Consider the following 72,089-nt stretch of genomic DNA (forward strand, 5'->3'; position numbering starts at 1 on the left):
TCTGATTTCCATATAATCAACAACTACACCTTTGTCCCCAGACAAAACTATTTATATAGTTAAAAATATCATCATAATCAAATTCTATCATTACTGTTTACAGTATTAATGTAACTATGTTTCTACCTTTACTTTTTAATTTATAGTTGTACTGAGATCTGAAAACAACTCACTTTTACATGTATTCCACTTACCTTATTTAATCATGATATCATTTCACAATTACGACCTTTGAAATAACTTCTGGGTTTCTTTCTTATGTTTCATGATAATTTTCTTTTTAAAAGAATGATATTTACTTGAATATTTCAGGAAACTTTTTCAAAGAGAATTCGTGAAATTATTTTCCATTATAACACATTTTTTTAACAATTTAGCCTTAATTCAAATACACTATTATTATTTCATAGTATTTGTAAAGGATAATTTTTTTCTATTCTAATAAATATTCAATAAGTTCACAACCCAGATAGAATTTCATGGAAAAGGAAAAAAATATCCCAGGGAAATATTTTCCTCCGGTTAAAAAATAACAACAACTACTGTTACATTTTTACTCCAGATCAATTTTACCCGGATATAATTTTGCTTTACACTTATGGTGGGCCTTTAAATTCTAATGGGAGTTTTGACACTTTTGGACTCCCTGCATCACATTTTCATAAGTCTTAGGAAATTTATTTGCTGCAACTCCCTTTTGCTGTAATGAAAAAGATAGATATACTAGGCCTACTTACTGCGATGAGATAATTAACATCTATATTTATGTTTCGGAAATAAAGTTTATCACAAGGTTTATGTATATTCTGATTGGCACCAAATGCACACCTTTAGTAGTGAACTTGTTCTTGTATTGTTGTGAATCACAGTGTTGGCAAAACCTTTTAAGAGCCCAGGTGGTCGTGTGGTCTAGCGGGACGGCTGCAGTGCAGGCGATTTGGTGTCACGATATCACAGTAGCATGGGTTCGAATCCCGGCGAGGGAAGAACCAAAAATTTGCGAAAGCAAATTTACAGATCTAACATTGTTGGGTTGATGTTTAGACGAGTTGTATATACATTATGTACACAGCCATGTATCACCATCATTGATGGCGATCCGATGGATACATCTGTTGTAGGGTTGTCACTGACTCAGACGTACTTATAAATATAATTATTTTCTGTGACTGTATCTTACATTCATTTGTAGGATCCTTTACTATAGATAATTTAGCTGATTTGTAACAATAACATCTTCATGCCTTATATATCATGTACTGTAGTATGCCGCTAGATTAAAACTGACGTGGAAAGGTAACACACGGCCAGCGAAAGCTCTTTCTTTGACAGCCCAGGTGGTCGTGTGGTCTAGCGGGACGGCTGCAGTGCAGGCGATTTGGTGTCACGATATCACAGTAGCATGGGTTCGAATCCTGGCGAGGGAAGAACCTAAAATTTGCGAAAGCAAATTTACAGATCTAACATTGTTGGGTTGATGTTTAGACGAGTTGTATATATATTATGTACACAGCCATCTATCACCATCATTGATGGCGATCCGATGGATACATCTGTTGTAGGGTTGTCACTGACTCAGACGTACTTATAAATATAATTATTTTCTGTGACTGTATCTTACATTCATTTGTAGGATCCTTTACTATAGATAATTTAGCTGATCTGTAACAATAACATCTTCATGCCTTATATATCATGTACTGCAGTACGCCGCTAGATTAAAACTGACGTGGAAAGGTAACACACGGCCAGCGAAAGCTCTTTCTTTGACAGCCCAGGTGGTCGTGTGGTCTAGCGGGACGGCTGCAGTGCAGGCGATTTGGTGTCACGATATCACAGTAGCATGGGTTCGAATCCCGGCGAGGGAAGAACCAAAAATTTGCGAAAGCAAATTTACAGATCTAACATCGTTGGGTTGATGTTTAGACGAGTTGTATATATATATATATATATATATATATAGTGTCTAAAAATAGCAACAATCAACATTCAATCTATCTAGGTGTGGATCAGTTTGTAAATAAACTGATGCAGTTACTAAATTAAATTATATAAGTGTCTAAGAATGTATTACTAACTTTAACACACTAATGAGTGTTATAAAATTAGTTGTTATATTTTATATATTATTCACGCAATATTTCGCTAAACAAATTAGCTTCATCGGGCGTGTGCATCTATCTAGGCGAAATCGGATGCATGACAAAAAAATATCTTTGTAGCTTGACGTTTTTGTGTAAAAGTTTAAAATATTGATTGATGGGGTATATACAAGATAGTTTTGCCGTTTATTGTACATAACAATTTTTAAATCTAAACAAATAGTTGTTTTAGTTAAATAGAATGAAATTCATGATTTATTCCTTTGGTTTTGGGTAGAACTGTTTTTCATCCCTCTCATTAAGTCCATCAGGTTCAAGAGTACGTAGCTGGTGCATCCAGAACCTTTCTCTCTGTTTTCTCCTTTCGGAGTCCCAATTTTGATTTACCTCAATTATTTGAAAGGTAATATTATCAAAAGTATGTCCTGTTCTTAAGAGGTGTCTCGTAATTGGACAGTTTCTATATATATATATAAATAAATATATATACGTACGTCTGAGTCAGTGACAACTCTACAAAGGATGTATCCATCGGATTGCCATCAATGACGGTGATACATGGCTGTGTACATAATGTATATACAAATCGTCTAAACATCAACCCAACAATGTTAGATCTGTAAATTTGCTTTCGCAAATTATTTATATATATATATATAAACGAATCTAAATTGAAAACTACGTTCAAACCTATGATTGCGTTGGATGTGAATGTAAAACAAATTTCGTTGTAGAAGGGTCTAAATACAGCACAAACAACATTTTCCAAAAGACCAAAAAAGTGAAAAGGTATATTTAAACAAAACGCATTCGACTAACAGGTCGAACGACTGATGTTCTTAAACCCTGCTGACTGCCATTGGCGATTGCCAAATAAAATTGATCACGAGATGTAACAACATGGATCTTAATATAATTTTAATACTAAACAGAAAACGATAAACTTGTGTCCAAGATGTTATGCCACAAACACAAGGTGTCAATATTTTTTTTGTACACCAGATCTAGATTTCGACAATATGTGTCTCTTCAGTGATGTTAGGGATCTAAACGGTATTTGAAGGGCCATATAATTTACCCTCAATGTCAGATAGGCTCTTGAATTCAAAGAGTCAACATAGGATGAACGGATCATATAAACCGGAGGGAAAATATGATACAAGCCCAAACGAAAAAATACAAACGAGTCTAAATTGAAAACTACGTTCCAACCTATGATTGCGTTGGATAAAAACCGCAATTTTTATACGTGTGCATGTAAAGCAATTTTCGTTGTAGAATGGTTTAAATACAGCACAAACAACATTTTCCAAAAGACCAAAAAAGTGAAAACGTATATTTAAACAAAACGCATTTGACTAACAGGCCGAACGACTGATGTTCTTAAACCCTGCTGACTACCATTGCCGATTGCCAAATAAAATTGATCACGACATGTAACAAAATGGATCTTAATATAAATTTAATACTAAACAGAAAACGATATACTTGTGTCCAAGATGTTATGCCACAAACACAAGGTGTCAATATTTTTTTTGTACACCAGATTTAGATTTCGACAATATGTGTCTCTTCAGTGATGTTGGGGATCTAAACGGCATTTGGAAGGCCATATAAATTACCCTCAATTTCAGATATACTCTTGAATTTAAAGAGTCAATATAGGATGAACGGATCATATAAACCGGAGGGAAAATATAATACAAGCCCAAACGAAAAAATATAAACGAGTCTAAATTGAAAACTACGTTCAAACCTATGATTGCGTTGGATAAAAAAAACGCAATTGTTATACGTGTGCATGTAAAACAAATTTCGTTGTAGAAGGGTCTAAATACAGCACAAACAACATTTTCCATAAGACCAAAAAAGTGAAAAAGTATATTTAAACAAAACGCATTTGACCAACAGGTTGAACGACTGATGTTCTTAAACCCTGCTGACTGCCATTGGCGATTGCCAAATAAAATTGATCACGAGATGTAACAAAATGGATCTTAATATAAATGTAATACTAAACAGGAAACGATAATATATATATGTATATATATATATATATATATAACTCGTCTAAACATCAACCCAACAATGTTAGATCTGTAAATTTGCTTTCGCAAATTTTTTGTTCTTCCCTCGCCGGGATTCGAACCCATGCTACTGAGACATCGTGACACCAAATCGCCTGCACTTTAGTCGTTTCGCTAGATCACACGATCACCTGGGCTTTATAAAAATGAAGTTTTCGGTGGCCGGGTGTTACCTTTCCACGTCAGTTTTAATCTAGCGTCGTACTACAGTACATGATATATATGGCATGAAGATTTTATTCTTACAGATCAGCTACATTATCTATAGTAAAGGATTCTACAAATTAATGTAATTAAGAAACAGTCACAGAAAATAATTATATTTATAAGTACATCTGAGTCAAGCCCAGGTGGTAGTGATGTCTAGCGATTTGGTGTCATGATATCTAAGTAGCATGGGTTCGAATCCCGGCGAGGGAAGAACAAAAAATTTGCGAAAGCAAATTTACAGATCTAACATTGTTGGATTGGTGTTTAGACGAGTTGTATACACATTACGTACACAGCCATGTATCAGCATCACTGCTGGTGATCCGATGGATAAATCTGTTGTAGAGTTGACACTGACTCAGACGTGACTCATATATATATACTAGTCACCAAAAGAAACGGTACAAGGCAATGTGTTTTCCATTCATAATGAAATGTACCGAGGTATTAATTTTTGAGTTTTAATTTTCTCATCAAAACAAATGATTTAAGTCAAAAACGCGAAATTTTTTTTCAGAATTTTTTTTTATTTCACAATTCGTGCTTTTTTAACAAAAAATCGATTCTTAAAACTTAAAGATGGTATGCTTTGAATTTTAAAATGCCTTTGCAGATGTTTAAATACTTCATTCTCTTCTTCGGATTCAAATGCCGACCTTTGTCATTTTCCGCAAAATAAAGTTGACCCCTGTGTTCAATAACTCGGTATGTTCTTATTTTCCAATTTGGTCAGATTCGTTTAAACATATGCATTTGCTTTATAAATGCATGTTTGTCTTTGGTTAATTTAACAGTTTTTCCTATTTATTATATTTTATTATAAATTGAGTTTAAACTTGTGTATCGTTTCTTTTGTTGACTTTTATTTTTTGTACATAAATAAGGCCTTTAGTTTTCTCGTTTGAATTGTTTTACATTGTCATTTCGTGGCCGTTTATAGCTGACTAAGCGGTATGGGTTTTGCTCATTGTTGAAGGCCGTACGGTGAACTAAAGTTCTGAATTTCTGTGTCATTTTGGTCTCTTTTGGAGTGTTGTCTCATTGGCTATCGTACCACATCTTCTTTTTTTATATTATAGTATTTTTGGGCTAGTTTTTGGCTACTAAGTATAGTAAAAATTAATATCACTGTTAAAAAATAATACTCCAAACATACTCCAACTTCTTAGTTTTATATTATTAAACATAAAGCTCTTATGCATTATATTCCAAAGTAAAGCATTTATATGTAATATGTCATTTGTATACGTTGATGGTAGATGTCGTTTACAAACTACCTTTAAATCAAACAAAGATACATATTTGGTCAATGTCATGTAAAGAATTAGTTTAGGAAAGCCTAGTTCTTAATTTGTTTTTTAAAGTTATGAGCAACAGTATGAGTTCTATATGTAAACATGTTAATCCTTTCGGAGTACTCAAGATCCCCCTTGGTTTTTTTTTCAAGTTGGTAGTGTTCGTGTTTGCTCAGTTCTTTAGTTTTATATGTTGCATTTTGTGTATGAATGTTTTATTAGGTCGTTTTTGTTTTACTTTTGGCTATGACGTTTGTTTTTTACTTATAATTTTTATTATTCCTTTGGTATTCTCGCCTCTAAATAAGAACGTACTAAAAAATCATGTCAAATTCAAGGGTAAAATGAACATATTCTCCGAGTCAATGTATTATTTCAAATCTTTTAGATTTTAAACTGAGACAAGTAGTAGAACGTCTCCGGTCGCGTGTGTTTTTTGCGGTGCTTTGTAGACCCATTGACTCCTTAACTATTTTCTGCTGTTTGGTAGGACTGTTGTCTCTTTGGTGCATTCCCTGTTTCTATTCTCTGTTATATACATATGCATTTATGCATTTATGCATATGTTCATGGAAAACTTAATATGAGTAATACAATTGATGTCTACAGAAGACAATGATCTAGTATTAATATTCCCTGTTTTATGACCTCTTCAGTTTACATAACAAATGTAATAGTGGTTTTATTATAAATGGTGTATTAAGTATTCTTAGAAGTGGATAAAGTCTTCCTTATAAGGATATAGAAAAATCAAAGAAAAATGTGCTGTTGTTATTACATAGATGGGGATTTCACGATTAACCATGCCATCAGGTGCTTAGAAACAAAGGGTCACTATGACAGATCAGTGCACTTTGGAATTAAATTGAGACACTAAAACTAAAATTCCTTCTAAACACACACACAAGCAAAATGATGGGTCAATTACTCACACACAAACAAATCCCCCAAAAAACAACTTATTGTATAGATATTTTGTAAGGATTATGAAAGCAGACGGAGTTTTTAATTGCTATTTATTCAGTTTTCACAAATAACTGCTACAAATATTTCTTTATTTAAGTTATAATTTTCAGCTTACTTATTTTCCTGGTATTATCTTTCATAAGTGCCTTCCATTGCAAAATTTGAGATTTATTTTTTTTCTCAAATATATGTATTTGAAAATAAAACTGTGTCTTTTGCAATCATTTCAAGCCCTACAAAATGACTTTTTTTATGTGAATTTTCCTTAACATCTTTTTGCTATAAAACTTATAAGACAAGCATCTTTCTCAACTTATCAAATTTGTTAAATCAGAGATGCTCCACATTACAATGTATTAAAATCTTCCTTAAAAATAATGTTGTATTATATGCGTTTATGTAACTATTGATAAAATAAAGTCAAATGCACAAGTAAAGTAGATATAATTTCCTACTGAAGCTATTTTTTTTATATTATATACATATACAAGGCACTAAAATTTCCCCGTTCCGTGAGGAAATCATTTAAGAGACATATATATGGAAATCTTTCCGTATTTTAGCACTTTCTATCATCCATGTCCATAGTAGTAGAATCTAATCAGTGCTGATTAATACTTTTATTTGGATACTATGTGCTCTATCATTACCAAAAACTTGTAAATACCTGAATTTTACTAGGGAGTACCTGCAATAAGATTCACATTTGTAGCATATTACTGCAGATGGTTTGCAGGTTTGTTCCTTTTGTTTTTGAAATTGCTAGAAGCTTGCTCTTTTTTTTACTGGGGAAAATGTTTTTGCATGCACTCATTTTAAATGATCAAAGATGTACAAATTATTATGATAATTTACATGTACTTGTATATGATAAAGATGATAATCAGATAAAACTGAATTCTTTATAGAGACAGACTTTTATACTTATGTTAATAGATAAGTGGTAAAATAAATGAAACAATGCCAGATGTTCCAATCTTTATAATTATAGTGCTATTATAAAAATGTTTCAGAAATATCAAGTTAGTCTAGTGTACATCTCATTAGTCAAGGTTTAAAACAAGCATAGCAACGCTTGTTCTACCACATGCTTTCAAAGGGTCGAGAGTATCTCTTATTATGCATGCATTATAGCATGCTGTTTTGTGTGGTGCAATGCTCTATGTTGAAGACCATACTTAGATGTATAATGGTATTGTGACTAGGATGGAGAGTTGCCTCATTGGTACTCATACTACATCTTCTTGTATCTAATCATACGTCATGAACAATTCTAAATTCATATCAAAAGTAAAGGTCTAAGCTAGGGAATGACTCAACTGATAATAGTGACACCAGTGATTTGAGGAGCTCAGACCTTCTAATTTAAGACCCCGACCATAGAACTGCGAAGTTATGTAAAGTGATAATTACAGTCTTTCGTAATAAATGAAAATAGTAAATAAGTCTATAATACTTCTATTATAAGACCAATAACCGAAGTAATCTAATACATCATAAGGTTTCAAGGTTTCGTTAGTACAAAGTAGATGGATGAGTTCATAAAACTTAAGTTCTACTTTTTGGGGCAAGGATAAATTTATGGTTTTTATTTTTTTCCAATTTTTCTCTGTGTCAATTTTGATCTTTTGGCTCTCTATATTTTTACAGTTTGCCTCTGACCATTCTTGCATAATCGACGGTAGAGACAAAATCATTCGATTATTAAAATCTAGGAAAAAATGCTTTTAAAGATTTCATTGCCTATTTTACATGTTTCCTAAATATATCTTTTTGTTTATTTGCCTTGGATTTGGTTCTGGGTTTCAGAAGGATTCTGTGTCTTATTTGAGGTTTTCTCATTGGGTGTATGGCATTCTACTTATTTCATCTTTTGGCAGGAGTGTTTTTTCAAAATAAATCGTAACAAAACAAATTTTAGGGGGGGGGAGGGGTAAAATCACAAGTTAATGCAGGATATTTAATACTATTACCAAAAAGACTATAAACAAAAAGTACAACAACAGTCTAAAATACATTCAACAAAAAGTCTTAAGATTGAAGAACACAAACCAAACAAACCACAATTATGCAAACAAATTTGAGAAAGTGCATATTCAAGGTTATAAATTATATGTCATTACAACCTTTTTTTTATTTATTCAGCAGAAATACATTATATCATTGTCAATATGCAGACTAGTAAACAATTTTTTATATGGTGTATTGCAATTCTAAAATTCTGCCGCAAATCGAAATTTCTAATTTCTCCGTAATTGTTCCTGGCACCAGTCCAAACTACCTTATATGGGCATCTAAAAATCTGCTGAACTAGATCATGAACACAAGGTCGAAAAGTGAACTTTGAACAGTACAAGGAAGAAATTGACAGAATTTCTGATTTTTGAAGCATTTCCTTGGCAGATATGGTCTTATAAATAAATGATAACCTGACATTAATAACAATAGGTATCACATGTTCTTCCTAGAGAACAAACAATTTTTCATTATTAAAAATGTATTGTTAAAATATAAACTGATCCCATTATAAAAAAAATAAGTAAGTAACGTGCAGAGTATAAAAACGTCAATGGAAGAAGCCAAATTTCGAAATTGCGTTGCAGAACACAAAAAAAACCTAACAATACTTGCTGGTTTCATTCATTTGTCCTTAATTTGTTTTCTTTGGGCTCTGATGGTATATAAGTATTAGTATACAATTTCATTTATGACATGAAGTCTGAATGGACACTTTGAAAAGTCACAAAAAGAAAACAATAGAAGAGATAATGCCTAAAATTACAAATGGGGTCAAAATATTGCTTTTGTTTGGAAACTGAACTTTTTTTCCTACTGTGTTCACCTACACAATTTTGCTTCAAATTTTAATTCTCCCACACGTATTACTGCTATCTGATGCACTTATGATATACATAATAATAATAAGAACAATGTACAACAAACAAAAACCCTGCGTGCTAGATATAAATGTATGGGGCGAATTGAAAAAACTAAAATAAGACAGATTAATAAAATGAGTACAGTAAGCGCATTCATAAAAATGATATAACATACGTAAAAATTAAATTAATAAGACAAAAATAATTATAAAATTGACGAATATAAAATCAAACATGGATTGGTTTGTAAAAAATACAGTCTATAATAATAGCCTCAAACAGATATACTTTATGTGGACTAGCTTTAAGTATTCTTCTAATTAATATGTATATTTGTATATGAATAACTAGATGTACATAATCATCCAAGATTATTACAAAGCTGTGAAACCGGATGAAGAAAAAATTCAATAAATATAATATAAGTTCATCTTTCCGTCAGATCAACCAAAATGAATAGAAATTGATAAATTTTAGATCTGTTTATTATTTATTTTTAAAATTGAAGACTATTGTACCAGGCAAGAGGAGGTAACAAGGATCCGGAAATTTGTCTCTTTTATCTTGTTTATACATCATCCGCAGACTCAAGGGGCTACACTTCAGTTAACCACAACATGGTTATCTCCATCAATCTTAGGAAAGTCATTTTAAAATGTTAATTCTATAAGCTTAAAGTCAATAATTTTATTAAAAACTGTAAGATAAAATAATATGAAAACAATGTTGTATTAGCATTTGTATACATGTTATAAGATCTTTTGATTTGGCCATTCGATCAGGGACTTTCTGTTATGGATTTTCCTCGGAGTTCAGTATTTTTGTGATTTTACCTTTTACCTGACTACACATACATGACAGATTTGCAGTGTCTATGTCAATGAACAATCACACGTGTATGTCCAGCAAGCACCTACACGTACATTACCTTATTCGTTGAAATATTACAAGTTTATAAGTTAGAGTAGGTTTAGAGCAAGACATATTGTATATACTCTTGTTCAGATACATGCCTTGTGTCGAGCTCAATTGTGTTGTTATTTGTGTTTCGTTGGGGTCTGTCTCATTTACTAATACCGATCCTGTTTTATCTGAGAGTTCTAGGTTGGTCACCAGAACAATTGTAATATTTTATTATTGTAATAATTTTTAATACACCATTATCGAAAACAATAACTTTTAACCCTTTTTTATTCGGCAGTAACCGTACATTAAGTCGAAGGATTATTAGTTCCACTCTGGATTCCATTTTGAGTTAACCACACCATCTTAAATCTTCTTGTGATTAAGTTCTTCAGCTTTGAATTTCGGATTTCCAAATATATATGTCGATTAGTAAATACCTTTTGTCCCATTAAGAATCTAGTTCATCAGAAATGATAACTTATATTTACGTAGTTGTAAACAATTTTACAGTTAAGCTTTATATAGCATACATTGTTAATATATTACAAAAGACGAAACGATAATCAATATTGTATATAAGGAAGACGAATGTTCGGTTTTCACTGCTTTCACAATGTTGTTATTCTATTTTCTAATTATTTTAATCAGGTGTCATAAATATGCGTATGACGTCTTTTCGGTTTCATTTACACCAAATTATTGCCATATTGTCAAAATTGGAGTTTTACAACTTAAACATATAAAACATTTTCTTCTAAAAAAAATTTAATTTAATATATTCAAATATATACTACAAATGAAAAATACATGACATTGAAAGTAAATAAATGAAAATTCATTTAAAAAAACATAAATATTGTCCTGGCCAATTGTTTTAGATTGGGCACAACTTGTTTTAGAACTATTTGGTTTAAATACTGTTAAATATGATAAGTGATATAGTACCTCATTTGTTTTGAGTATGTTGTCACAGATAAATCCTATGGAAACAGGTCTGCTCCTGTCGTAATAATTCCTACAAGTCTGGTTTCTTTGGTGACCCATTTTCTCCCTAAACTTAACATAATTTGCTGCTTTAATTTCTGTAAAATAGATAGCATTTTCATCTTTTTTTGTGTGTAACGGTAGATGCTGTTATTTAAAAGAAAATAATGCTGATAACAAAGAAGGAAAGGACAATGTTCCATTATTTTAATTTACTAACAGGGTCATTTTTCAAACATTTTTTTAAAATGTTTAGACAGCAGAAACATATAAAACATTTTCTTTTACATAAAATTAGTTTTCGCATATATACTTTAAATTACAAAATACAAGTCTATTGCATGTATAGATTAGAGAATCAAAAGGACTAACTGTTATCTTGGCTGACATGTATGAAATGGTTTTAGGATTGAACGGTATACTACTGTTGCCTTTATCTAAAACTATTCTGATTGATATTTTAAAAAACAAATTATATACAACAATACAAAAAGGTTGCCCTCCAACACCTCATAGTATTGAAAGTATACCGTTTTTTTTCTTCAAAAGACTTGACTCACGAAAAGTAAATGTAAACTAAATAAGAATAAAGGCTAAGACAAAGTGATCTGAATGATGTTTAATATAACTTAAAGTTTTGAGGAAGCTTTCCGTAAACTGATTTGTTATAGATATATTTTGTACATGTCCTTAAAATAGTATATCCTCAATTATATCTGATCTTTTTTATCTAATTTGAAAACGTCCTTCAAATTGTATATCTTCAATTATTACACTTCATATTTAGAAAAAGGTATAGTCGGTTTGACAAACGTTGAAATATGAACCTTATTTGAAATTATAAACGAATAAAAAGAATAAAAAGTCATTGAAACCCAGTTCATAAATATTGAAAGTTAATTGATTAAATCATGGTATGATTGTTATTTATCTACCCCCCCCCCTTTTCTCTTATTCTGCACGAAAACATTTATCGTAATTATTAATGCGCTTATTATGTTCCGTGTTTTGACATATACAATAATGGTTTTTTGGTGAGATTCGCTTGGGTTTAATTGGCAAATCTATTTTTTTTTTCTATATTCAGTTTTGTACACTATTGCTTGTTTTTTTGGTAGTTTTTTGTTTTTCTTAGGGCGCTGTCAGTTTGTCCTCGTCTTACGAGTTTGATTTTCCCTTTTGTGCATGCATCTCTCGTCTTATTTTTTATATAGTGATCTTAAATTTACAGAAAATTAAAAGAAATTGCTATTAAAATTACTTCCAGAGAGTTTTCCCTAAAACAAAACTGTGTCATGATGAACACGCCATAAAATATTATCATGACAACATGGCTGCTTACGGACCTATATCCTTTTATCATATATAAATCATCATACTTGACAATAATGAATAGAAACATAAATAAACATCAGTAAAGTAACAAAATACTAGTCTTTCAGTATCATTTTCATTTTCAGCACTAATTACAAACAGGGTAATTGCTAATGATACGAAGAGTCTGGTTAAGTCCAAATATAGTCAGAAATTATGTCAACCTTTGATTGTCTTTTAATTCTTTTCTTGTTATTCAAAATAGGCCAGGGTTTGTTTTTCAGATATACAAGTAAGAATATGTGTATATGATTGCAAATGTTTTCATTTGTTTTATAAAAACCTCTGTCCTGTTCAAAAATTATACTGTCCATTATTAAAGACCGAATACGACTTGCAGATATATTTTGATATTCAATTTTATATAAATTGCTAATTATGTAATTTTTTCCTATCCTGATAAGTATTTACTGGTACTTTATATCATGTCTTTTAAATATATGTTAGTTTTTGTAATTTTTAAATATTTTGGCCTAGAGCATCACTAAAGGGACTTCAATTGTTTGAATGCATTGTGTGCAATAAAATTGGTACCATTGGTGTCATGTAGATGCCAGTCAGTTCTGAATCTTATAATACGGAAAATACTGATTGTATGTGTTGGTAATATTTAACAATACTGTTCAGCTGTTCAAAGGAATTTGTACTCTTAATTTGAAATGCATTTTTCAATTATATTTACAGTACAGTGTGCAAAGTTTCTCATCAAAACTTTTTTATGCAATTGCTCTTTTTTGGAATACATGTTGGGTAGAATTATATATACCTTATGTCTTGTTCAATTTTTATATTTTCTCGCATCAACCTGATTTTGAAATTGCTTTGACTTTGAAATTTGTTAATAGTCATAATACCAAAAACAATAAAATTATCGTTTCGTCATCTACCTCTATGAGCCATACCTCTGCTTTATGTTTACAAACATAAAAAGATTGGAAATATAAGATTTGGACCAGCACCAAAATACAACTAGCATCCTGCTTCATTTTAGAGTATCGGTAATTTTAATGGTTGATAGTAAATGTTCATAAAAAAAAAATAAGTAAAATTGTCTAGTTTATTCAGAGGTAATATTTGAATTTTGCTATATATTTTATTTACTGGAATTTCCACTGGACGTGCATTAGCATATCACGTGATTATCAAATTCAATTTGCATATCATGTGACTATCTTATTTACTTCCTGGGTTAATACTAACATTGTATATACAAACACCTGCCCGCAATTGTATTTTATCTTTAGGAAAAAAAACTTAAGAGAGATATATTTTGGGAAACCCTAAATATAATGTTTCGAAGTGGCTAATCTCAAATCATATGCTACATTACGTTTTTACATCTTAAGATGTTTAAGGAAGTATTGGGTTATAAACAAATAATGCCAAAATCTGTTCATATTTTGAAAAAGTAGTAAAATGATCACGTATGTGAATCTTCACAAAATGTTTGCGTCGGCATATGCTTGTAAAAAACCTGAAACATCACATATTTGTCAGACAAGAACATCAAAACCCTTAGCGTAAAAATTCATGGAACACATACTTTGAAGATTGTTTGTTCCAATAAAAAAGTAAAAAAATTGTTTTAACATTACAAACATCCTAGCATATAATAATTCTGGAATTTGAATTAAAAAAATACTTGAGAAGATCAAATATGTTTCTTTGTCCTTAGTTTCTGTTGTTTAAACTATTTCTATAAAGATACTGTTATATACATAGGATGCTATCATTAGTTTTAAAGATAATTCAGGGCGAGTATGTTTGTATTGATATCTACTGTTGCAATAAGTCTGATAGGTCAGTTATACTATATCTATACAAATAGATTAGACTGTCGGTTTTTCTGTTTGAAGGGTTTTACACTAGTCAATTTTAAGACCCTTTACAGCTTGCTGTTCGTTGTGAGCCAAGGCTCCGTGATGAAGACCGTACTTTGACCTATAATTGTTAGATTACCTTAGCAGTATTTGGCAAAACTTTTTGGAATTTATGGTCCTCGATGCTCTTTAACCTTGTACTTTATTTGGCCTTTTAAACAATTTTTGATTCGAGCGTCAGCGGTGAGTCTTTTGTAGACGAAACGCCCGTCTGGCGTAAATATAAAATATCAATCTTGGTATCCATGATGAGTTTTTTGACATGTATGGAGAATTGTCTCAATGACACTCATACCATCTCTTCTTATATCTATTCAACGACAAAATACCTTGTTTTATTTGTAGTAGCTGATATGTATTACATTTGTATGTGCGGTTTTCAAAGTCTTGCGCATTACATTAGTTCTACACAACTCCATTTTTGTGACAAAATGATGACATTATACAACTTACCTCAGTATCAAACATCAATATATAAAGCCTAAAGTAACAGCTACAAATACCTTACAAACAATACCAAAATAGAAAAAATAATAAAGGAACAGTGAATGAACCAAGGACATTGATGTATATACAGCAGGACTACCGCATACATTTTGATAATGAACAAAGCACATACCGTTTAGTAACCCTAAAAATGTATCGGCGAAACAAAATGGAAATCTATTCGAAAAAGAAAAACCAAACAGACTGATGAATCTACGCAAAATACAATAAAAAAATATCGTGTGGTTTTTCTATGTTGTGATGTTATGCTATTGTTTCAGAAAAAGGGAGAAGATTTGGTACCATTAAAACGTTTAATCCCGCTGCAAATGTTTGCATCTGTCCTAAGTCAGGAATCTGATATACAGTAGTTGTCGGGGCCCTTTATAGCTTTTTGTTCGGTGTGAGCCAAGGCTCCGTGTTGAAGGCCGCACATTTACCTATAATGGTTTACTTGTATACGTTGTTTTTGGATGGAGAGTTGTCACATTGGCACTCATACATTTTGTACCACATCTTCCTATATCTAATAACAGATAGCAAACGACGACCTAAATGATGCCGACCGTAGTTAACATATGTCTACATTTAATAAATTGATTTAAAAGATACTTATCGAAATTAACAATAGAAGATAATGGAATTTGCATGAATTCCAAAAAGAAACCAACTGACAGATGACTTGGTTCTAAAGAGTTATGTGTATTGGAATCAAAAAAGTAAAAAGGGCCAAACTAATTATTTTGTTTTTCCTTATTTGAATTAAGGAATATATAGGATTGCATGTCATGTGTTGTTTATCGTGTAATTTTGTATGTTCCTATATGCCATACACTATTGTGTAAAGTTTGAAATTCATTCAACAGTATTGATAAAATAATTTGAGCTTTGTGGCCGCTTGAAAAGAATTAATCGTTAATTATAAACATCAACATAATTTTCTGTACTATTTGTTTTTTATCCCACCACGTTTCGTTCAACCTTCGTATGTAACGCTGTAATGTTTCATAAAATAAAATTAAGTAAACATGATTTTTTTTACATGGCATCGTAAATTATGATAAACAAGACATAGGGGAATGTCATTGAAATGTAAACATAGTTTAGACATCTCCAAGTTTTATTTCTTATAATTATGACGTTTCTATAAACTCACCAATAATGTCTTTACCACTTATTTAACACAGAGTCAACTAATAAGGGCAAAAGTAGTTCACCGCTGTTTAAACTAATGTGACGAATTGGGAAAGCCGTTGCCTACTTATTTACATTTTTAGACATTAAAACGATTCAAAACGGAGCAGTTTCAAATATGACATGTACCTTTACGCAGTAACTAGGTCAAAGTGACACTACCTGATTTATGCATTTTTCGACTATTTCCTTCGTTTTATTTTTACTATGATTTGTATCGTTTGATGGGTTTATTCGACATTGGTAAAATATTATCTGTAATACTTAAAGAATCTTTTTTTATAAATTTGAAGCTCCAATATTTGTCTATAAACTCATCATAGATACACGGATTGAAATTTTATATTGCACCAAACGTGCGTTTTGTCTGCAAAAGACTTTGCAATGACGCTCGAATAAAAAAAGTTAAAAAGGCCAAATAAAGTAAGAAGTTGAAGAGCATTGAGGACCACAAATTCCTAAAAAGGTTTGCCAAATACAGCTAAGGTAATATATTCCTGAGGTAGAACAGTCTTAGTGTTTCACAATTCAAAGTTTTGTAAATAGTTAATTTACAATTATGATCATATCAATGATAATTCATGTCAACACAGACGTGCTGACTACGGGGCTGGTAATACTCTCAAGGAATAAATAATCCACTAGCAGTGGCATCAACCCAGTGGTTGTAAATAAACTCATCATTAAAACTCCTTGATTTAGCATTACTATTTTATACGTGTATTTATCAACAATTAAAATATGTATGCTTTTGTCAAATTAAGGCTTTCATATTTTGGTCCAAATGTTAAGTACTATTTATACCCTACCCTTTTCATATGTAAGATATCAAACAAACAATTGTCAGTTTGATTGAAATTGAAAAAGAAAAATATGGTCACAGTCAATAGACGTTCATAAATATAACGAATTGAAATATCATATAATTTAAAAATTATAGTAAAAATATATGTTAAACTTCTGGATTTGATTTGAGATATGTAAAGTTAAAACTGATTAACAATTATAAACTAATTTTGATTAAAACATAGATATATAGTGTTTAGGTGTAATACCACCAAATCATGGTACGTCACATCCGGTTGCATACGAAAGTAGGTCTAAAAAAATATTCCCTTGAATTTGACCGTTGTAGGTAATTAATCCTACATTTTATTGCAGTAAAACTATTTCTGAGTCATAAACATATGTCTTGGGTATTTCAAAACACCATTATTTTTTATTTATGATTTCTATAGAAAATTTTGTAATCTTGAGGTTACATGGTTACTAAACCTTGTACACAGATAGAATAAGGGGAGAAATTTGATTGGTTATCTTCCAATGATGGTTATTTTCTTATATGCAATGAAATGTTATGTGAAACTTTTTCTATAGAACTGGACAGGATAAAACTTTACTCATGCCAAGTATTTCTTTATTTGAAACAAAGATAAATTCTGCACAATTTTTTGAAAAGAGCAAATTTAACAAAGACTAATAGGGGAAAATCAATGGTGGTATTACACCTAATATGGGAAGCTGTACATGCACCTATGGCCTTGTGAGTAATCTCATGTGTTAAAATTTCTTGCTTTTTAAGTGAAATAATACAAAAAATGAAATATTCTGAGTGGATTGAGTCTCCAAAACACATTTAATGAGAAAATTGTCTTGAAAAAGGACTGTCACATGAATATTGAGTTGACAGAACAAGCTTTACTAAGTGCATATATATATTTTTTTGGAGGGGGTGTGTGCTTTTTCTCCTTATTTCTTATATTTTGCTATGATATAACATTTTCATAGGTAATACTTAAAAAGATATATAGTTATAAATAGATGAAATTATTTTAAATGTTGTAACGACAAGTTATATTCACTAAAAGAGAAGCCTTTTATGTCCCTCTTAGGAACGCGGCGTAAATTTAATTTTTACGTAAGGACTAATTGAAACCTCCATGCAGACAGTAAACTTTTATATCAATTGTTCATTCTGCTAAAATGCTTCAATTACTCATTTCTTATAACATTTCTACCATAAATGAGTGAAATTTACCCCAATATTTTTATTTATTGGCCTGAAAAGTTGAAATTGTGAGGAAATGAGAGGTATAAATTTACCCAAAGAGACCTTATAAAGAGGACAAAGAGGTTTATTAGTGGTATTTTATCTTCCTAAAATCATCTTGTGTATCATTTTCAACTCTTTGTAGGCAGATAAGATAGATATTTGATCATTTATTGGTCCACACTCTATTCTATCTTGATGCGGCTTGGTTTGGATTTGTCGAAGAAATTTTGCTCGAATCGCTGTAGATGTCGTCTTTCAATATACTAGATTTTTCTCAAACTATTGAACTGATTATGACAAAACTTGACAGAAATGCTTGAAATAACCAGTATTACAAAGGGAAAAAGTCACATTCAGTTTATTGAACTAAAAGGTCTTCTTTAGGTGTAATACCACCATATCATGGTACGTCACATCCGGTTGCATACGAAAGTAGGTCTAAAAAAATATTCCCTTGAATTTGACCGTTGTAGGTAATTAATCCTACATTTTATTGCAGTAAAACTATTTCTGAGTCATAAACATATGTCTTGGGTATTTCAAAACACCATTATTTTTTATTTATGATTTCTATAGAAAATTTTGTAATCTTGAGGTTACATGGTTACTAAACCTTGTACACAGATAGAATAAGGGGAGAAATTTGATTGGTTATCTTCCAATGATGGTTATTTTCTTATATGCAATGAAATGTTATGTGAAACTTTTTCTATAGAACTGGACAGGATAAAACTTTACTCATGCCAAGTATTTCTTTATTTGAAACAAAGATAAATTCTGCACAATTTTTTGAAAAGTGCAAATTTAACAAAGACTAATAGGGGAAAATCAATGGTGGTATTACACCTAATAACTCCCTCACCTGACTCATTGATTCCATGAATGTTCATACATTTGGTTCGTCCGAAGTGAGACAGAATGCATTTGCAGAATAGTCTGCTGCTATATAAGCACCTGTCATATTGTTTCTCGGAGACAACTGTTTTTCATGTACATTTTTGATAACTCAATATATTGATAACCATGTATATCTCTATATCTAGCTGCCGACTTACTGGTAAAAGCTACAAAAACCTGAAAACTGTTGCATGAAACCCCTTATTCATGTAAAAGAAAGACGACAATGCACAGTAGATAATTACAAACCTTTAGATTTGTTAATTCGTTATCAATATAATAGAATTTCATGCGGTTTTCATATAATTGAGAGATTTAACTAGCTAACAACCAGGTTTTATCTACCATTTTCTATACATGGAAAATCGCTTTACTAAGTAAGGAGGATGCCAGTTGATATCCACGCGTTTGATATGTTTGAGCTTTTGATTTTGTCATTTAATAAGGGATTCCCGTAGTGAATTTTCCTCGGAGTTCAGTATTTTTGTGATTTTACTTTTTAGACGAATAAATATACATATATGTGTGTGTAGTTTCAGTATTTGGTACTATGATCTATTGAAGCTTAGCTTACATTTCTGTTAGGTAGTGGTCATTGGAATGATTATTTACTGCACGCAAAGATAATTATTAAATCATTCTTAACGTTACTGAAAGGTCAAAATATGTATGTTGCTAATGAATAGTGTATTTAAAGTTAATAATGGTATCCTGAAGATTTGGCCATATTGATAAAATTTGTTCCATTAGATTATTTGAAGTTTGGAATATGAAATTTTTAAATGTATGCATTTCTCTGCAATTGTACATTCAGCATTCTTTTTGTTCAAATATGTAATTTTCTATTCTTAAGATAACACACTAACATAATTAAAATATCAGCACACATGGGCATGCATCTCGTTGTCAAGTTATATTTGCGGGAACAAAATTGCTGTTCTGCATTCATATATGATCATTCACACAACGTTGCGCATAGTTTATCACTAGACACAGGTCATCATTTTGTTGCGATTGTTCTTTGTCAGTTGTATACAATTTCCTCATTTTGTGTCTGTTTCCTTAGTTTGTATCGTTTTCTCGATTTGTGATATGTGTAAACTATTCTGACCTAGATCTGAGATTGAAGGTGTTATACCAATGAAGAAAAACATGGTTTTGTTTAAGCACACGCATCAATTTAGCAATCCCAACTATTCATGTGTGTGCAAATACAAACTAATTGAAATTGAGATATCAGAGTTATCATTTATTCCTTTCATATCTATTGTATTATAGTAAATAAATTAGATATAATATGGTTTGAGAGAGGGGCAAAAGATAACAGAGGGACATTCAAACGCATAGATCGAAAATAAACTTCCAACGCCATAGCCAAAAAAGAAAAAAGAACAACAGACAAAAAATAGTACACACGACACAACATAGAAAACTAAAGAATAAGTTAAAACGTCGATCTAAATTACATTAAAGAATACAATTTTGATAATTATTATGGTATGTGTGTGTGTGTATGTGTGTGTGTCCTCGAAACGTGAGATAAGATTTCATAAAAAAAACAATTTTGTTATAAATCCAAAACTTTAGAATTGTACAATAAAACGTTATACAACAATCTTCGTTCCGGGATTTCCACTGGACATTTATATGTTTCTTAAACTTAAATTTGTCATTTACATAGTTTAGGGATAGTTAACTCTAATAATAATCATAAAACTACCGATATTTTTTACAATTTTTTTTTTAAAAGAACTAAACAAAGGTATTTATCATGATTATGGTAACTTTTTATAAAAGACTTTATACATTTCGTGACATTTAAACGTGAATAGTTATTAAACTTTGCCGATCCTGCTTTCTATATCCAGCATTATGATTAAACAAATAAAAGATTTAATTTGTTAAACATATAATTTACAATATTTCTATAATTTTAAAATTGTTTTTTTATTTATATTACCAATTGAAGTTTCTTTGATGGACACTGGTATAACTTCACCTTACAATCGACTACAACTTCACATTTAGTTTTGTTTAATCGCAAAGTGACCATGCACTCATACTGGGGAGCTAGACAACTACATCAAAATTAGAAAATTAGTAAAATATTCGGTTGTCATCATACAATCTCGAAACGGATTGAGATCGGGTGCGTTTTGTACTACAGACAAAGAGAGGCGTCTGTCCTATAATATAAAAAGTTATTTTAATCTAATATTTGAAGTCCATAAAGATCACAGTCCAGGTCTTTTATATAACATGCGATCTTCGTTTTGTAATTAAACATGGTCTGAAGAAATTTAAGAATGAATAAAGATTAGTCCATTTATGAACTAAAGGGTGTGTTGCGTTATGCACTTTTAATTTTATATATAAAGATATCACATATGTACTTGATGTATTGTGGCTGTGTAATAACTTGTATAAATGATTATATTAAACAATTATTAATTAGATCTGACGTGAATGAAATTACAGAAAAAACTACTTAAATATCAAGCTACCACAATTGCAAATCCCAGTGGACTTTCCAAGAATATTTTGAACTCGTATTATAAAAAAACCGTTACCATCGATACTGTAATTTGTGGGAAAATGAAGTCACAAACTATTTCCTCGGGTTATTTAGTACGCGTACTTTAGTGGAATTAGTTAATTTACTGTTTATATTCCGATTAAGTCTTTAAATATTGTGAAAAGGCAATAAATAATAATAATGATAATAATAATAATAATAATAATAATAATAATAATAATAATAATAATAATAATTATTAATAATAATAATAATAATAATAATAATAATAATAATAATAATAATAATAATAATAATAATAATAATAATAATAATAATAATAATAATAATAATAATAATAATAATAATAATAATAATAATAATAATAATAATAATAATAAGAAGAAGAATAAAAATAATAATAATAATAATAATAATAATAATAATGATTTGAATTCATGAATAATTTATCTAAACAATGATTAAAATTCAACCAAATTGCTTACCCACACTGGTATTCGTTTTTGACCTTCATAGAGTACATATTAAAAAAACCAAAGAAATTCTAGACAGTTACACGTTAAAATCAGGTTAAATGCACATAAGGTCCAATAGAATTGGAACCGTTAATGCTAATGATGTATTCCCAGAAGATAGTTGGTCTGCACAACTTTTGATTCTTAAATGAACATCATGATCTTAATTTTTTTTACATAATGATGTTGCTTCTTAGCAAGAGTGAATGTCACTTTATGCAGATTTTATCATTGCGAAATCGGTAGTATTCTCAATTCCAAACTAAGAGACAATTCAAAAGAATTTGTGCTTTGTTAAATGAAAAAAGTATGATCAATATTATATCTTAGGGAGAACAACATCGAATTTTGTCAAAGCAACATTTTCTGTAACTCACATTATTAATGCGATTGATTACTTGATTAAACACTAATTTCAACGTTTTTTTTTATGGTGTTTTATGGCGTTTTTTCTTTAAACAATCGCATTCGAATGAGAAACAACTGTGCTCCTCATTTTGCTCACTTTTTCTATTAATCAATACGGATGACTTCATGCCAGAAAAAGAATAAAAAGAATCTTGTCTTATCCTTTAAATTTACGTTCCGCTGTATTTCCTTCCACTTACTTATTAATGTTGAACGCATCTATCCCATCGAACTTCAAATAAGGATACAACAAATACAATTAATGTAAAAATAAGAATATCTGTTTTATTTTTGGTCTAACATCTAGAAATTGACAATGACTTTCAGTTGAGAAAAAGTTACGACTAAGAAGATGGTTTCAGCTTCCTAATTGATTTCTTTCTGTGTCTATTGACTGCCTTCTAACGCTTTCGAAAATATATGTCAATGTCCGATGGAAAGTATCGTTTCAAACGAATTTCATTTCATTACGTTGTTTTCCATTGTTACTTTCCATGATATTTACTTTTCGTTCAATAAATCAGGCCGTTGACTTTTTTCGTTCAAATTTGTCGGAGCGTTTCATAGTTAAGTAGACAGAATTCGTCTAGTCCTTGCTGAGGGACGTACGATGACCTTTAATTTCCTAAATCCATGTAATAAGGACCTTGATGTATTGTTATCGCAAATATACCACTTCTCCTTATATTTTGAAGGTCAAAATCAGATTTAACAAACCCTAGGAAATAGCATCAAATTAAACCGGAGCGAAAAAGATCAACTTAGTTACCATCTCTGGCTATGCATGTATCATACGCCGTACATTCACAACTTAGTTAAATGAAACAACATTGATTATGACATAATCTGCACAACATTCCTGGTATTTATAAATTTAAGACCGTGAAAAATATATCTCATGAGTTCTGACACAGATAGATCGGCAATGTTGACCCGTATAAAAGCATGGTGTTTATTCAGTAGTTCATCGTCTTTACCATGCTGGTATGAATTTTTATCAGGGGAACTTACCCATGTTCATAAGTCTGTTTAATTTGAAAATGCAAATATATAACGAACTAATTTCGAGACTGCTGATGAACCAGATGTATATCATTCATGTGCATTGGGGAAATCAATTTTGTATTTATAAGGAATGGTGATTTGAAATGCCCTGTGTACATGAATATGAAAGAACATACGAACAGTTTTGTGATTTTAATTTAAATGTCTTGTTCCAACGAGTAAATGATCCACATCATTTCCGCAATTGAAGATAGCAGCAGTGGTACGACATAAGTGTTACATTACAAAAATTAGTAAATTTGATAGAAAAAGCAAAATTTCCTAAAGCAGCAGCGATACTAGGAAAATTTATCTGTCAAAAACATACATTGACATAGTACATGAAAATATTTTAGGGAAAACCAAAAAAAAAAAAAAAAATCCCAACATAGCACACAATCAGCGTAAAAGATGAATCGTATCAGCAGTAGACATCATTTAACAATAAATTAACACATCTCTTGCTAAAGACACGTGTAAACATTTTATTTCCTGGATTGATATATGGGTGGTTTGTCAAATCGAATTGGTCATATTTCATAAAATAAAGAGACCTAGTTTAGGAAATTTAGATTGAGTGTATCGTATTACTCTAACCTTATTTTAATAAGAGGCGTCGACAAAACCAGTTTTATATATGAGTTTTCAACAATGAACTTAGGGGAGAATAAACAGCGATAATTGTTGGTGAGCATTCAGCGCCAGAGCTAAATTCTGATCTAAAGTGAACATTCGCAATTCGTTTTATATATACTCTCGTTCTGCTGTTTTATTTTAAAGTTTTGGCATTTGTGTAATTGAACTCCAAATCTATTTAAACGGTTCTTGATAAATATCTTATTTTTCTTATTGTTTATCCACATACCGTAAACTGTTGTTTAAGGTTTATGTACCCTTCTGTAGCCATTTTTGTACGAACTTTTCAAACTTCAATTGTATCAAAACTACAGATATTATGAATAATAGAGATAGGCAATTTTGTACATATTCCAAGGGGAAACTTGATGCAAAGCATTATTTTTTACTGTTCCATTGCATTTAATAGAAAAAGAGGACTTTGTGGCAAATAAATCAAGATTTTTATAGAAAATCCACAGCCTTTATCCTTGTACTCTCATATTTGGCAATTTGACGACTGATAGATATAGGATTATTGCATGCAGTGCTAGCATTGATTTCCTTAAAACAAGTTTATAAATGTAGTTATTGGTTAAGACAAGTATAAATATGTCCAAAATCAAGTACACCTTTTAGGGTGCGCTCGACTTTAGTGACTCAGCACGAGATGTTTTGGAATTTACAGGTTACTTAGAACTTTTTGTAAAAAATAAACACTAGCACATCATAGAAAATCAAGTGAGTAATTTATGTTTCAAATTTTATAACAAAAATCTCTGTATTAAAGGCTGTGGATTTTCTATAAAAATCTTTATTTATTTGCCACAAAGTCCTCTTTTTCTATCAAATGCAATGAAACAGTAAAAAATAATGCTTTGCATCAAGTTTCCCCTTGGAACATGTACTAAATGGCCTATCTCTATTATTTATTATATCTTTAGTTTTGATACAATTGAGGTTTGAAAAATTCGTACAAAAATGGCTACAGAAGGGTACATAAACCTTAAAAAGTATAATAATCTTGCTGAAATATTGTTAAATATAAGTAATTGTTACAGAATCGGAGAAAGTCAAAGATATTACACATAAACTAAGATATATACAGTTTATCAACAAAATAGTTTTGCAGCTAACAAATATTTAAAAACGTCGCATGGTTAGTTGTTTTTTTAAAATGCTACAAATCAATATATGTCAATGCAGATGAAACGTTTCGGCTATTGCATATTCAGAATTCTCTTTTTTATTGGTCTTTCATTTCCTCTCTGTTAAAACTGCTGCATTGTCATTGCCTCTGTAACAACGCTTTGCAAACGTGCAAAGCAAACGACCTCTTTTTTGAGTTGTTGTCGTAATATCAACTTTACCTTTACAAAAGAGGTTATTTTTAGAATACTATGCATCATTGACCTCGAATGTCTCAATCTGAAAACCGTATTGATAAACAATCAAAATATGAAATTGAACATTAATGCTTCCCATATATATTTTGCTAGACGTATAATCATTAAGTGTGGTCTCCTAAATCTTTTTTAAGAAGTGATGCAACAACCTGTTTACGTTAATATATGCATATTACAATAAATGCAAAACAGTTTTGAAATGGTTGACCGAAATAATAAGTGTTACAATCGAAAATTAATTAATTAATTCGTACTCATTACAGGAAATTGGTTCAATTGAAATAAATATGTATCAAGTATTAACAAACAATCACTATCATTAGAATGTTAAAAGTAATAACAAAGTGTACAATGTAATCATATATAAATTGGAAGGAGGGTATAAAGTTCAACATTGGATAAATAACGCGTTCCCGACACACTTCACTTGTGGGTATTTTAAAATTACCTAATAACGTAGCCAAAAATAATTTCGGAAAATCTGTTTAGCTCGGATCAAATTAAATAACGTTTCCAAACAAAATTTGAATATTTAAATAATTTATATTTAAATGAGTGACGCTTTGTATATTTGTACGCGTCAAAGGCTATTGGGGATATCCACTTTAATTCTTTAGAATGGCTGGACTACAGTATTAGTACCTGCACAATATATTAATGACATAATTGTAGTATCAGTTTATAGACTCTATAAAACAGAGTTGGTATTACTTAAAGTAGTGACATTGCTTTAGAATATTAACAAAAGTTTTTCCTATTGGTATTTAACACCAAGGATTTGTATAATTCGAAACATACTTTACAAATCGTGTATAGTACACAGCCATTTCCTCATATGTGTATGAAGAAAATATTTAAGAGAAAACATCAAAAAGATATTTAACAAAATATATTAATAAATTAAATCTGGGGTACACACCAAGGACACAGATAAACGACAGACATACAAAAGTTAGCAATAACCAGGTGACTATACAATATGTCATGCTCTAAACCATCCGGAGTATATGAAAGTTGAGAATACATTTAACAGAGACTACTGAATAAGTTCGCGACTTGGGATAGACGCATGAAGTGTAGATGGGTTTGACTAGCCTTTTGCTATCTCAACCCCAACCTCATCTCGATTATTAGTAAAACAGAAGGTTAATCGAATTGTCAATCATGTTTTAAATTTTCACATATTTATGTCATGTATATTTGTTTTAATTTTTTTAATCCACAAGAACCATAATCCCTTAAACCTATGTTTAAATATCCCTATGGTATCTTTCGCGACTTTATTATCGCATAGATGGTGGGTTTTTTGTGTAATATTTATTGTAGACTTTCTTAATTTGATTTATACAAACAAATGCACATGAATATTTCAAATGTAAAAAAAGTACGTTTTGGTGTTTAAACAATCTCTTTTCATATACGTATGGATGTATATTAGAAAGTAGATGTTACAAAAGAAAAACCCACTAGATACTATTTTCGTGCATTAGACATTTATTTCTGAAATAACATTTTATCAGGTCCTCTCGAGACCAAGAGATAGTTTTATTTGTCGACTGATTATATTATGTAGTGTAATCACGTGAGTCGGGTGAGGTTAATAATTAGTACAATATAGATCTCGCGAGAACCCACGTGCAGTCGATGTCGTTAAACATCTCTTAGTAGTAGCAGCGTACTTGTACGAAACATGTAAAAAGTGTACATACGTCACTAGTGTATCCCTGTAAAGGTACTAAATCCTCGAGCAGTATTCTATTCTGCTATCAAATGTAATTAGTGTTTAATCAATTAAAAAAACTTTCAGTTAAACGCATGTGTATCTCCCTAGTAAAGACAGTCTAATTCAGTTGTTTCATTTTGTACTGTATATCATATTTGATTTCATGTATTGTTATGTACATACAGGTCGTTGGTTTCTTTTTGTTTTAATTGTTTTATAATTGTCAGTTTAGGTCTTTTGTAGCTTAGTATGCGGAATGAGTTTTGCTTTTTGATTAAGATTTTACGTTGACCAAGTCAGGAATATGACAGTTCTTGTCCATTCGATTTTGTTGTGTTTTTTTCATTTGATTTTGCCATGTGATTATGGACTTTCCGATTAGATTTTCCTCTGAGTTCAGTATTTTTGTGATTTTACTTTTTATAACAGTTGGTACCTTTACGGTATTTGGTCTCTGGAGGAGAGTTGTCTCAAATGTATCTGTTTGATGTGCTTGATCTTTTGATCTTGCCATTTGCTAAGGGACTTTCCGTTTTGAATTTTCCTCTGAGTATTTGTTTTATTTTACTTTTTGCAACGCTATGCCTTACCACATCCTTTAACATGCAATAACATGTCGACTTATAGTTGTCTTTTGGTAATTTGGGTTGTTGTTTCATTGGCGTATAACCAACACATATATTTATTCACTGCGACAATATTAATAAGGTAGTGAAAGTTAAACAAATATGAAAGACAGCCATTCAGATGTGTCCAAAATTTTAACTTCATACTTCATTGATAAACATTAAATCTATTAATCAGCTGACAATTTAAAATCTATAGATAAAAAACATAATAAAACAGGAAGACTTCCCACAAAATCAAAGGTATTTCCATCCAATACACAAAGTATATTAAAATACGTATGCTGTATTTGGTATGTATCGCGTGATAAGTGATGCAATATTTGTTAATATATCAATAAAAAACGACTAACAGAGCCTTTATTTATCAAATTAATGTTAATGCAGGAAATTTTATCCCCCTTTCCCAATTTTTTCCCAAAGAATCATTCAAGTGGTCTTTGGTTTTAATAAGTGATGTTTTAGTTTAATTTATTAGAAATATCAATAACTTTGGTAAGTCGCTGTACTTGCATTGCACAAATGCAATAATATTCTATCAAAAGCCAGACCATGATGGTGTGCTGGTGTCCTCTGAAAGACATTATCAAACAAACTGCACATTTAAATAGTTGAACGACAAAGAAACATATGTTTGAATGTCACTTAAAAAACATAAGACGATTTTAAATGACAGGCAGCTTCAAGTAGTTTTTGAAGGTTTTTGGTGTAATCTTTCCCGAATAAAGTATACAAAGTTCTTTCGAGTTAAATCTAAATTGCAGATTTAATGAAAACAATAGTTACTCCTGGACATAGTCATATGTGTCTTTCAGGAGTCAAAAGCTTTGCAATATTAGTGTCATAATGTAAACTAAGTATGCCATCTCATAAAACCTCATGTTGATAGCAGATATTGTATTATATAGGCTGTTTGCTTCATGAACCTTTTTTAGACGTTACTATTTTAAAGCGTATGTTGACTTCTATCCTTTTTTAAAATTTGTTGGGTTGCAGTCTCAAATCAAAGATGTTTCAAAGATCATTATCAATCAGGAAACATCTTTTTGCAGATAATATTTATCACCAAGTTATAAGTTTTTTTTTCTCAAAAAGTCGAACAGTTACGTGGATCAATATGATATCGAAGTCTTTCATGTGCAGAAGTATCTTAAAAATGAGTGTAAATAATAAGAAATCCGGAAAGGGTATCTAAAGAACGATTTTATCTTTAACATAATGAAAATTCTGTTTTAAGTGGACGTTTGGTGTCAGGGTACTTTTCATATCTCAAAGGAGAAGGGATGAAGTGTTCGTACAAATATCTACGAGATGATTTTATCTCGTTTGTATATAATGACAGACAGCCTTGCTCGTACAATATTTATATATCTATCTTTAAGACCCGACACTGAAAACATAAATGACACCTAAATCTACCCGTGATATCAAATTGAGAAATTACGTATCTCTCTGTTTGATACTGTAATAAACTTATGTACACCATGCTGTGTCGACAATTGTGAGGAGGTAAATATTATTATAAAATATATAACTTCCATATTAAAACTTACACTTCTCAAACGAAAGTACCAATATCATTTATATATGGAGTGAAAACATTGGTTTTCTATTAATGTTAACAATCACTTTCAATCATACAAACGCATTCTTCACCCATAAAAAATGTTAATAAAAATTGGGCAATCTCAAATGAAATTATGTAAATATTAATAAATTAAATGTGGTTGGGTACATGTCAATTAAATAGCAAATAAACAAAATATTTAAATAAAGTCAAAACGCATGTGGTGAGCTTGAAATTGTCTTGTGAAAAAAGATCCGTACCGAAAATTATCAATAATTATTCTACTTTTAACATGCTTAAACTGCAAAACATTATGATTGGTAAAGAAAATATGATTATTTTCATTTATGCCTCTTTTTATTATGAGTCCCTGCTTTTCGATTTATATATAGTTAACATTTGTTTTTGTTTGCATAAATACTATGTCAGGTCATTAATTGATTTCTTCCGCTGAATATTAAGCTTATGAAAATGTTAGATTTCGTAGAAAGATAAAAGATCTGTGTCCAATTGTCTACATCACAGGTTAAAATCACTGAAGATGATACAAAATGCTGATGAGAAAAATGTACAGTAGATGTATATACACGATAACCCTATAATATTTCAGCTTCAGTGGATTTTTAAAATGTTTACGTCGCTTTTAGACATTTATATTGTGTGAATTTTAAAAGCATTTTAAAGAAAACATAAGAAATATATCTGAGCCGAAACTTATATGCAAGGTCGTTTTTATTTATAAAGTAGATCAACACTAGTTATAGCTTTTATTTTAAATCGGTCACAAAGATAAATAACAATTCTTCTTTGACCATAACTCTCCTTGTGATAAATTTTTCAAAACTGTGTTATATTTCACTACTTTATTAAGCTTTTCAATTTCAAGTTCAAATTCTGTATTGTAAACTCTCACAGACGCATTATTGGTATAGAAGAATTCAATACATGTGTGCACATAGAAATGAAAAAGGCAAAGAGTATGTATTTCGGTATTATGTAACCTTCATATTGAACAAATTAGTACAAAGAAAAACCTGCTTAGCATACTGATGTTTTTCACAAAGCTCCAAGTGTAAGTTTTGGATTGAAATTTGTCGACCTATTATTGATGATGGTCCAAAAGTAATACGAAATATAAGCTACACCATATTCAACTGGCATGTATTATAACAGAACGGACATTCTTTTAATTGGTGGAGAAAGCCGCCGGAGTGCCGGAGAAAACCACCGACCTTCGAAAGGAAAACTGACAATCCTAGTCAATTAAGATTGGAGTCAAGTGCACCCGCACGAGCGGGGTTCGAACTTCTTAGACTACTCGGCCAGCGAAAGAAGGTGGGGGTAGCACGTTAAACAGTTTTAAAAATTTAAACCCTTCACAAAACGTACTTGAAAACCTTCTGGCTTTTATAAGCTATGCGATGTTTTTTTTTTGCTAGTTTTTGCTTTTCTTTGAACGTCTATCTTCTAGTCGGGTGTTTATGTCAGATTTTGATCTGTTTTATTGTCTGATATATTTGTCTTAGAATAGGCACGAGAGAATGTAGCGGGCTTGAAATAGTTAAGGCAATCCTTCCGTTTTCAATCTCCATCTGCGAATTAACATAGAGGAAACATTACAAATTTAGCGTTATTTCACAATGATATACATTATACTAAGGAGGTTACATAACCTACTTGATTGTACAAAACAAAAACGCATTGTCCTTTTTCTAAAAATATCACAGAAAATAATGTGTAAAATAATGGTAATTATGAAGACAAATAACTGGTAATGGAACACTTAAGTTGTCAATTTGTTTTTGTATTTTATTAATTTAGTCCAAAATTGATATTTTAAATAATATTTTTTATCTCGTCAAGATTATCAAATGGAATTAAAAATATCATCATATATGCATAATCATAAAATATGGAATCGATAGGGTTAGAAGCTTTATAATGTATTATAAGGAATGACATATTTCAAGTTATTTCAAAATAGTCTATACATTCGTTATTTATTTTCTTTTTTTTTTTTAAATTGAATATGAAATTTAAAAAAACAACAATGCCCAAAAATCCATGTACTGACATCAGATCATGTTTAAAACCTTAAAATTTGACATGTAAGAGCATTATGTGTTCCTTGTTAGGTATCAGTAACAATAAACGTTAACCACACATCATACTATAGCATTGTGGCGATGTATATCTCGTTATCGATACATCTTAAAAGTGTAAAGTGATAATAGTAGTAGACTTTTCATTGTTATGAGTTGAAAGTGTTACAGGTTTTTTGGTAAAGTGATCTTATCAAATTACATAAAACGAAAACCGTCTTCATCTTAAACGACATATTAAGTCAACCGTAACGATTATTATTAGATGTATTCATATGTTTGAGTAGTGCGTAGAAATAAATTATGTTAGACTAATTAAAATACAAGAACTTTTAGATATAACGAGATGTAGTTTGAAGATACAGTAACAGGTTGTGACATAAATTATATTTTGATAAATATATATTGATTGTTAAGATGGATTTTCTAATATTAAACGTCTCTTGTTCTGCAAAGTTTCAACTTTGTAAAACCAGGACGACATACGCTTGGTTTTAAAAATTAAATTAAGTTGTAAAACCAGGAAGACAAATGCTTGGTTTTAAATATTTGACTATGTCATAACTACAGCCTCAAATCTATGTTCACTTTAGGATGACATGTCTAAGATAAAAGATGCCTGTCTCTCACTTCTGGATTGTTTGTGGTTCTCCATGCGCATCACCTTCATGCTTTGGCCTTTGTATTTGCATGCCTTTGTTGTAACGAAAGGGGTTATTAAGTTTTACCCTTGTCCGACTGTACGTCCTTAAAAGGGTTTCCATTCTCTTATGATTCTTACCACAAATCACAAATCAATATAGAATAGAAAATCTTTCATATAAAAAAGATGTGGTATGACAAGTTTGAATTTTGGTGGCGTTACTTTTACCGTTTAAGAGTTATTCCCCTTTACAAATACGAAATTCTGATTTTTCGGGGCCTTCCGTTCTCTAACTAAAGTTGGCATCAACCAAAATGTAATGAAACTTTTTGCAATGAATATAACCACATGCACATAACACAGATACAGTTTGAATTGGGTAGGGGTCATTTAACCATTCTAGAGTAATGCGTCTTTATAAATGGTGCAAATGATGAATTTTTCGTGTACGTTCTCTAACATACGTTTACCTCAACCAAATGTTATAAATGTTATACATTATGCTTATTATCACAAAACTCAGATCAAGAACAAATTTGAGAAGCATCGCTTTTAGTTTGTAACACGGATATATTTTCTCTCAATCGATTAATGACTTTTGAACAGCGGTATACAACTGTTGCCTTTATTTAGCGTTATTTAGTTATGCCTCGTTATAACGGTATATGCTAGAGGGATATCATATGTGTTCCATGGACACATTCCCCAATTGTTTATTCGTGTGTCTCTGGCGCTTTTAGCGTACAAACATTTATCAGTTTGATTTCTTTGACGAGTTCAACTACAATTTATATAGCCGACACACATTTCGTAAACCTAAAAGTCCACAGTAACGCTCTTATGAAAAGTAGAAACTCAAAATAACGTTGAACAACGTGTATAAGGTTTTAATGGTGTATGATTTCTCAATTGTTATCTCCTTTCGGTCCTGCTCATATGGAATATTAGAGGCAACAGTATTTTCCCGATGTTCATATCTAATAAATCTTTTAGCGAAAATACAAATATAGGTAAAATGTCATCAAAAGCTGGGTAAAACGCATGAACTCCAAAAGCAGCTTTTCGGTCACATAACCTTTCTTAGTTCTCGGTGTACAAATAAACTCGTCATAGATACCAGGATTGGTTTTTTTTGTATTTGCGCCAGATGCGCGTTTTATCTACAAAAGAACATAATTTGACCTCCAAACACCAAATCCGGTATTGAGATAGGCTGAGTTCTAAGTAAAAGAACAAAAACCGATCGAATGTGACGTCTTGTGTGCGCCGATGGGGTAAGCGAATATTACTTTTTGTATGTATCACCCGCCATTCGAATCTCCATCAGTGAGTATTTAACTTTCTGGAGATATTATATGACTGCTGTGATACCTAAAGCCACAAATTTGTAGTTGGCTTTCTGTATGGTGTTTAATGGATTGTTGTTTGTCTTTGCTTTATTTTTTTAGTGCTTGTCTTTACCGTGATTTGTATGTACTAAATTGATGAGTATCGGTAAACTTCTGTCGCCTCATATTTAGATATATGCCATTTTAAAAGTTCTAAAATTATAACAATACTTGTTTGATTTGATATATGTTTTGGAAACCAATGTGGAATTTGTTTTATTGAAAAGTCTGGGACTCTTTTCACAAAAAATATTTACGATTAAAATTGATCATAAGTTATACTGAAATGAATATGATTAAGATTTAATCATGTATCGCCTTAACAACGGATTTTGTAATCAAATCACTATCACGGATAGAAATAAACGGTTGATTTTAGATAAAATATTTTAATAATGATCGTGATTTGCATGCACATATTAAATCTATGTGTGAGTGGGTAACATGTACACATTAAAGGAGCGTCAAGTGAAGTGAAGACTTACAGTTTTTATAACAATTTTCCATTTAGATACACAAATAAATGGGAGTTTTTATAAGTATCCCCAGATTTTTATTTCCTTCTAAGAAAATTGCACACGTGTGCGTACAATTGCTAAATGTAGTGTCATCAGTATAAGGAATTTTTGTAATTCTATACTGGATTGATTTTTCTTTTATTCTGCAAAAACATGTTATTTTCTAACAACAATACTGAGAAATATTACGTAATCACAAATCGGTGTAAAGGGTAAATACAAGAACGACATTACATAGACTTTTTTCAAACAGATGATAATGTTTTGAAAAAAAGTAAAATCACAAAATTACTGAACTGCGAGGAAAATTCAAAACGGAAAGTCCCTAATCAAATGGCAAAATCAAATTGTAAAACACATCATATGAACGGACAACAACTGTCATATTCCTGACTTGGTACAGGCATTTTCAAATGTAGATTGAACCTGGTTTTATAGCGCTAAACCTCTCACTTGTATGTGAAATGAAAAGTGGCGAGTTGGTTACTGTTATATTTGTTCTTCGTTCTCCGTTTATGAACTTGCAGTTGGTCTTTTTATTTGATTTGTTTTTACATTTTTTGTCATACTGGTACACAATTAAAAAGTGGTATAGTAACGCAATGAGACAACTCTCCACCCGAAACTAAATGACGTAGACGTTAGCAACTATATGTCATCGTATAGTATTCAAACTTTTTTGAAGCCATTGTAGCAAGAATAGTTTATTTGTAATAACGTGATCAACACGACGGGTGCCACATGTGGAGCAGGATCTGCTTACCCTTTAGGAGCACCTGAGATCACCCCCAGTTTGCGGTGGGGTTCCTGTTGCTTAGTTTTTGGTTTTCTATGTTGTGTCATGTGTACTATTATTTGTATGTTTGTCTTTTTCATTTTTAGCCATGACGTTGTCAGTTTATTTTTGATTTATGAGTTTGACTGTCCCTTTTGGTATCTTTTTTCAAAGTCTGATTCTGTTTTAAATGAACATTTTTAAGATAAAATCATTCATCGCCTTGACAACGGCAATGCACAAAACCTCTACCAAATAGTTAAAAGTCTTCGAAATGACAATTTTTTAACAATTCAAACGAGAAAACGAACGACCTGATCTACGTTCAAAGTGAATAAACTAAAAAAAAATTATGATATTCATGAACAAACGACAACCATCGAATTAAAGGCTACTGCCTTGAGATAGGTGCATACTAAATTTGGCGGAGTTAATGTTAGCGGATGTCTAACCCTCCCCCTTAGACCCGGATCAATTAAATTCTGACTATACAGTATGGGCTTTACATTATTGTCTATATTCATAGTCATTTGGGTTTTGTTTGATAGATGTCTTATTTGGTGTAGTTTTTTAATCATGTTTTTATTTTTTGGAGAGGTTGCATGATATTTTTTATTATTGTATGGTTTATTCTTTTTCGATTGAATTGTGTTCTTCTTTGTTCTTTTTAACTCTAGAATATTTATCAAAATTGACGCACTCAAATGTTCAACAGAATACTGTCTGGGTCATTTCTGTAAGTGGCATAGACATCAATTGAACCTTCTGCTTAAGGAAGATAAATTTAAAATGACAAAGTTTCCGCAGTTTTGGGAAAGCATCCATTTGTCTCAATTTCCTTAATTCTATGAAATGTATCATATCTTACACAAACATTGTATAATATTATAATACATCTCAATGTGTTATCCAAGTACCCATATAGTTGTAATTTTCCAGTTTCTAATTCCGTTCGACAAGTGATAACATTTGTATCATTACTATACGACAGAATACTTTAAGAAAGGAAACATAGCAATATGATGCATGTTCCATTGTATATATATATGCAATCACTTATATAGACTTGATCCTCTTTGTTTGACTTATGAGTTCAAATATCCCTTAAAGCGTTTATCGCGTCTCTCCTTAAAAAAGCGAGACTGTTTAGTGAACTATTGAGTTAATTTATATTAGTATATGAAAATATAACAAGACTTATTACAACAGTCATTACTGTGTTAAAGTTACTTTGTATGACTTTTTTTATTTATTCTTTATCAAAGATTTTGCACGTGTGTAAATATGTACAATAAAACATCTTTTAAATAAACGTTCACATGACATGCATCTAATGTGTCGTCGTTCATACAAAGTGATGTTACTTGGTAACCATTTAAAAATAATTATGTTTTTATTAAACCCAAGTACCATTTTTGTCCTTATTAAATAAAAATTGCGTTGATTTGGAAAAAAGACATTTAGTGTTAACCGTTTGTTAGGTTAAGAAATGGTTTATAGAAAACTTATTATGTTTGACATTGACATTTGCGTTATGTGATGGACAAGGAATTGAAAAAACAACTATTATTGATATGTTTTGTATAACAAACAAAAAGGTTTAACAACAAACGACTCCAAATCATCAAATCATTAGGAACGATAGGTCAAATGAAAAAAAAATACTAGAGATATTGACCTAATTTGTTTTATTATTAGTTATATCTAGGTTTATTCTTAAATAAAAATATTTATAGCTATGTGAATGTCCGAAAAAATATTTCCTCGTAAAAATATACTATGAGGAACATTTACTATAAAAGACAATATTTATTATTGACCTTAACAACTAAATACAATTAGTAAGGTAATATAATCCATCGTATTAAACCGTCAAATCATACATTATCCGGAAAATTGATGATGTTTAAAAAAAACTCCGCGTTCGGATAAAGTGTAGCAGGTGACAGCTTTCAAGATATAAAACTGTAAAACATGTCATGTTAGTGACCCTCGGACCAAGACAGATGGAATGCAAAATCAAATCCAAATTTGGAGTAGAAAAAAATTGACAAAACACATGTTTTTATGATTATACCATCTATGCATGAGTCTCAAAATATTAGGCGTTCGAATTTATCAACGTTAAGGAAAATTTAAAAACAAGAAAAAAAAGAAAAAAAAACAGTTTCACGATGACAGGTCTGAAAATTGACGGGTTTTTTTGGGCATATTTGATAGATTTTTCATATGTAAGCTTGAATCTGAGCGTTTTTAACGACTAAATCAGTCAAAATCTTTCACATAAAATAATTGAATAAATTGAAATAGACACTTAAAAGTGTCCAAATTCTTTCATTAGATGAACCTATAATTTGAGGCCAAAATCGGCCCTTACCAGACCTTCTCCTTTATAACGATGACCACATTAATGATATTCATGTCAACACCGAAGTGTTGACTACTGGGCTGGTGATACCATCGGGGACAATATGTCCACCAGCAGTGGCATCGACCCAGTGGTGTAAATAATTATCAAAGGTACCAGGATTATGATTTAATACGCCAGACGCGCATTTCGTCTACATAAGACTCATCAGTGACGATCATATCAAAATAGTTATAAAGCCAAACAAGTACAAAGTTGAAGAGCATTGAGGACCAATATTCGAAAAAGTTGTGCCAAATACGACTAAGGTATCTATTCCTGGGATAAGAAAATCCTTAGTTTTTCGAAAAATTCAAAGTTTTGTATCAGAAAATTTATAAAAATGACCATATAATTGATATTCATGTCAACATGAAGTGCTGACTACTGGGCTGGTGATACCATCGGGTCCAAACGTCCATCAGCAGTGGCATCGACCCAGTGGTGTAAATAGTTATCAAAGGTACCAGGATTATGATTTAATACGCCAGACGCGCGTTTCGTCTACATAAGACGCATCAGTGACACTCAGATCAAAATGGTTATAAAGCCAAACAAGTACAAAGTTGAAGAGCATTAAGGACCAACATTTCAAAAAGTTGTGCCCAGATTAAAAACAATTTTCGGTTTTTTTTTTGTATTGCTTTTCTGTCCATTTTATTAAATTTAAGTTCCACTGGTGATACTTGTGTAGACGAAACACATATCTAATGTTCTAGATTATAAACGATTGTGTTTTTGATCAAATTTTGCAACCACTATGACGACATCAAGGAATTTGCTTTTTGAAAAAAATAATCTGATAATCATCTGAAATCCATAGACGATTCCGAGTAGACGACACGCGCATCAGACCTATCTAACTTCAAGCCTAACATCTTTAATAAAATATTACACTTCATAGAATAAGAAAACAACAAAACAGTACAATATTGCAACCCACAGACAATCACCTCAATGAGAAATCATGTGTAAAATACCGTATTTGGCACAACTGTTCGGAATTTAGCTTATTTGATGATGTGCTTTTCAACATCGTTATATTAACATTTGATTTGGCTTTTCATCCGAGCGTCACTAGTGAGTCTTTGTAAAGACTAAACTTGTACCTGGTATACCAGATTACAAGACTGTTATCTTTAATGAGATCTGTATAAAAAAATCAATCTAGTACATGTAACGTGTGTAGCAATGTTATGAAAAAGAAATAAGGAATTATTATGATTTAAAAAATATTATGCATTGTCAACAATAAATACTATTTGATATCTTAAACTTCTTTGATATTTGCATAAATGTACAAAAAAATAATTCAGGACATTTCACTTTCAACTTCCTTTTAAGAAAAAAAGAAAAAACAACCTTTATACTTCTAATGAAATTCGCCCCACACACTTATGCTTGTACTTATAACATGCAGAAAAGAAGGCGGATTGCACTGTTGCTGTGTTTTATAGATAAAGATAAAGATCATTCTATTTGTATCTTTGATGACTGAATCTTCCCTAAATAAAATATATAAAGATTCTCGCCGGGGTCTTTTAAGGGATTTATATATGTATATATATGTATACCTATTACCATGGGTGTATGCGTATGTCATAATATCTCAAATTTCCCAATTTTCCCTTGAATATCATAAAATGTTTTGTAATAATTACATGCTTAATTTATGAATATAAAATCAACTTTAAATATAACGAACAAAGACAAAATAAAAAGCTAACAGACGAAAATGTATGTCCCCTTTTTTCAATTAACTACATGTAAGTGTGAGAAAGAGAATAAACTAACTTGTCTCAGTCTCGTTTTCAATTAACCGAGTGTGAGAAAAGACTAATCTGTAGTAAATCTTCTGTTACCCGGATGGTAGTACATTTTAGTTAAATTATCAGTAAATAACAAAGTATATGGTTAAAAGTATAGGTAGATAGAATTTAATTAGAAATGAAATATATGTCCCCTTCCTGACACCAAGATCCGTTAAAACTTTAATTTTCCGTGAGTGTGATGATCATCTTCATTACACAACGACCGGACTGTAAGTATGTACGCTTTATTATACTGCGTAATAACAAAATATATAATTTTTAATAATATCACATGAAAAACAGCAAAATTAGGAATATAACTGTTTTTTTTTAATACTTACTAATATTATTAAGTAATAAATAAGTGTACACTTGATATTACAACAGCTTCTTTGTAATTATAATATATATGTATTACACTTAACATTAAAATAGTTTAGAGTTTTTTTGTAGCACTTGACATAATATATTTTTTTGTTAATTTTGTTTTTTGCTGGGGTATTTTTTTATGACCAATCGCATTATAATAAGCTCTTGATATAAATAATTATCCTCGGTTTTAATTTCATGATTAATCATTGCTTTGCTCATTGTTGAAGGCCGTACGGTAAAATATAGTTATTAATTTTGGTTGGAGAGTTGTCTCATTGGAAGTCATACCACATTTTCTTTTGTTTATGATAAGAAATCTACGATAACGTAAGTTTGCAGATCAACATGCCATTCAACAAATGGTGTTGATATTTCGTCGTTTGCATTTGGGAATCATGTTGTTTGTCTTTGTTATTTTACTAAGACCCCACCCCATTCTTTCTTATATTTGGTATTTTTTTATTCCAGTGCGGACCGTGAAAAATAAAAGTCTTTTTAGACAGACGAGAACTGAAAATGAAGTTCAGTTATAAATAGAACATGGGAGAAAAATAGGTTGGAATCATCTCCAGAGGAAACACCAGTATACCCACCTCCCCCTCCCCGTTGGTAAACATTCATTCATGCCTCACTTATTTTTGATAGAACATTATATTTCTAATAAGTGATTAACACATGCAAAATATTTACCTTGAGGTCTTCAGTGCCATGTACATGTAAGAGGGATACCTTAAATAAAATATGTTCTTGCCTTGTAAATGCATTGCATACGTTAATTATGAGATATAAATTAAATAAGTTCAAAAATTATGTTTTAGGTATCTGTGTTACAAGCCATATAAATAAAATATAGATTGTATTCCTTGTATCAGTAGATTAATAAACTTCAAATAATTTTAAATAGCTGTATATATCTTTGATTTATGATATAAATTTACATTTTATTATCTTTTTTTTTTCTTAGAAATTCGAAAAGTACTGTTCGTGATTGCTTAATATAAATATCCCGCATATCTTGAAAAAAAACTCTACTTTAATGTCTCAGATAACATTTTTAAATTCTTAAAACGAGGTCAGTTCGGTTTGAAGGGTTTGATTGAATTAAATGGAGATATTATCATAAATCGAGACTCTTTAATGCGATTATGTGAATTTTTCCAATTCTAATTTATTAAATACTTTATCATGTTTGTAACAACAATAAAAACATTACAATGGATTATTATTCCTTAACAATTAAAAATGCGTTGAAAAAGGATGTTACGTGTATACATAACTTTTGAAACTGTCATTCAGCTTTTAATGGTTTTGAAATCGGGGTCCCCAGCCAACAGGGAGAGGATTTGTTGTTTTATAGTTATACTCATGATAGCTGTCCTATTGTTTCTGTTGGTGCTTGTGAAAGCTAAAGACCACCTCCGGGTGTGGGATTTTCTCACTGCGTTGAAGACCCATTGGTGGCCTTTTTTCATTATTTCATTCTCAATTTTATTTTTGTTGTGTATGGCTAGTATACAAAGGAAGTTTTTTCTCCTTTTGATAGTTAATTAACTGCTGGAAGTGGCTTTAGAACAATTATTTCTCAGAGAACATACTCTAAATGTGACCTGGGATGATTAAATATAATAAAAAGAAGAAATGGTATGATTGCCAATGAGACAACTCTTCACAAGAAATCAAATGACACAGACATTAACAACTATATGTCACCGTACGGTCTTCAACAATGAACAAAGCCCATACCCCATAGTCAGCTATAAATGGCCCCGAAATGACAAATGAAAAACCATTAAAACGATAAAACCAACGGCCTATTTTTTGTACTAAATTATGAACGAAAAAGAAATTTGCAACACAGCAACACACGACATCCACTGAATTACATGCTCCTGACTTAAGACAGACACATTCAGAATATTGCGTGGTTAAACATGTTAGAGGGCCATAACCCTCCCTTTTCATTGGACAGTGGTGTATAGGAGGGGTAAAAGATACCAGAGGGACAAAAAAACAGCTGAAAAAGGCTTAGCTCATCAGATGGATACAAACAGAAATACATCTAACAAAAACACAGAGTGGACGTGATCGGGTACTTGCACATCCAAAAACAGATATGAGAGTAGTCTCAGTTACATATACTGACAGCTAGTTCAAAGTTACTAATAAAAAGAAAGTCATGCCATCAATCAGTACAGTACAATGTCTGTTTGTGTATAGATTGTTTATTGTTGCTTGTTTAACGTCTATTTACTGTAAAGGTCATATTTCATCAATAATGGAACAACTATTGGTACGACTCGTAATTCCAATGCTTAAGGTGATTAGACTATATTCGTTTTACTAGTGAGTCGATTCAGTGAAGCTAAGTTTCACATTAATCATGTCATTAATTTCATGAAAGTTCTAATTTCTTAAGTGTGATAATTATGCAGTCAAATTTGGTCAGATATCACGCAAACGAAGAAACTGAAAGACTTTTAATCACCGAAATAGGGATATTTTTAGTAGAGATTATATTTGTTGTCAAACAATTTATGTCACAAGGTTATACCAAGGTCAGCACCTTAAATTGCTTTAAATCATAAAGTTCGTAAAATAGGTATAACTTTACTATTTCCTACAACATTGTAAATTCTTATATCCAATGAGGAACTGAATATAAGTATACAATTAATGCATTGTTTATGTGTATTGTCAACATAGACTAATATAGAAGTTTACCTAAGAAAATGCACACGCATACATGATAAAGATGCACGGGGTCTTTAACTTACGGGTATTTAGGTAAAGGGTATTCCCGGTAAAAGCGTCACCTGGATTTTCCCCAAGTACAAAATATAAATTCGGCCCCAGGTGATTTAAAAGCATAAAATATGTCACTTTAGCGTATAAGTCGTAGAAGTATTGATGCAGTCGTGAGGATAACGTCACGAGGCATTTAAATTATTTTAAAGGTAAAATATTTTATTTAACCACAATATCAGCTGATTGCATAATTTTATTATTTGTGTAATGTGTTTGTTATGTTTTTGATGGATGCACAGCCTGAAGTTTTGACTAAATCTTAAAAACTTGCAAAATCTAATCTTATGTTTCTTATTTATAAATAATATTAAAATTTGCACTGATAAAATCATATTTTTATTCTCTGCAATTTTTATTTACCAAAATTTTTTTATAACTTAACCATTATTAGGTACGGTTGAGACAAAAAGTTTAGAAAGTCGAAAAAGAAAACCAAAACGGTCAGAATAGCTAAACACTGAGTTAAGTCAACCTAGGGTAAGGGATTTCAACTTTACAAACTATTTCTTAACTTGTACATTTCATTTGACGTCTATTAAAAGCTAAGTGCGATATGCATATACAACTCAATGCGATTTGGAGTAGGCCTTTTCTTCTATGATACAGTTTTCTGGCATCTTGGTTAATTAATGATGAGTGGTTGCTGTCACACTGATGTTAACTCTGCACAACCCCTCATCCATATATTAAATGAAGCATTATTAGGTTCAATATCAACAAAGCTTTAGAATTATCAACTGTATACATTTTATATTTCTAACTACGTTTTTAACCGGTTCATTACGTAAATAATTATTGTAACAATCAAAATTGATGTTCAATCTTTTGTATAGAGATATAGGAAGATGTGGTATGATTGTTATAGATGGGGTATGGTACTTGTTTACAAAGTCATAGACAGATATGACTTTGTAAACAAGTCTGTTTAACAATGTTATGGTATGAAACATTGCGTTTGTTCAGTTCAAGTCCCTTTTTATTTTTTTCGTTTCATCTTAGATATAGTATATAAACTCTGAGTGGGTTGTTTTGTTAAGTAGTGAAAAGGTGCATTGGTGTTTACAAAACATAACGTCTTTATAAATGTACCCTTCTTTCAACAATAAAACAGTCGTTTATTATATTAATTTAAACATAATAAATTCTAGATAGTTTGTGTTTATTAAAATGTGTACTTTTTAAAGCAATTATATGCAGACACAAAAGCCTTTTATACGGCAAAATTCAAATTTAAATAAATTTTACATTTTTGTTATAAATAGAACCATTGCTTCCTAAACAATTCGTCACGTCAACACTTGATAAGAATCAACCTAATCTGGTATTTCCCTTCTACACAAACTTAATATTATGTAATGCAAAAAAGTATCTAGGGTTTTTAAACACGCTAAAATCAACAATGGTGATCTAGCTATTTAAATAAACCTACAAACCTATTTAAAGTACAGCGTGGGACCTTAGTGAAAATGTAAAAACCTTGTTCTGACCATCTCTTCTGTATAGGGATGGTTAGATATATTATTGCTTTCTTCGTCAGATGCAGATCAAGGATTTTATGTTTGGGGCGCTTATAAATAAAGCGTTAGAGGGGAGGGGGAATGATGTAAATTTACCTATAAAATACATTTAAAAAAAAATTAAATTTAAATTTATAAATGGGGAGGGCACTTGGTGCGCTCCGGTCAGAATCTGCACCTGTCTTATTTAAGAGTATACAAAAACTTTCATTTTTTTGTATCTGTAACTTTGAATTAAAAGTTCATCATTTGACGATTTGTAAATAGCATATTGATTACACTGGCACGCTTCTCAAAGCAACTTTGTTATCTTGCCATTTTTTATCATAAAAACTTGGGGTTTTTTTTCAAAATGCAGTTTTATACTGTTTTGAAAAGGCATGAATCGGAGTTATATAAAAATTAAAAAAGTCTGTGTGAGTTCTTCAAAACCGCTTGGTTCAAAATCAGCAATTTTCATGAACTCACATAAAATGACTTAACTAAAATTCAGTAGGCAAAAGAAATTATTCCTGACTCATGAAATTATTTTGTGTAATTAGAATCCAAACAATTTCTTGATCAAGAATTAAAAATTTTGCAATATTTATTCCATTTACGTACAATAGTTTTATGGGTACAGAAATAATCAGTCAAATATTTTCACATACGTCGTAGATGTAAGAGATGTACTAAATGGTCCATAATGATGGGCTTTTAACTATATAAAATGATCTTACAAAAACTTTGTGAATTTTTCTGATTATCACTTGATCTTGTAATTATTTAAAATGCCAGAAATATTGCTAAAATATAATATGGAACAGAAAAATTTTGCAGACTGTTAAAATTCGAAATATTTATAATTAAACTATATCCGCTGATTTTTGCGAAAAACATAAACACCATGTAAATGTTCATATTTGTATAAATTGTTAGTCATTTCCTTCTCAGTTCCGCTTTATTATGAATTAACATTACAAGTGCCATTGTCTGTTACAAGTACCATTAAGTACCTTGAGGTTTTCTAACATTTTGTTTCATTGTTACAGGTCGAGCCAATGATATCAGATATGGATTTACAAGTAAGTCAATACTTTTGTATGATGGTATAATTTGTTTAATTTTACAACTGTTGGCTAATTATTTTGAAGAAAAAATCATTTATATCTGATTGATTTACAGTAATGTTTTTGTTCTCCCCTTGTAAAACTTTGATGCAGTTTTTTGCCTATAATATACACCTCGCTAAACACGTGTTAGGTCTATACTTTAAGCAAGTATCTGTTTTTTATTTATTTTTTATCCTGTTGGCAAAAAGAAGGTTGCTTCAATCTTTCAGCCAGTTTCTGTCTTTTCTTCCGTTGCCATAGACGAGTTGGGTCGACACTTTACCGGGTTGGTATCTGTTTTTTATATTGTTTAGTGCGTTTTATGTTTTGACGGTCTAGCTTAATAGGTAGTGTGCACGTTTCTAAGCAGCTAAGAAGATCGTGGGTTCTACTCAGAGTTGGATTAAGACAAATTTGGTAATTGGTATTTGATAATTTTCTGCTAAGTATGCGACATTGAAGTAAGGTATAAGAGTGTTCTGCTCAGAGTTAACTTTATCTGTCCGATTAGGTTGAGATGTATGTCTGCGGACTGAGGTAAACAAATCTGAATCAGCGTATCGGTCTTGAGATGTATGTCTGCGGACTGAGGTAAACAAATCTGAATCAGCGTATCGGTCTTGAGATGTATGTCTGCGGACTGAGGTAAACAAATCTGAATCAGCGTACCGGTCTTGAGATGTATGTCTGCGGACTGAGGTAAAACAAATCTGAATCAGCGTATCGGTCTTGAGATGTATGTCTGCGGACTGAGGTAAACAAATCTGAGTCAGCGTATCGGTCTTTTACATGTCTGCGGACTGAGGTACACAAACAAATCTGAATCAGCGTATCGGTCTTTTACATGCAGGTTTATATTTGCTTCCAATACTGGTTATAATATAAAACGAAACAGTGAGGTTTTCTTTTCCCAGGAATAGGTCATCTTACCTGTAAATGGCACACTTATTTGGAATCTATTGGTTTCAATCCTCGTCATTTCTTGTATTTGATGTGGCCTTTCAACTGCTTTTAGTGCCACTTATTTAGACAAAACGATGGTTCGTACAGAATTATAGGCTTTATATTTTGGATGAGTTTTATAAATAAGTATTGTTTGAATTAATTTGAAAAACGAATAATTGTAAGCAAAATTTATTGATAACTCACTTAAAAAAATATATGTTCCTGTTAATAATATACATTATTTGTTTTCCTTTGAAATTTTCAATGGTCATTGTTGAAGTTTTACTGTTTAAATAATGATAATATAAAAGTACATGTTATTTATGATTGAAATGTGCATCCGTGTAAATGTGGCCTATTATAAGAAGTATGTACCCTTTGTAAATCTCGAGGAGTGCAGTCGTGTCACTTCATTCAGTCCTTAATTTGGGGAACAAACAATTCGGTTCCCGGACTATTTTTATATTTAGAAACTACAAAAACATAAGAAAATGAGGACGCGTCGTATTCAATTTCACTGTGTTTACAAAGTTTGACAGAAGAATACACAAACACGATAAGATATCTGTACCAATCTAGGGTTTTATTATTTGGTGTTATCTTGACAAAGTTGACATGTTTATCTGTCTATGACTTTGTAAACAAGTACCATACCCCATCTATAACAATCATCCATGGTAGTTATCTTTGTTCCTACTTATGTTGATAATGTTTCACACTTCTGCATTCCGGCTTCAGACACGTGCCTGCTCCAGATCTTATCTTATTGTGATTTGTTAAGTTAGTCAAACATTAAATTGTAGTATATTACAAAAGAAAATTCCTTTTTTTTTCGTTTTCTGTGTCTTATCCAACGTGTTTTAAAAGGGTGTCAGCCTAATTTCTTGAGCAACATGGTTTTCTGCACGTTATCAGACGGGTTACAGCGGCGGATCCAGAAATTTTTATAAAAGGAGGTCCACTGACTGGCTTAGAGGGGGCCCCTAGGTCCCCCTTAAATCCGTCTCGGGGTTAGGTTCTGACATCCTTTTTCATCAGCCAAACATATATATGTTTAACAACTGATGTGAGGGAGGGAGTGTGATTTTTCTTCAAATGCTCGGTTTGTTTTGGTAGAAAATCAGACCGTTTGTATTGTAATACATTATGTTATATCGGGGCCTTTTATAGCTGATATTACTATATGGGTTTCGTTCATCGTTGAAGGGTGTACGGAGATCTATAGTTGTTTAATTTGGCTTCATTTGGATTATTGGATAGTGGTCTCATTGCCGTTCATACTACATCTTATTTTATATTGTTCACTAGAACACAAGTGTACATAGCCTTCAATGTTCGACCTTAAATAGGCTTTTGCATGCGGGCTATGAATAATTAACCGAAAACATTCTTTTGAATTTTGAATGAAGACTATGAAGTAACGACTTTATTCACGGTTTTCCTATTTTATTGTTTCAGAGAAGTTTGAGTGTTTTACAGAATTATCACGAGTCTGAATGGGCTGGAGATGATAGCCTGTATTCATCGTATGACCCCAACAATAATGGACACTATATATACACAGGTAATTAATAGCTGATGTACAAATGATAAACTGTCTCCTAACAATTGTTTAAAATACTTTAAATTTGCACTCTAATTTTATCAAAAAAATCTTTAAAATGATATTTTAGGCGTTTTTTAATAAACTCCGAGTTGTTTTTCTGTGTTGTAGGTCGCTTTGTGTTATTTGTATAAGATGGTTTTTTAATCATGTGCATCAATAAAGCCATGGATGATCTTTGATAGTCGCTTTATTCTATTTACGACTTTTGTTGACCTCTACATGGCGTTTAATTTGTTTTTTGGTTTGTTGGGTTGCTGTCTTTCATTATATTAAACTCCATTGAAACAGTTGTGTATAACACGGGTCTTTGATTTGTTTGTTATTGTGTGGTTGGCTTGCTGTCTTTGTATTTATCTCTATTGAAACAGTTGTGTTCTTCACGGATTTATTTTTAATATTTCCTGTGGACCTAATATTGTAACTTTCAAATTATTTTTTTTCAGATCCTTTGGACTATCCTATTAGGCCGATGCATGGTCAATTTATGCTGAGCGGAACAGATTACCATTATACAACAATGACGTGCCCGGGCAGCTCAGATTTAGACGATAGTCATGAATCAGACGATTCAAGTGGTAAGATTATATAATTTTATATTTGGGACCTCAAAGTAAGAGACTATTAGAAAATTGCAGTCTGATTTGTCCAAACTTTAATTTCTATGTGACATTTGGTGGGAATGTTTTTATTTCATTGTTTACCGCTCATTGTCAAGATATTTTATATATTTGACAAGCCTCTCATCTTAAATGTTATTTTTATCTACCTGCATTGGGGGGAATCTTTTTAAATCTCACCTTTCTTTAAAGTTTTTAATAAATTAAACAGAAACCAAAGCTCTGTCATCAGCACTTAATTTTCCAAATTAAAAAAAAATGTTTGAAAATCAAAGTTAAGTTATATTTTGATGTATCTAGGATTTCCCCTTTGAAATTTCTGAACGTAATTTTATATATGTATGTTCTCTTTATTTTTCAGTAATACTTGATCAAGTAGACATGGAAATGATAGAATTTTACGAAAGAGACGTGGAAGAAAAATATTCACATACAGAACAGTTTCAACAATCACTTAATAGTGCCCCGTATCAACAACTGTGCAAACCCCAACAAAGTAACAATTTACCGGCCTTCGAAACTTTATTCAAAGGAAACCGGCATTCCAATAATGTAAATAGACTGAGTTCAAATCATGTAATGTCTGACTCTGAGGATGACGAAGAAAGTAGCAGTATTTGTAGAAAAGGGAAACGAGGTACAGTTATGTCTATTTTGTTTTAATCATGTTAATTATTAAGCAGATCTCAAACTTCCTTCATTTCAATTTCTGTGTATGTAAGGTACGTTTTTAACGATTTCAATACTTACCATAAAAATGAAAAACATTAGAAAGAGATCTCAAAAATTATTTGCTGCATGTAGGAAACAACAAGGCATCAATTTTCGAATCATTTTCCATTTATTTAGCTTTTTTCATGTTAAGTATATCTTCAACTATTTCAGTATAAGATATTACTATACTAAATAACAAACTCATTTAAAAACACAGTAATACATTGATAATTGATGCATTTACTTTAATTAATAAAAGCAATCTTTTAAAACTTGTTGCACACATATTAAGGAAAGTGAATATATAATATATGCAAATCTTATTTTCTTTATGGAAGATATACATAAATTATGGTAATTAATTTTAGGTGCTAAGAACGTTTTGTTATGGAAGTTCTTACTAGAAGAATTAAAGAAGGGTAAACACGTGGAATGGACAGATATATCACAGGGGACCTTCCGGTTTGTCGACACGAGTGAAATCAGTCGGCTGTGGGGAAATATGAAGAGAAAGGATGACATGAACTTCGAAAAGCTCAGCAGGGGAATAAGGTACGGTAACTCTTATGTCACGTGATTAATCATTTCTAAGAAAAATTTAACATAGCAAACAGATAGAACGGAAACTAATACAAGATATTAAGGAAATTTACATGATTGTTACAAATATAATACAATGCAATGTTCAGAATTCTTATCAAATATTATATAAGAAAACATGACGCCATTATTATAAGTCAAAGAAGTGGAATAAAAATAATTCTATCTATCACCGGAAATTATTCATTTCCTAACAGACAATATTCAATAGAATGGAAAGTGATCTTGGAATACCTAGAAATGTTCGAAAAATATATCAAAACCTACATGAAAGAAAACACTTAATTTTGTCAGAATCAATAAATATTATTACATTAGTTTTATTATTTTGATATTGTTCTGAAATCATGAAATATTATTTTCTTATTTCAGACATTACTACAAAAGCGGGTTTATGAGTAGACAAGAAGGCACCAGACTTATCTACAGATTTAACTGGGCCAAAGTACCGAAAAAATACAGACAATACGACCCAAAAAGGGGAATGACCATCAAACATCAAATTGCATATTAAAACAAATCAAGTATTTCTACACAGATGTGTTCAGCGTCCATCAGTCACAAACATTCAAACAGTGACACAACAATATTAACTTAATACAAATTATGCCAAGAACATGTTTCATTATCTTTTACAAACTGTTATATGCTTTATTGCTTGGTAATGAATAAGAAACATGATTTCATAAATCTCATTTATATTTGAGATTGAACAAAAGGGTCGACGAAGAGTGCAATTGTGTGTGTCCTTTTGGTAAACTGTCAGGTTTTATGGCGACATATTAATTCCAGTACTTTATGCCTTTTTAACGTATGCATGTGTTCAAGTGAGACATTTTTGCAGAATGAGAGATGTTAGTGCTGTATGACAAGGGAGGAGATCTGAATCTGTGATTTTTGTTGCTCGTATTATGTACATATTGTGTTACAATGAAATTAACACTGCCACTGTATTATACTGTTAATTCGAGAACGATTAATTCAGTTATCGTTCTTCTTTGTTGATTTTTTTAAATTTTATTATGTAAATAAAATAATAAAAATTACTTTTAGTTAGTTCATATCAACTTATTCCTGTAATTTATTGTATAATTTACCACGGTGATCACTGAAGAGTTTACTCTTCTGATTATAGAAAAAGAGCCGTTAAATTATGGGAATGGCAAAAATACATACATAGTGTAATTATGTATCAAGGGTGAAACGTAACAATATTTCTACACCAGACGTATATTTTGTTTCAAATTCTGTCGCAATTATATATAAGAATATAAGCCGAGTGTACAAATCAGTATTGACATTGCAGTGGTTAGAATCTGTTTCTCTCAGAATTTTAAATGACAATTAATTATAAGGTAAACTGACATCTTTTTTTATCAATGCTAAAAATGTTAAACCTTTTTGACATAAGCTGACTGATCGTCTTTTCTCCTTTTTCGTCGTATTCGCCAAACCAGAGAACGGATCATCATCGGCACAATGATAGCATTCGGAACAGTATCGATCATTGACGGAAAAAAATCGTCGACCATAAGCGGAAAAGCATTCGAAACAGTATCGACCATTGACGGAAGGCTTTCAAAACAGTGTCGAATAATGACGGAAGGCATTCAAAACAGTGTCGACCAATGACGGAAAAGCATTAAAAACAGTGTCGACCATTAACGGAAAAGCATTCGAAACAGTATCGACCGTAGACGGAAAAGCATGTCGACAATTGACGGAAAAGCATTCGAAACAGTGTCGACCATAGACGAAAAAGTCCATCTACAATAGCTGAAAATGTTTATTCAAGAATTAAATTGTGGCCCATAACGCCTTTTTTAAAGTTAATATCAACAAAGAGGCGACAGACACCTAAGATACCAACGGGGTATTCATTCAAACTTGTAAATTCGTCTTCATTATATTCATCCTTTTGTTTGTCTCTTCTTTTATCCGGAATACAAAGCGTAAAATGTCAATGGTTTATCAATGATCATTCAAATTTGGAATAGTCAGTTTCCGACCACACTTGTAAATTTCTATTTATATCTTATTTTCGCGTCTTTACCTACATGTGGGTTGTTTTTGCATCCCCATTGTTTGATGATACTTGAAATTTGAGAGTGTGAAGTGCGATTTAAAGCATTTTGTTCCGGAAAATATAGACAGTTCCGGTGTCGATTTCGATTCGATTGTTTGTTCTTGGTAACAACATGAATATATGAATTGGGGCGGCAAAATTATTAGCGTATGTAGTTTGTGTAAACATTCTTAGATCTCTCTGTTATCACATATGAAAATAAATAGCAGTTATTTTGTCTGCAGCAGCTATTGGTTGATGTGTGTTGCATAAACCTTTCGTTTAATGTTTGTCATAAATCAGACTGTTTGAAAAAAGTAAAATCACAAAAATACTGAACTCAGAGGAAAATCAATTCGGAAAGTCCATAATCACATGGCAAAATCAAATGTTTCACATTTTGTTAGGTCGGAATCTTCTGAAGTCAGGTCAGTTTGACCTTAGTGAATAGTTGTAACATTGAAAATCTTACAATATAATTAAAGTTTAATCTCCGCATTCGCAGCGACCAAGCATAAAATATGAGCGAGTGCGGAGATTTAATTTTAATTAGATTGGAGATCATAGCACATTTTCTTTTTTCTATGTATGGAAAACATATTCAAATGTGGTTTTTTTTATGCCCCACCTACGATAGAAGAGGGGCATTATGTTTTCTGGTCTGTGGCTCCGTTCGTTCGTCTGTTCGTCCGTCTGTGCGTCCGTTCGGGTTAAAGTTTTTGGTCAAGGTAGTTTTTGATGAAGCTGAAGACCAATCAACTTGAAACTTAGTACACTTGTTGCTTATGATATGATCTTTCTAATTTTAAAGCCAAATTAGACTTTTGACCCCCAATTGCACAGTCCACTGAACATAGAAAATGAAAGTGGGAGTTTCAAATGAAAGTTTTTGGTCAAGGTAGTTTTTAATGAAGCTGAAGTCCAATCAACTTGAAACTTAATACACTTGTTGCTTTGTTGCTTATGATATGATCTTTTTAATTTTAAAGCCAAATTAGACTTTTGACCAATTCATGGTCCACTAAGCATAGAAAATGAAATTGGGAGATTCAGGTTAAAGTTTTTGGTCAAGGTAGTTTTTGGAGAAATTGAAGTCCAATCAACTTGAAACTTAGTACAATATGTTTCCTATAGTATAATCTTTCTTATATTAATGCCAAATTAGATTATTACCCAATTTCACGGTCCATGGAACATGGAAAAGGATAGTGCGAGTGGGGCATCCGTGTACTTTGGACACATTCTTGTTTATATAGAAAATGTTATGTGTAGAGGTGTTATCATAACAACTGTAAGTCGAATGAATATCTTGTGTACAGTTACTGTATATTGACAAATCATAGTTCCTATCAATTTTTAATTGCGATATTGAAGAATATCATCTAAAATAACATAAAAGTAGCAAAAAAAAATTGTTTTTTCAATGAGAAAAAAAGGAGAAGTTATACTTGATTGGTCTCAGTAAAAAATAAAACATAGCACACAATTATACTTGTTATGCCCCACCTACGAAAGTAGAGGGGCATTAATTATGTTTTCTACTCTGTGCGTCCGTTTGTTCGTCTGTGCATTCGTCTGTTCGTTCATCCGTTCTTTCGTCCATCCTTCCGTCTGTCCCGCTTTAGGTTAAAGTTTTTGGTCAAGGTAGTTTTTGATGAAGTTAGTGTCCAATCTACTAGCAACTTAATACACATGTTTCCTGTGATATACCAAATTAGAGTTTTGATCCAAATTTCACGGCACTGAACATATAAAATGATAGTGCGGGTGGGGCATCCGTGTACTATGGATACATTCTTGTTTTTTTTTATATTTAAAAGAGGATTTTACAACTTTTTGAGTTGTATTTTAAATAGAAATTTATTACAAATATTTGTTTGGTGTTTCCAATTTTCACTGGTGCACATGTATGTCATCTGTCACGTGACACTAGTCAAAGGAAATAATACCCGGAATATATCCGGGTAAAGTTAGTAATGTATATTCTTCATTTTCAATTTCAGTCTAATTACAGAAATTATGTATCAAAGAGCGCTATAAAAAGGTCAGTACAAATAAGTACAAAGAAGTTCTGTACACTTTTGTCGTGGCAAATGTCTTTGAAGTGCAATTTGCTAATGATATGAACCATGAATTAACAGTTATTCATTCAAATACGAAAACTTAAATAAAATAGCGTATTCCTATCGCCGCCTATGAAAGTGAAATCTTTTTTCAAAATAAACTAACTATTGATTTATGATAAAATAATTGTTTTTAAAGCATTTTTTTTTTCTATAAATATTGGTTACGAAATTTTATATTGTGACTTTTAAAAGCCAGATGTACTTTTAGATTTAGGCTGGTAAAACGGTAAGAAACCGTTCTACATTAGAACTGTCGTTTTTGTTCTAGAGTATATTTTTATCTGTTATAAACTGTTCTGGGGTTTAATTGCTTCTATTAAAACTATTAAAAAGTTGCTCGAAGATTTATTTCTACAGAGTGTATTGATTGATTGATTGGTGAATGGGTGGATGTTAACGCCCAGTCGTAATTATTTGCAGCGATCATACGAAAACCAAGAGATATTTCTCTGTAACATGCGAACAAACTATAAAAATCAAATGAAGATGGATTAACGCATCAAATCAGTACGAAAAACACAAACAAATAATAAATGTTGATAACCTTTATAAAAAGTTTGTTTTCAAGAATCAGCAAAGTACATACATCGACGGTAGTTTCATTTACGAACTCTATATTTACCAGGCTTCAGCTGGCCCCATAACAAAAAGAAATGTATACTAGTTCAGAGAGAATGGACGTGAAACTTATAAGACGACGACAAACTGACAATGCCTAGCAAGAAATAAAAACCGATAACAAGATAAGTAAACAAAACACAACATAGACAACTACAGACTGAGCAAACAAACACCACATAACTAGGGGTGATGTCAGGTGCTCTGGAATAATAAGTAGAGCCTGCTCCACATTTGAAATGGCACCTAACTGACTTATCTGATACATATAATGACTTTATATAATGACTATATATTGCCTCTTAATGTGATTGTACAATGCTGAGAATTGGTGAAAATGAAAGGCTGCACCGAGCATTTCTATCATGTTATAAACAAATCAGCCAATCACTTTATTCTTTATTTATGTCACAAATACAATTCTACGAAAGCGCATTTTAGCGTCATAAACAAAGCCATATACGATCAGTGAAAAGTAAATAACAAAAATTAAAACTCCAAGGAAAATTCAAGAACAGAAGCCATTCACAAAATGCCAAAATCAAAGCTCAAACAAATCGAACGAATGGAAAAGAACAGTCATCTTCCTGACTTGGTACATGTATTTATGTAGAAAATGGTGGAATATTACTTAGACAATGTGTCACGTGATGCTAAATATATAGTTTTTGTCATAGTTGGTTGACAAGAACATGAATTGTAAGATGCAATTTGAATTAAACAATTATATAAAAACGTATATGGGGTAACATTGTATAACAATTAACCCCTTTGACCTTTGTCCCTTTACTTATGATGCTGCAACGATCTAATAATATATTGCAAACCAAGGAAACTCTCTTGATCAAGCACACAAGAATTGGGAAATGATAATTTTCCTAAAACCGATTTTACAAGTAGGACACCTATTATTTAGGTTGATATAAATTAATTTAACAACGAAGTGCACTTGTGATTAAACAATGATAAAAAGGCGTCTGTAATGACCATGATAACGATCGGATATTGACTATTAAATCGTGGGAAATTTGTTTATATCATTCATACAATTTCTATACATCTCAAAACTATAGCCAAACAGGGATTGGTTTTAATAATTGACGATATTAATATATTATATAATTATTTAGTTTGTGAATTGCATACTGCATTCATTAAATCATTCATTTATATCTTATCAAATTAACTTCATGATGTTTTAATATTTGACCTATAATGTTTTCTATGATCCATGCATTGGCATTGTTTTATTGTATAAAAATCATTTAACTTCGGAATACGAAATTCTTGTCAATATTAAATAAACTGGTATAATTCTATGTACGTTGGTGTTTAATTTTGTAGCAGTTCCTATGCATTATACCCTCATTTTCCAGTGGCAGTCCAAATTTCCCCGACCATCATCCTAGATGGCCTCTATTACAACAACCTACCTATTGTATTTATTGTTTAACTTGTTCTCGTCCTGAATATGCATGAAATATTTGCCACTGGACGTTAAGCAACCAACAATCAATCAATCAATCAATCAATCAATCAATCATGTAGCAGTTCAGTGTTTCTGTTGTTCCGTTGTTCCGTTGATTTCCTCTTATAGTTGTTTCCTTCGGGTTTTGTTTGTTACCCGGATTCGTGTCAGTTAAATCGATCTATAACTACATGAACTATTGAACAGCGGTATACTACTGTTAACTATTGAACAGCGGTATACTACTGTTAACTATTGAACAGCGGTATACTACTGTTGCCTTTATTAAGAACTAACGTAAGCACTAAGTCAGCTTTTAGTTCTTTTTGGAAAACAAAAATAGAACAGCAACAGATGAGTTGTAGGCAGACCAATAAATACCTTGATAGAAGAAGATATGAGATGTACGTCAAAAGGTAAATAGTTCAACGCCATCTCAAAACTTCTCTCGGTCAAGAAATTGCCTATTCTTTAACAAAAGTCTTTATTCCATATACAATAGATATAGGAAGATGTGGTGTGAGTGCCAATGAGACAACTCTCCATACAAATAACAATTTAAAAAGTAAACCATTATAGGTTAAAGAACGGCCTTCAACACGGAGCCTTGGCTCACACCGAACAACAAGCTATAAAGGGCCCCAAAATTCTTAATTGTCATAACCAAAAAAAGTCGTGAATGAACGATTTAAAAACTAGTTAACATTTCCAAGCATCATATTTTTTTGGTGTTCAAAACACTTACATAATAAATAAAAACAACAACAACAACAACAACAACTTTAGAGATTGCCAACATTGGAACCATACTCATGTTTCTGGAACTGAATCGAGTAAGAATAGCCGAGTTGACGGGTAATCGCGATGGCATCCTTTATCCGTGAAACGACTCGAAACTCATCAAATAAAGATAAGACCAGAATTAGAACAAAGCCAACTACAATAACTATTGTGATAATTGTACAGCCTTATTTTCAGAATATAGTATGCATATAGAGTAAATAATCTTTGATACAATGGTGTGTATGTCAAAATATATTCAGAAATAAAACACAATCCAGTCACACATACTGTTTCTTACAGTATATCTGAAGAGCCAAACATAGCGCCTAAAGGTAATTGAAGTACATTATGTACCTGGAATGTGTTTTTATTCTCAATATATTTTAAAATATATAAAGGAACATTCGTTCTATTTATAGATATCTAGTTGTAGTGATGAATAGTTTCAAGCATTTATAATTGGTTTGCATGTTAAACATGTTGACATGAACTTCATAATTGATACTAGTAACTCAAAGTACAAAAACCAAGTTGTGATACTTTAAATTTTGAAAAAAGTCATCGAAAATAAGTCCCATTTCCTCTTGCTTAATGTATGAACTATTTATCCCGGAAACTGAAATGTTGACACTTGATTGTCGGCCTTGGCCTCGTTTTCACTATATGTATTGCAATACACATATCATGGTGTCAATGTTATTTATTCATTCGCATGTTGTGAAAAGGAAGAGTATAGTTTGAGATATGTGATATTCAGTAGTTTTTCATTGGATATGTTAAGTACGTCCTGAATACCAAGCTTGATACGTAGAATAATTTGATATGTTAAAATCCCATTAGGTTGATATTTTTAACACAAATGCCAGAAATTCTAAGTAATTTGTGTTTTAAGTCATAGTAACATACGATGCATAACTGGCACACATAACATGACAATCTTTTTTAACTTAAGTTCATAATTAAGCCAAAATAATTGCAGACCCAAATAGAACTATGGAAACTTGTATTGTGAAAAATATAGCACAGTTTGTTCTATTTCCAAATACTCATATTTACAAGAAAAGCATGAAAATTTGATTAAAAAAATGAGAACTCCCATCATTAACAAGGAAATACAATAGGTACAGCGGAAAGATAGGCGTGTCGTACTGCATAGTGGTCAAAGCGTATTTTGCAATTGGTAAAACAAAGTGCAGAACGAAAGAAAATATGTCCATCGCCATATGCGCAATAATCACATAGTCATCTAATAAGTTGCCACATTTGGAGCAGGATCTGATTTACCTTTCCGGAGCACATGAGATTCGTGTTGCTCTGTCTTTAGTTTTTTTATGTTATTTCTTGAGTACTATTATTTGTCTGTTTGACCTTTTTCATTTTTAGCCATGGCGTTGTCTGGTTATTTTCGATTTATTAGTTTGACTGTTGCTCTGGTATCTTTCACCCCTCTTTTGTAGATAACCACCGTCTTATATTGGTGTCGACTATGTACATTTATAGTAATAGTATCGGTTAATGTTTGATTAAACCGTTTCCTTACAGTATATTTCTCAATAAATGCACTCTGAATATTGCAGGTGATGTATGTATACTCAACTCAGAACAGAATATTTAACTATCTAGAAATAAAAATTATGTTTACATGTAAGTGCAAAGAAGGAGCAAAAAATACCAGAGGGACATTCAAACTCATATATCGAAAATAAACTGACAACTCCATGGCTAAAAAGAAAAAGACAAACAGACAACTAATAGTACACAAGCCCACACATAAAACTTGTGGTGATCTCAAGTGCACTGGAAGGGTTAGCAGATCGTGTTGCTGGTATTACTACAAACCCGGAGAAAAATTATAATCGGTAGGTCAAACTTGTGAAAAGGAACTGGGATTGTAGTTACGACAAAAGGAACATATCCGATATTTTCTGTTAAACGAAAAATCCATAACGGTCAACCAGCTCCTAATGGCGTCCGTAAAATTGACGAATATATGATTTCAACTTCATCATTTGGAACTCTAGGTTTAATATCTTCTTTGTGAGCAGCAAATCTATCAACGAAATCATTCATGATAGAACAGGGAAAACAAATCACGGGAATATCGTATGAATTTGAAGATATATACTCCGTATGCAGACGCTGCTGGACTGTTGCTTCATAGAAATGGAAAGTTCACAATTGGGAAGCTGAAATAATCTTTTTTGTCGTGAATTTTTGTTTTCATTCGACCCTCATCTACAAAACTGTTTTGTTGGCATCTTTGTCATAAGTACTATTAGCTACAACATTGTTTTATTGGCATCTTCGTTATATAAAAAAAAGTAAAATCACAAAAATACTGAACTCCGAGGAAAATTTAATCGTAAAGTCCCTGGCAAAATAAAATGACAAAACACATCAAACGAATATTAGTTTGTATGTTTATATTTTTAGTCAGTTGTGTTATTTGTCTGTGATTTATGTTTACATAGTTTGGGCTACTTGATCAAAATAAATGTAACATAATTTAACCTACATTTTTCTGTGTGGTTTGTTCACCCAATTTCATAAATATTACAAAAGTATGAACAACTGTAATACAGATGGGATGTGTAACTATCTATAAAAGCAGGTTTTACCCACAATTGGTTTGCTGAAGATGCCTACACCAAGTCAGAAATATGACAGTTGTTTTTCACTCGGTCCATCGCTTAATAACGATTGATTTTGTAAGGTTTAATGGACCTCCTCTGATTGGAGTTCTGTATTTTTGTAAAATTATTCTATCCCATTTATTATTATTATTTACTCGAAATGCACTTTAGATGCACAAAATGTGATTTTCATTTAGAATCTTTAATATTTAGTTGTATCTATTTTGAATGTCGAGTGTCTACACAAACAATAGAAAGTGGCTCATTAGGAGAACATGCAACATAAGAAGACTGTGAAATGTTTTGTTTTGAAAAGGTTGACAATAATTATTATATTTGATCTATTGTATTGTTAAACATTTAAAGGACCTATGTTGACATCCGTTTCGTAAGATGCTTTTTAAAAATTGATTTTTAAATTTCATTTCGTGGGAATTTCTGCAAAATCTCATTGTGCATGTATCGTTTTCCATGCAGTAAGCGTTTTTTGTTTATAATTTGGAGGATTTGGTTGTGATAACATCTTTGGTGGTGTATGCTTAATGTTTTCCTAACTTTTACAGACGCTGGATAATTTGAAGGGTGACATATAACCAGTCTAAGAATGTGTTTTGTCCTTATTAAGTGGGGTATGTTTTTGTCTTGTTAATATTTTACCTTCACCCCTTATTAATATTACTTAATTCCAATCAAATAAGATCGTGACAATGTTGAACTAAGACATTTGATAAATTAAACAACCATACAACATTTTGCGGGGTTAGCATGTTTGTAAGCTGTTAACCCTTTCCTTACCTTGAACATTTGTGTAAAAACACAGCATTGGAACACACTGTAAAAAGGTAGTTGATAAAGGCTTGACTCGTCAAATTAACTCAAAAAACAAAAAACAAAAACGTATGACACAAAGCTGGTATATTTCTATTAACAACTCATCAATAATAAATCAGGTTTGTCAGATTAAATAATAATTCAGAACGCATCAACTGTATTTAGTGTGCTGACGCAAAAACCAGTGTGCGAAAAAAACAACCTTGTGCAGTTGACGTATGTGCAAATATGTTATCCTTATGATTATCAAAACAATATACATTTTCGTTTTATGTTCTTAATTGATTCACTATTTTAGAAAATGCAAATTACATGAAATAGAAACTTCTGTGTGTCGTATTGTTGACAAGAGATTAATTTCCTGTAGATGTGTTTTTGTAATTAATGTATTGATATACTTTACACAATATGTAAAAGCATATAATTAGTATGAAAGTTTTTTTTTAATGCATTTGATTCATATAAATATACTTCCTTGTTCGTATAATGGAACTATTTGTGACGAGTGTTTCTTTTTAAATAACAAAAGCCTCGTAGATACAAATAAAACCGAATAAAACATAGTAATAATGTATAACTTATTTCAAATTCGAACTACACTGAATTGACAGGTTTTGTACGTATTATATGTCCATTGATTATTGATTGAATAATGCACTCGGGGTTGAAGGCATACATAATTCAACACAGTAAGTTAACAACACATCATAAAAAGCAATAAAAGAACAACACATTATATACATATGTATCTATCATGTAGTTGTTGAGTCCATCCTCCTCAGTATTATACATTTATTATGTTTTCCCGTATTTTATTCAATCATTATAAACAATAATAAATATGTATAGAAAGGAGAAGGAATGTAGAGAGCCATTCGTTTCCTCTGAAGGTTCTAAAATAGATATATTAAGACGACATACACAAGGTGAACGAACTAAGTGAATTGTATGAAAGCAGCAAGACTGTGCACACCGACAGTTCTGATATGCATGCATAAACGCCATGTACATGTATATTCACACTCAGTCAACATGTCATAATCGGGAAAAGGGCAAAACCGTTCAACTTTTAGACGACTATTCATGTATATAAAGATCTATGAAAACGGTTGCATGTCGCTGGTGAATTGAGAAAAGACAGCTCGTATCTGGCATCCAATTGGAATATTGATTGTAAAATCTCAAAAATTCTTACTTCTGAGGAAATTTAAAAAGGAAAGTCCCTAATCAAATAGCAAATAGCAAAATCAAAAGTTCCAACACATCAAACGAATGGATAAAAACTGTCATATTCCTGGTTCGTATCTGGCATCCAATTGGAATATTGATTGTAAAAAGTAAAATCACAAAAAATCTTACTTCTGAGGAAAATTCAAAATGGAAAGTCACTAATCAAATAGCAAAATCAAAAGCTCAAACACATCAAAAGATTGGATAACAACTGTCATATTCCTATCTTATGTACAAAATAGTGGACTAAACCTGGGTTTAAACGTAAAACGTTTGTATTGAGTTATTTTTACGTTTTTCATTTTAAGCCAGTTTTCTTTCACGAACACATTCCTGTTAATGAAGTACATGTAATATAAACATGCAAGGATTGACGCATAGTTTGGAATTATTACAAATGATTGGGCAGAGGGTATACTACTACTGAAAAATAGGAAGTTGATAATTGGAAAGTCACGGTTGTCAATTCTAGATTAAAGTCATCCATCACCGTCAATATCGATATCTAAATATGTTGCATATCCTCTAGTTTAAGAAGTATCTGTTATGACAAGTTCGCTTATAAGATGACAAAACGCCGAAGATGTGGATTATTTAGTTACAGAATATTATCAAGCAATCAGGAAATAAAAGAATTTTGCAAGATTTTCCTTTTGTCCACAGAAGGATCTTTACGATCAGTGCCAAAACAAGTCGACCAATAAGTACCTATTAAGAAACTGACTGACTAACTCTACAAAATGCCAAAATAATATCGAGCATTTTTTTCTATGTATGACGACACCCCGTTATTGAAGGTTTAAAATTACGTTCACTTTCAGTAGACCTGAATCGACCCTTTTACCATTTATGCTCTCTTTAGGCTATATTATTTCGAAACATAATCAGAAAAAAAATCATTTTGTGACGTTGACACATCCGTGTAACGCAAATTTCATAATTCTACTGTGGTTTACTGGTTTACTATCGAAAATTCAAGGAGGGTATCGTCTGTTGATAATTTGTATTATTCTGTGGTTTATATGTTGTTATGTATCATTATATTATTTATTTGAGTATTTTGTCTGTACTGAGTGTTTTGGCATTTATTTGTCATCTTAGCGATATTTTTAAACATTGCCTTATAAGCGAGAGGTTTAGCTAGCCATAAAAATAGGTTCAGGTTAAAATTTCGTGTACCTAGTCAGAAATAAAGCAGTTGTTATCAAATATTTCGTTTCTATGTATGGTGGCGTTTGCTTTTGTAGCAGTTTATCGCTTCTGATGTTCCATTATTTTTCTCATATAGTTTATGTGTTTCCCTCTGTGTTGGTTTTGTGACCTGGATTTCTATTCGCTTAATGGCGTTATGACTATTGAACAGTGGTATACTATTTTTTTGGCTTTATTTTATTAGTTATAATTTGTTCTTGATGCATGAACGTTTAATTTTAATTTCAACCCGTTTCAATCATTGAATTTATTCCCAACGATATGGTTAAAAAATGAATAGTTTAACATAGTATCAGAAATTCAGGCGACATTTTAGTTCACAATTTAAAAAAAAGCAACAAAGTATGCGAATGTCTTTTATTTGTATCATAGTGGGCTACATTTGATTTAAAACAATATTCCTAGTTTTAGTTTTATTTTATTTTATTCTGAATAGCATATCATCTATATTTTCTTCATATTTAAAACGAATATATATTTATTTTTGATACACATTATAAAAGAAACAGACAGGATTCGTGTATTTTACTTTCAATTGCCTTATTTGTAAGTACTATTTTGCTTTACTTAATCACAAAGTAAAACCCCATATTTACAGTATGAATGGTTTTTCCTTATTTAATATTTGAAAATGCACTTCCTTACTCTCATTGAAATTTTAATTCTTTTTGTTCACACAATTAAATTTAAGAATGAACAAAACCCGGTCGAATAGACATAAAAATATACTATAAGTAACAATGTACTAATTGTAACTTCATTGGTACACCTAATGACCAGGAAACAGCTATAGAACTCATTATAGTTTTATTTGTTTACATACTTAGTTCGATAAGTTACAAAACTTGCTTCCCAATCCACTATAAATAAATATGTTTAAACTAAACTAACTAAACTAACTAATAAGAATGGTAAACATAAAAATCGTAATCACAGACACTTTTAAAACTTAATTAACAAATTTGAATAAATGTTGAATAAATGTACCTGGTATTTTTATTATTCATATGATTTTGAAAATAAACGAATGTAATAGCTCAGCCCATGTCAAATTGACAAAAATATCTATGGCTTCTATCGTATCTGGGAGTTCTTTTACTTGGTACATTGTTTTATGGTTGATGTTTCCCTGCACTGTATCGATAAATCAATTGCAACTAACTTTTAGCATTGGATATTATGCTATGTTGTTACACCATTATCATATTTGAATTGTTTCAATTTTCCCCAATCAGTGCATTTCATAGCTTAATGGTATGGGTTTTCCTCTTTGTTTAATGCCTTTAGATGGGAACTATACAATTTAATATCCCTTTTATTTGAACTCTAGTGGGTAGTGAGAACTAAGGTTGTCCGATTCCCCTTGTAAAATAAAGATTAATGTATTCGCCATTTATATGGCTCGCATGCATTATTTCTTAAATAACTCCTTAAAAGAGTGTTTAATCCTTATCATTCTCGGTGCAAACACATGCAGATTTAGTTATATCGAAATTTTTAATCACGATGTTATTCACACAGAGAAAGAATGACGTCAGATTATTTTTATTAGTACATGTTTTGAAACAGAATTTAATTTTTATTCCAGTGACTAGAGAAACATGATTCTAATGCAATTTGTATGTAACAATTTTTTTCATTGGCTAAAAGTTGCCGTCAAATCCACAGTTGACCAGGCGTAACTAAGGAGGGACAACCATTTTGAAATGATTGAATCAACAAAATGTTCGATTACTACTATATAATCCAAAATAAAACAACACCTACCTCGAATTCGCCATTTTAAAGTTATTTTATCCGAATTTGAAGCGTACAGGTAACGTAATAACCTCACGTTTACCCATGACGTCTTTGCGCCAAAATCATTCATGAAGTTAAAGTTTCGCGGATTTTTTTTTTATTTGTCAAATTTAGACATTTTTCCGAGTTTTATCGTATTGTTTCTTTTTGAAATGCATAAGAATCGGAATAACTACAGTACTGTTATTCCTTAATTTGATTTTCTCATCAGAACGTATAAATGCTCCCTTATTTGATACATATAAAAGGTTTCCTTACTACCACTGACATTCTTCTTAGTCTTTTACTGTTAAAGAAATGAAAGCTATTGGCAAAATTGCCAGAATGTTAACATACTAATTAAGCTTAAGTTCATGTACAAACAAACAGTTTTTGTGGTCATTGCATTTTTCATTTGTCCTTATTAGATTTATTTCATTTTTTTTTTTTACTTGAAAGCTTCTCACGTATGAAACAAATCACGCACTAGTATCTTTGCTATAGATTCGCAATAGATTTCTTACACTATTTTTAACTTGAAAGCATATCACGTAAGACACAAATCACGCACACATATCTTTGCTTTAATATTTGTATTTTCGAACTTAGATCAAAGCTTCGTTGATCGTACTCCTTGGTCTTAATGATTATATAATTAGACACGGAGTAATTATGTAAACTTTTTTTAACTTATTTAATGGATAAACAAAATTGAAATCAAAATTACTTTGAACACATCAATCATAATAAATGTGGACACCAAAACACTTCTTTAAATCTATAAACCAACCTCCAAAACAATTTGAGATATCATCACAACAATCATTGAAGATCACGCTACACTATCGTTTCAATCTATATTATGATGGAAATGTAATCATAAGATACATCTCAAAATATAAAGACAAGATGACACACACCCTTGTTTAAAACTTAATTAGGCAAATCGAAGAGATGTTTAAATATTTTACATGGTGTATTTGCTTATTTGAATGTGCAGAAATTAATGTTGCCGTATTTTGACAAAATTGAATGACCTATTAAACCCTATACTAACAATAATTTAATGAAAATATAATTTTCAAGTACAAGTCAAAAGATTAAAAATAAACAGACAACACTATCGCTCAATAGAAAAACCAAAAACAGACAAAAATAAATCCAAAAATGACTACACTTAAACCTGGGGACAGAACAACACGAGCCCCATCAAAACACGCAAACTAACTCGGATGCTTCTGTAGGGTAACCAATTTCTGTTTCACCAGTGCCCCGCCTCCCTCGTGTCACATATTGCAAATAAAGACACGTTCGAGAAAGATGAGATAGGATTGAGGCTACGACAAGTGGACAAAGATGTTTCATAAAGAGGCAAACCTTCCGACTTCTGACCTTGCCATCTGAACCCCTTGGTTTGATAGCTCCATTGTAAACAGCAATCATCTATCAAAGAATTCATGATAGGAAACTATATCTTGCGTATTTTATATCATTTGCCGTATTCAATCCTCACACTCCACGAGTGTTGCTCCATAGAAATTAAAAGTTTACAATCGGAAAATTGAAGTTATCTTTTTTGTCATCAACTAAGTTCTTAAACCAATGACATGTTAAAGATGTTTATCAATATACGAAGGAGGCTTATATTCATCTTTGATTTCCTTTACTTCGTCTTATTGGATAGATGCGTTATACATAGTCACCGAATTATATACGTTGACATGACATGACCTGTATAGTGGAACCAGCAAATTATCGTTTAATGCCATTTCCTACGTTTTTCTTGAGTAGCTCCTTGACGAAGTCAGCTTCGCAAAAATAATAACATTTATGGTAACTAGTTGACTACACCAGATGCACATTTCAACAATTGGATTTTCTTCAGTGATGATCGAGCCTAAAACATTTTGAAAGTTCAAAGCCTAATGAATAACTGCTTAAAATAGTTTATGTAAATTACATTTTGGCGTTCAAACTAAAATTTTACCAACTGGGGAAAGATTGAAGATCCATCGCATAACGAAAAACACTTTCATACAGAAAACAAAAGATGTTAAATATAATACAGCAGTAACTAAACCCAAGTAAAACACATCAACTAATAAATACATTTGGTGTTTTTACTATCTTCTGATTGGTTAAAATTATTAGTTGTATTTTCAATGTTTTCAATTTTGATGGCGACATGCCCACTCTGACGTTGTGTATTCATACGCCAACATGTGTGTACGTTGTTATTGTTAATACAAATAATATAAAAAGTTATTTGAGCCTTATTTTTGATAGAAATTCGCGGATTATTCAATGTGAAGAGTCAAAAATTAGTTTTATGGTTCAATAAATTCAAAATAGATAATAGCCATTCATTAATACGAGGAAAACAACGGAACAACAGAAACACTGAACTACTTCATAAGCAAACGTCAACACACATAAAAACGGACTGTAAATAACAACTGCCATGTGCATGACATGGTACGGGGCATTTTCAGAAATAATGGTTGTTTGTACCTGGATTTATGGCAAAGCAATTTCACCTTAAAACAGGGATTAAACTGATATAAAAATAAGAAATTGTGGTATGATTACCAATGATAAAACTCTCCACAAATGTCACAGAAATTACAGAATTGTTTTACATTTGGTCATTTCGGTGCCTTTTACTATAGCTGACTATGCGGTATGGGTTTTGCTTATTGTTGAGGCAGTTAGGTGACCTATAGTTGTTAATTTCTCTGTTTCATTTTGTCTCTTGTTTCGAGTTTTCTTATTCGCAAAACATACCACATCTGTTTTATATAAAGTAAAGCAAATTATTCACATGAATTTTATTGTTAATTTGAAAACATAAAATATCTCCAGTATATATAACGCTACGCAGTTCCTTTATTACGTAACCCTGCTATCTTTCTTCAAAACATTTTAAATAGGTTGTGTATCGTAAAAACTGTATCAAGCTATTTACCCTTTAACACTTCCTTTTAAAGATAAATCTTTTTTTGTTACAAAGACACCGTAAATAATAGAATATCTGTGATATCTAATCTGATATAGGCAAATTATAAACCAGTTGGTCGGGAAAACCTTAGTTCCTCGTATAATCGCATTGACCCAGTAAATACGTAATTTTTTTTCAATATTATGTATAATTATAAAAATGCAAATTTGTTCCTCATAAATCTGTAAAATTGGGACAGCAAATATTTTTACGCTATAAATAGAAACCATAATACACATTAAAAGTATTGCAATTTGACGTGAATGTATATTAGTATATTTCGAAATCTTTAGTTTGACGTATTTACAATCTCATAGGAGTTATGTCTCTTCCCTTTTTGTCAATTTTCTGTTGATCCAAGATTTTAAAAAGGGAATCAAAGTGTTTAGATAAGTAAACTGAAATACATCATTCAATTTTGTATTTTGAAGGCATTATAATTATTATATTAAGTTTACTATATGTCTTTTGAGTAATGTCTCATTAGTTAATGCCAAATAATACTTTTAATTCATTGCTATTTTTCAGTTTATACATTTCAATAACCATATTTAATTTTTCAGAATGAGGACAGCTCGCTCAAACCCTGTCCCTGTATGTATTCCTATAAGATAACAATTTCATAAAATGAAAGAGCATCTTCAATTTTATGGTCGCACTCTTTTCAATTTATTTTCAACGCTTGGTGGTCATGCTTTATTACAAACTTTAATAGCAAGGTCTTTGATTTTAGTCAAGGAAAAAGTTTAAAATAATACTAGCCGACGAGATGAAACGATATTTTACTATTTATCTGGCCAATATATAGTAGAGATTTTCGAAATAAAAGGAAGCCTGAAACTTAAGCTGATGTGATTGTTTGATATGTGTGCGCAGCTTTGAATGCAAATAATTTGTAGTTATCATTTTTACGAATATTTTAAGAATACTTAAACTTTTAATAAACGGGTTTATGTGATGGTCAAACGTTCTGACCATGAGAGGGTCATAAGTCCTGAATATGTAATAGTTAAAAGTCCTGTACATTTGAGGGTCAAAATTCCTGACCATATGAGGGTTAAAGTCTTGAACATGTAAGGGTTAAAGTCTTGAACATGTAAGGGTCAAAGTCCAGAACATGTGATGGTCAAAGGACCTGAACACGAGATGTCAATATCAATATTAACGGGTCAGATGCCAGGAAATATAAAAGGTCGACAAGAAAATTAACATTAGTTTTAATTTTGTAAAACATACCACAAATACGTTCTAGCTCTTCTTGGGTTTTTTTTATTTTTTGACAATTCCTAACCGTAATATTTATGAATACGAGATTATAAATAGAAAAACAAGAAGATGTAGTATGATTGCCAACGAAACAAATGACACAAAAAATTTCAACTATCACTGAACGGCCTTCAATAATCAGCAAGTCACTTGGTAAAATTGGCTGTCTTGACTGAGGTAATATGTTTTTTTTTTCTTTTTTTCTCGCGAAAATGAAAAAAAGAGAAAAGTTATATTTCTAGTCTAATTAAACAAAGCACAACTTAAAACCCTATGTACCGTTTGTTCTATTTCATCTTTGAGATTTAAGGGGTTATAGTTCTCATAACTAATGTAATCCCTGTTACACACGCGCGCCCTCAGACACAACTACCTCATTTACTTCAGAAACCTCTCGAATGGCTGCCTTTTGTTGAAATTATAATTGTGTCTGAAAGGAAAATTGAAAATTATGGCTGTTTTTTTTTATATATTCTATGTAAGATTAATTTACAACATGTTCTAGACTGTTAATTGGGCGCCTCACATATACATGTGTAGCAAAAATACTTGACATGTTGACTCGAAACTATGTTGATCTTTCATCTGCCTTTTTAGTGTATCATTGACTTGTTACTGAAATCTCCCTTTTGAGATGATTTGTATTTCTCAATATTTAGTGTTTCGCTGTTTTTTGTCTATTCTTTCTACTACGGTGATGTCTCCTTGGTATATACGCCACTAGTATATTCAAATTAGCTTCATAAATGTTTGCGTAAAGTAGGGTGGTTCAGTTTTACTGAATTGTTTTCATATATATTGAAATAATACTGTTCCTCAATGTTTGAATAAATGTATTTCTTTGCTTTGTGTAATGCATTTTGTGATCTTCTTGTCTGTCAATAGACTCCAGTTTCCATGTACTGAATTGATGAAGGGTGTTATAACATATATTGATATAATAGTTCCCTGAATTTGAGCATTCAGTTGATGGAAATTAAATGCCTTTCTTTATTTGGATTATTTTAAATTCAAGCTACAAACATCACATCCAGTGCTGTGACATCGTTCAAGACTGAAAGGTTATAAACGTTCTGAATAAAGGACAAAAATTTCCTCAATAGATGCAAAACAAATGGAAAGAGTGCCACCATGTCATTTTAAATGCTCTTTATATATCTCCCAATTGATACGATATTCACGGGCTTGTATTGCCCTTCATGATTTTCTTGATAAATAATTGCTGCTCACAAGAAAGCTATTAAACCAATAGTTCCACATGGTGAAGTTGAAATCATCCCTTCGTGAATATTACGAACTCCATCGGGAGTTGGTTGACCGTTATGGAATAACCGTTTCACAGATGATATTATACATGTTTCGTATATCGTAACTACAATACCTTTCTTTTTTTACGAATGTGAACTACCGAATTAAGACTATTTACTGGATTTGTAATAACATAACTAACACGACGGGTGCCACATGTACATGTGGAGCATGATCTTTTTACCCTTACGGAGCACCTGAGATCACCCCCAGTTTTACGGTGGGATTCGTGTTGCTTATTCTTTAGCTTTCTGTGTTGTGTCTTCTGTACTATTATTTGTCTGTTTGTTTTTTTATTATTTTGTTAGCCAATTGTCAGTTTATTGTCAATCTATGAGTTTGACTGTCTCTCTGGTATCGTTCGCCCCTCTTTTATCCTAAGGTGTACATTGGTGCTAACCGCAGAAATTCGAAACAATCATTTGATGATAATTTCATTAAATGTATGAATATTGATGATATTGGCATATTACATTTCGAAAATAATTCGAACTTAGATACAGGATTAGTTAAATGTCAAAATCTGGGATTACTTGGAAAGCGTTTTGTGGTCGTATCGACCAAAAGAGAGAGCAGACAACAGTTACTTCGCATGACGTAAATTCTTCACGAACGTTCTAAAGTTCTTTAAAGTAATAAATTATTGTGCATTGTGAATATATCAGCTTAATCATTTTCTTGTACTGGTTGTCTCAACTACACATGAAATAAACAGTCAAATGTCACTTCATCTCGTAGTTTTGTATTGATGCAACTTGTTCCTTGACTTGTATCGGCTGACAAAGCAGACCACAATATTGGTGACGTAAATACTTCAGGAGTTCTTAAAAGTTCTTAAATACTATATATACTTCTGCATTAAAGGTTGCGCACAAATACCATACAATCATATCAGTTCAACCATATTTTTTTTAATTCCTAAACAAAAAATGTATGCTTATATAAAAAGAAGATGTGGTATGATTGCCAATGAGACAACTATCCACAAAAGACCAAAATGACACAGACATTAACAACTATAGGTCACCGTACGGCCTTCAACAATGAGCAAAGTTCATACCGCATAGTCAGCTATAATAGGCCCCGATAAGACAATGTAAAACAATTCAAACGAGAATACTAACGGCCTTATCTATGTAAAAAAATGAATAGCACATTTCTGATGTATTTTCTTCGTCAGATATGCTTCAACAAAAATGGCCAAAAGTTCAACACTCAGCAAATACCTTTGTTACAAAATCGTTGTCTTGATGGTATTAAATGAAGTGTTGTTTTTTTTTTGTTTTTTTTTTTTTATTGATGCATTTTTGATGAAATTTGTTAATTATTGCAGATCTTTGATAGTCTCTGTCAAACTTATTCAAAACATAATATGGACTGTGACCTGAGAGCCTAACATATAGCATTAACACTTGACTGTTGTTAAAGACATCAACAACGTTGACCATTTGGCTACTTGTTTAGTGGCTCATTTACTTTTTATTTAAATCTCTCTTTTTAGATGATTTTTTTTCTCGCTATTGAGTGTTTTACTGTATTTGTCTATCCTTTTGAGTACGGTGATGCCTCCTTAAAAAATTCTTCACTAGTATAATCAAATTGGCTTTAAAAATGTATGCGTAAATTATTGTTGTTTAGCATTTCTGATTTGTTTTCATACCTCAGAATATACCGTAACTGTTCCAAAATGTATGAATAAATGTATCTCTTTACTGTGTGTAGTGCATTTTGTTATCTTTTTGTCTGTAAATAGACTTTTCTGAATGTGACAAGGTATATCATGCCTTCTCTGATCTACTGATCTGTAAATAGACTCCCGTTTCTATGTACTGAATTGATGAATGGGTGTAATATTAAACATATTTTGGTATTATAATAGTTCCCTGAATTTGAGCATTCAGATGATTGAAACGTATTGCCTTTCTTTATTATGATTTTTTTTATAATCAGGTTACAAGATCTCATTATCCATGTTGTTACAGACTTCGACATCGTTCAATACTGAAAGGTTATACACGTTCTGAATAAAGGACAAAAATATCCAAAACCGCTGAAGAAAAATTGAAAGAGTGCCGCCATTTAATTGAAGATGCTCTTTCATCATGATC

The 72,089-nt window shown here is 31.3% G+C and overlaps 1 protein-coding gene across 3 annotated transcripts; it reads left to right on the forward strand.

Moving 5' to 3' along the window:
- Positions 1-7,167: 7,167 nt before the first annotated feature.
- Positions 7,168-50,708, forward strand: LOC139529770 (ETS homologous factor-like). Of its 3 annotated transcripts, none has more exons than XM_071325649.1 (7): positions 7,168-7,396; positions 45,123-45,155; positions 47,586-47,691; positions 48,177-48,308; positions 48,712-48,987; positions 49,433-49,616; positions 50,037-50,708. In XM_071325649.1, the coding sequence occupies exons 2-7, from the start codon at positions 45,132-45,134 to the stop codon at positions 50,176-50,178; spliced, it is 864 nt and encodes a 287-aa protein (XP_071181750.1). In that variant the 5' UTR covers positions 7,168-7,396; positions 45,123-45,131; the 3' UTR covers positions 50,179-50,708. The 3 variants fall into 3 exon arrangements, with proteins under 3 accessions (XP_071181750.1, XP_071181749.1, XP_071181748.1); XM_071325648.1 differs by lacking the exon at positions 7,168-7,396 and adding an exon at positions 42,509-42,723; XM_071325647.1 differs by lacking the exon at positions 7,168-7,396 and adding an exon at positions 42,665-43,424 and having other exon boundaries at positions 43,476-45,155.
- Positions 50,709-72,089: the final 21,381 nt, after the last annotated feature.

The sequence above is a fragment of the Mytilus edulis genome, chromosome 7 (assembly GCF_963676685.1).
Source record: "Mytilus edulis chromosome 7, xbMytEdul2.2, whole genome shotgun sequence".
Lineage (NCBI taxonomy): Eukaryota > Metazoa > Mollusca > Bivalvia > Mytilida > Mytilidae > Mytilus > Mytilus edulis.

Bases quoted from the DNA above. Each gene is read 5' to 3' on its own strand.
- LOC139529770 (XM_071325649.1), top strand. From the start codon at position 45,132: ATGATATCAGATATGGATTTACAA. The intron at 48,988-49,432 runs GTACAGTTATGT...AATTAATTTTAG, and splicing joins TTGTAGAAAAGGGAAACGAG to GTGCTAAGAACGTTTTGTTA. The intron at 49,617-50,036 runs GTACGGTAACTC...TTCTTATTTCAG, and splicing joins AAGCTCAGCAGGGGAATAAG to ACATTACTACAAAAGCGGGT.